The sequence below is a fragment of the Ictalurus furcatus genome, chromosome 28, assembly GCF_023375685.1.
Source record: "Ictalurus furcatus strain D&B chromosome 28, Billie_1.0, whole genome shotgun sequence".
Taxonomy (NCBI): Eukaryota; Metazoa; Chordata; class Actinopteri; order Siluriformes; family Ictaluridae; genus Ictalurus; species Ictalurus furcatus.
Window position 1 is genome coordinate 10645746 of NC_071282.1, and position 61979 is coordinate 10707724.

The following is a 61979-nucleotide window of genomic DNA, read 5'->3' on the forward strand; positions in this document are numbered from 1 at the left end:
ACACTGGAGACTCCTTCCATAAACGTTAAATAAATATCTCCTTACGGAAAGCTATTTTAAATCGATAACGGATTAGAGCGAGCAAATTAATACAAACCTGTGATTTGAATTAAGCCGGCACTACTTTCAGAGCTGATGTTATAGAAAATAGTAGTGTACATAGACACTAATCTTTTTTTCTGTCTTAAGGTCTCATTCTTGATTGAATTGGTGTTATTGTTTCCTGTTAAATTCCTGTGTTCAGTGTACCAGTGTACCTGTCTATCCTTCTGAGTTGCTTTCAGCAAAGTCTGTATGGGTTCTGACCTTTCAGCTGCAAAAATGAAAGGCTGCCTTGTGTCCATACAATGAAGGACAGAAAAAGGGATAGAGAGAGCGAGAGAGAGAGAGAGAGAGAGAGAGAGAGAGAGAGAGACAAACTGAGGCAGAATGAGAAAAAGGGGAGGTTAGAAAGAGGAAAAGAGGGGCTGTGTGTGTGTGTGAGAGAGAGAGAGAGAGAGAGAGAGAAGAGCAAGGGAGCATATTTGTCCCCATCACTAGTCACAAGTGATCTGTGTTAATGTCAGTTACTGTTCTCAAGTCTAGCTATAGAAGAGCCAGATTTTCGGAGTTATAGTCCCTGTTCTTCTGGGATTAAATGGTGGATTAACTGACTACCACTTGCTTTCTGTGCCGTCCTCGAAGACATCATGAGTAAGTATGGTGTATCTGACTGAGAATTAGAAATGTTTTCAGAATGTAAACTATAGATACAGTAGAAAGTAGGTTTAGGGTTGGGTTGTTTTACGTTTTGTTTTGTTTTTCCATGATAAAAAATGTGTTCTGTGTGTATTTATGAAGTAGAGAGACTACATATCTGTGAATCTGTCTGTAAAATTGCAGGTTTGGCAATTTTCTCCTGAATGTCAGTGTCAAATATAGTAAAAGAGGAAGAGCTGGGCAGAAACAGGAAACAAAGAATATGGAGTAAGCAGGAAACATTTCTCTGTAATTCAGTGTCACTTATTATGGAATTAAGATGATTACAACAGTGGCATCTTGAATATACTGTACATCTGTATAAATTTGTATGAATGTTGACTGTGCTATATATTCAGGTGGTTGATGTTTAGACCATTCTGGCTGTCTCATATTGTGTGTGTTACTCTGGCTGTCTCACACTGTGTGAGAGAAACTGAACTGTTGTAGTACCAGTATAGTCTGAGGATCATAACTGTGACTTCAGCATGAATAAGGATCCTATTGTCCCAGTGGAGACAGCACTGAATGTGTGATCCACTGGCACACATTTGCTGTACCTGGCTGCACACTGCATACTTTCACCAACAAAATGAGGTATTTTACAGGAATGCTCCAGCACTTTTAAACTTAATATGTGTTTTTACTTTACTGTATGTGCAATTATCATGCACAAGAATTTCTACATAGTTTCCTGTACTGAGAAAAAAACACCTAAATCTGTTTACTCTAAAACACGTAATAGAAGTCTAAGGGCAGCTGTTGAAATCCATCAATAAACATTTATGTGAAAAGTCTTTATAAGAATGCTTTCATGAAATATTTCAAACAAAGTATAAAAAAAAAGCTGTAAATCTGTATAATTTGGGCTTTCATTGATCAACTAGTTTCAGAAAAAAATATGTGGATATGCTTATGACATATCATGCATATGACAAAACCTTAATGGATAACACTAAGAACAGAGAACAGTTAACACTAGAAGAGCTTTTGTCATTTTTGTTTTATCCTAACCCTTTATTATTAGATTTTAGTAGTTGAAGATTTAAACTTATACAAAAATCAGCCATACCATTAGAACCACTGACAGGTGAAGTGAATAACATTGATTATCTTGTTACAATGGCACCTGTCAAGGGGTGGGATATATTAGGCAGCAAGTGAAAAGTTGATGTGTTAGAAGCATTTGAACTCAAAGTTGATGTGTTGGAAGCTGGAAAAACAGGCAAGCGTAAGGATCTGAGTGATTTTGACAAGGACCAAATTGTGATGGCTAGACTGCTGGGTCAGAGCATCTCAAAAACAGCAGGTCTTGTGGGGTGTTCCCAGTATGCAGTAATTAGTACCTACCAAAAGTGGTCCAAGGAAGGACAACCGGTGAACCGGTGACACCGGGGTCATGGGCACCCGAGACTCATTGATGCGTGTGGGGAATGAAGACTAGCCTGTGTAGTCCAATCCCACTGAAGAGCTAGTGTAGCACAAGTTAATGCTGGCTATGATAGAAACATCAGAACACACAGTGCATCACAGCTTGCTGCAGATGGGGCTGAATAGCCGCAGACCGATCAGAGTGCCCATGCGGACCCCTGTCCACCCCCGAAAGCATCTACAATGGGCACGTGAGCATCAGAACTGGACGATGGAGCCATGGAAGAAGATGGTCTGGTCTGATAAATCACATTTTCTTTAGCATCATGTGGAACACCAGGTGTGTGCACATCAATTTTCTGGGGAAGAGATGGCACCAGGATGCACTATGGGAAGAGGACAAGCTGGCAGAGGAAGTGGGAGGCTCTGGGCAATGTTCTGCTGGGAAATGTTGGGTCTTGGCATTCATGCGGATGTTACTTTGACATGTACCACCTACCTAAACATTGTTGCAGACCAAGTACACTCTTTTTTTGGCAACCTCGCAACTTACAGGACTTAAAGGATCTGCTGATAACATCTTGGTGCCAGCTACCACAACACACCTTCAAAGGTCTTGTGGAGTCTATGCCTTGACAGGTCAGAGCTATTTTGGCAGCCCAAGGGGAACCTACACAATATTAGGCAGGTGGTTTTAATATTATGTCTTATCGGTGAATAATCATTTCTTTTTATGGAGTTCACCAACTGCCATTAGACTTCTATTATATGTTTACAAGATTTCTGTTCAGTACAGAGCACAGTGCAAACGTGTTGATATATTTGCCTGTGGTAATCACACATACACAACAGATGTGGTAGATAGAGGTTAAGTTGAAAAATGATGGACTATTCCTTTAATGTCTTATCTGTCAAAACACTTATTTTACTAATCAAAAACAGAATCCTATCCTTGGATAAAAGGGAATGTGCTGCATGCCTGAAATGTTTACATTCATACATCGGAAAGTGCGAGTTTTGAGGGAAATATCACACAAGGTAGCCAAAGGACAGAGCTTCAAATGGTACAAAGATGCTTTGTGTGTATGCACATGGAGCTGCTAAGGTAGTGCACACGTGATGCGGATATTAGCCCAAAAGTTCCACACACACTTAATACCTGGTGCTGGTGTGTGTGTGTGTGTGTGTGTGTGTGTGTATGTGTGTGTGTGTGCATCTGCTTGAGCCCGCCAAGCACAGCAGGCCTGTCTGAATAGAAGCTTTCATACCAAACAAAGACATCAGGCTACATAAACTGGCCGCTAATGTGAGGCAGCTTTGTTGAATTGTTTCACTGGGATGGAATGAACTAATGCAGAATGAGAGGGACCAAAAAGAAGCTATTTTATGATTTGTGCACATCTATGACAAGCACAGCAGAGCATGTCCACACTGCAAGTGTGTGTGTGTGTGTGTGTGTGTGTGTGTGTGTGTGTGTGTGTGTGTGTGTGTGTGTGTTTGTGGCTGTAGGAGAAGATATGACAAAAAGGTGAAATTTAATACCACACAAGGGCGGGTGAGAGAGAGAGAGAGAGAGAGAGAGAGAGAGAGAGAGAGAGAGAGAGAGAGACCCAGGAGTGTTACGGTGGCTCTGGAATGATTTCCTGCTCTCTGAAAGCCTTTATTCAGCCCTGTTTACTCTAGTTTAAACAACAGGTGGTGCTTAAACTCTGCTGTGGTTATGTGAGCACCTGCATTCATCCATTTCTGTAAGTGTGAACTCAAATTTCCACAGAGGATTTCCAAATTTGAGCCCATCTTTAGGAACCACACTACAAAAATAAAGCTCAGTTAAACCCTTTTCATGTTCCTATCAATTCCACATGGAAAAACTTGCTTTTATTGTCAAAATCTTATCCCTTGTCTTTAATTTTTTCCCCACTGGCTTCACTCTGATCCTTGCACCAATTATTTAAATTTAGCATTCTGGGAAGTGAGAATGAGAAACAGAATACGATGGAATGCAGTTGGCTTCAGGGCTGCATATTTATTCCAAAAATAATGACTAAGTATTCATTTCCATAATTTCAGAACTGTGGTAATTATTTCTGACTAATAGAATGAATAAGTATACTATTTAATGCTATTTTAAAAACAGCTTAAACAAATCAAGCTGTCAGCTGCATTCCTAAGCAACTTTATTGCTGAAACAAACCTGAAACAAAACAACAATAACTTATTGATATTGAACAATAAATTGCTTCATGTAGCATTTCCGAAAAAGCCAAAGTACAATAAATCCAGATTTATTGTTAATGCTAATCAAAACAATCCCCAACTCTGGCCTGAATTTGCATGTTGGATAGGCTCTTATATTTTATTATGCAATTAAACTTGTCTCACGTACATATTACTATGATTTAAAAAATAAAAAAAAAATAAAATGTTTTTACACATTGACCAATCTACATACTCAAATGAACTGTTCTAAAAGGATTAAATCAATAAGCCAAGGTTTTATGAAGGTTTGGGTAACATAAGATTTTCAAAATCACATACAATAGGTCCAGTAGGCACTTGCAATAAGAGTACTAGTGTAAACTAAACTGCTATTCAAAAGCCAATGAGGCCTAGATTGCACCATCAATGCAAACATAGCTAAAACATGCATTCACTGACCACTTTATAAGGAGCACCTGTACACCTGCACATTCATGCAATTCACGAATCAGCCAATGTGGCAGCAGCACAAGGCATAAAATCATACATTAAATATTCAGTGCTTTATTGTTCACATCAGAATGGGGAAAATGTGTTCTTAGTGACTTTGACTGTTACAAGTTTGTTGGTGACAAACATGCTGGTTTGAGTATTTCCAAAACCACAGATCTCGTAGTATTTTCACAGAGTTTATAGAATGGTGCGAAAAACAAAAAACATCCATTAAGTGGCAGTTCTGCCTTGTTGATGAGAGACGTGAAACAGAGAATGGCTAGATTGGTTTGAGTTCAATATACAGTTTACTGAGGCTACGGTATTGATAAATAATCACTCTTTACAACCGTGGTGTGCAAAAAACACACAACATGATTTACTTTAAGTCAGATGGGCTACAACAGCAGAAGACTACATCAAATTCCACTGTTGTTAACTAAGACCAGGAATCTGAGGCCACAATGGGCATAGGCTCACCAAAACTGGACAGTTGAAGACTGGAAAAGCATCACCTAGTCGTTTTCCAGTCTTCAACTCTCCAGTTTTTTGGTGAGTCTGTGAGCACTTTAACCTCAAATTCCTGTTCTTAGCTGACAGGAGTGGAACCTGTTGTGGCCTTTTATTGTTGTATCCTATCTGCCTCACTTGTGCGTCTTGAGGTGCTTTTCTGCTTGAATGACCAGTCTGGTCATTCTCTTCTGAACTCTTTCATCAGCAAGGTGCTTCTGCTCGCAGAACTTCCACTCAATGGATGGTTTGGTTTTTTTTTCACCATTCTGTACGTACACTGTTGGGTGTGAAAATCCTAGGAAATCAGCAGTTTATGACATATGCAAACCAGCCTGCCAATGGCCATGCCACAGCCAAAGTCACTGAGATCACATTTTCCCCTAATTCTGATGTTTGATGTGAACATTAACTGAAGTTCTTGACCTGTATCTGCAGGATTTTATATACTGCGTATAGGTATCCCTAATAAAGTGGCCAGTGTGTTTATTTACACAAAAAAGTTACGCATAAAATGTTGCCTTTGCCTAAATAAAATTCTGTGTCCATGATGACACCATTATTTTTCAAATAATAAATAGTATCTTAATTAACATTCACTTAATGTGCAACCAGGAATATACATCCAGATGTTCTATGCACGAAAAGCTGTTGTTTTTATGCAGCTACTTGCTCCAGCTGGTGCAGGTAATGAAGGCCGCTGTGATGTTACACCTGTTAGAATAAACTTCTGAACACCTGTTGAGTCTCTTACTGCACTGTTATCTAAAACAAATCTCTTATTGCTGACTGGATGTGTGTATGTGTGAAATTGAAAATTAGAATAAAGTTTGTGAGTGCCATCATCTGTGTGTGTAAAGGGAAAGAGACCAAAAACCAGATGATTCAGAGTTCTCGCTTGGCTGGAAATCAGGAACATTTTGTTTTCTTCCCTGCTGTAGCAATAAAGTATACCCAGTCCCTCCTCACTGTCTCACTATCTTTCTCACTAGTAATCTCTGTGTGAATGTTGAGTTTTAGCCACGTACACAGATACACAATCATCTGTCAAGGGCATTGTGGTCATCACGTAAGGGAGCTTTATGATGAAGCACTTTTTAATTTTAGGAAAAAATGTTGCGAGGTCTAAAAACAGTGAAAACTATGAGTCATGACTATAAGTAGTTTGTAGACGTATTTCATTCAGAGAGCATTATCTTAAAAGCCTGATGCATCAGTTGATCTACCTATACTTGAAATGGATTTCTGGAGTCATGTATCCTTCACCGATTAAAAACAAACACCCGTTAATACCAAATCATTGATGAACAGATGACTTCTGATGGACTGGCGTCCCATCCTGGGTGTATTCCTGCCTCGGCACCAAGTATTCCCAGGATAGGCTCCAGATCCACCGCAACCCCCAACCAGGATAAAGTAGTTACTGAAAATGAAATTGAATTTGATTGACACCTACCACAGGAGATCTAAAACTTGTTGAAGCTAGAAACCCCAGGACCCCTTGTAACAGCAACATGAGTACAATCACACTGTTAAAATATGCAGCACATCAATATATATTTATTGCATTTATTATTATTTTTTTTTATAACTGAGCTTTCCATTCACAGAAGCCAAACCAGTCATTTTGTATCATATACTGTAAATGTTTACTCATATTATTGATTTGATATTTCAAATTTCTATGCTTGTTTTTAAGTTATTGTTCTTTAGATTAGGTCTGGCTTCTTGACTGGCTGTAAAATTTTTTATAACTAATGTCATAACTATGACCACAATTAATCTTATTTATTACATGCCAGTGATCTCCACCATCATTACAGCATCAAAACGTAACAAAATTGCCAACACCATGGCTATACACCACAGTCCTTGGGACTCCCTGGACCCCAGTTTAAGGGCCCACTGGCCTATTCAATGGCCACTATATGAAAAGTTCTCATAGTTCAGACACTTTAGAGTGCAGATCAGAGATGGTCATTTCCATAAATCTGTACATCCGTTAGCTCTACTGAAATTTCCTTTTTCACTCTTGGATTGTTTAAGTTTCTCAGAACTATTTCTGAGAAAGGGAAGGATGCTGGACCATGTCCTCCCCATGAGAGTTGCTTGGTTCAGGGTCATCACACAGGAAACACCCCTGCCCTGGAGGCAATACCGGAAGAACCATCTTCAGTTCCAGCTGTTGGTTGCTTGGATTCTGCTAGACTCTGTTTTTCTCTATGTTTTATTTGTCTGAACTTTTTTGACATCTGCCTCACACACTATCTCTAGCTTTTCTGGCTGGTCAGGGGAAAAGCATAATACTGATAGATATTTCCTTGGCTATCCTTCCAAATTTTTCCCTCTTTCCATCTGTGACTTCTATCTTGGACCATGTTGTAGACCTTTGGTAGACATTATCAACAACCACTTCAGTCAGCCATATGCTGACTCCAAAATTCCATGGTGACCACGTTGTGTTTGGGATTGTTGAGGGAGACCTTTTAAATGCATTTATTTAATGACTCACTGATTTACAAACGCCCTCCAGCATTAAAGTGAGTCATTTTATGAGGGTAGGTAAAAACTTTCTGCATCTGTTTAACGCCAGATCGGAAAAGACCCTTCTGGCAGAACAAGGCATGAAGGAACAGGAAATCAGCGAGAGGAACTTGTCTGGAATATCAAGGCCTTTTCTAACCAGCAAAACAGCATGAACAGAGTCTTATTTATGCAAATCCCAGAGCAGTGGTGATGGTTCATCCTGCTTCTGCTACCTGCCAATAATTCTACAATCATTTATTTATTTATTTGGGAAGCAATGAGACCATAATTGGGGAAAGTCACTTCCTTCCTCTTTTTGCAATATTTGAATGTAATCACAAATTGTTGAATTGTGATAAATCTCATTTAAATTTACAGTGGAAATTCATGTAATGTGATGTCAGAAGGTGTGTGATACATTTCTAACAGCCATTCTGTTTGTCTCTTGAATTTAAATGATGTTTGTTGGATAACTGGATAACAATATGGGTATAGTTCCCAAACTTATTTACAAATTTCCTGTCCAGGCAAGGAGATTGAGGATTGTAAAAAGGACAACATTATTCTAGAGGCTCTCTGAATTTTACATCTGCTCAGTTTGATCATTTAAATGAGCTACCCTGTTCATTTTATCATCTCTTAATACAATAGAAATATTATAGAGTTATGGGAAGGATATTTCAAGGAGCCATGTCCTCTTCTTGTCTCTTCTCTTCTTTCCTCCCTTCCTCTCTCTCTCTCTCTCTCTCTCTCTCTCTCTCTCTCTCTCTCTCTAGCTGTGGTGGTGACAGTAGTTGTAATTCTGTGCTCCAGAGTGTTTAGGCAGAAACATGGACTGTACCCAGTCAGCTGAAGACAGGAAGAAAGAGGACAAGAAGTAAACAGGACATAGTTTTACACTAAATTTAGACAAGCTTATGGATCCATTATTGAATAGCTTGAGTAAGAAGAGATGGTGAGTAGATTTCCTGTCATAATGCAGTTTTAGGTGGAAGTTTAGTTTTTTGCATCCTTTTTTTTGCATTGGCAGTATTGAAAGTTTTTTTTGATTAGGATGTTAAGAATTTCACCGACCTGTTTACAACAACTCTTTATTTCAGAAAATGTCCTCAGTGATATTTCAACTGCATTTGCCTTTACTTCCTGTTCATATTAATCCACTAGTGTTTTCGAGTCTTGCTGATTGGGAATTTTTTGCCACGTTCTGACTGTGGATCTGCATTTGCTATATTTCGCCACTGTGGTTTCCTCTCTACCACTAGTCGTCTGCATGTGCTCAGTGTGTGTGTGCTTAGTGTGTGTGTGTGCTTGTGTGTGTGGATGATTATAACCCATGTAAGAGGAGCCCTGTGGAGTGCACATTGTGGTTATGCTGAGGCTATTTTCTGCTTCTATGGCCAGGACACGGTGGCATGACTGCCGACTTAATGACACGTTTCAGAGACATGGTGCTCCGTTTGCCCACATGAACCATTTGGAGAAGCGCTTTGAGACTGTGCATGTGTTTGTTTGTATGCGAGGCAAACACTGAAATAAACAATCACGCCAAATCACATGGCAGTTTCCTACTTTGTTATCACTTTGAAGTGACTCTATTTAAAGAAATATGTGTTTTGTGTGTCTTTGCAGCAATTCTCTGTTATTATTGTGTATCCTGTGTACATTCTGTGTGTCAGAATTTTTTTAGAGTAGTGTGTGCTTGATGTGATGGAGATATATCTCTCTACTCTGGGTTTCTGAGAGCCAGTAAGAAACACTGAACAGCACTATGAGATGCATAAAATCAGGCTCTTCATATGTGTTCTGATGGAAAATAAGATTCAATAGAGCTTTTGGACAAGCATGCTCCTAAAGGAAACATTATATGTTTTTTTAGCCTGTTCTCCAGATTATTATTAAATATTTCACCCTGATTAATATTCGCATTTTGTTGCAAGCCTGTCTTTACTTGTCCACAGAAGCGAAGCTTCACATTCCGCTGACTTCTTTGACTTGGCATGCCAACAAAAGTGTCGTTCTCATGAGAAAAAGTTTTCATGGGTTTTTTGTAAACATTAAAATTGCTACCGTACACATACAGTATAACCAAACAGACTGATGAATACTATAGCCTCTAGAATTTTCTAGAGAGCCTTGTATGTTTTGTCAAAAACATATTTTGCCAATTTGACTAACATGGCAGCCACATGACCAGCCACAAACATTTTCCTGAGCCTATCAGCAAGCACGCTAGATTATCTGGTTTACTGGTCAGATGTTGATTAATTTTCTATAACAGCAACTCTGAAAATATTGCCAGCTGTAAAGTAAATCACAGGTTTGTATTAAATGCTCCTTTTATTATAATATTACACAGTGACTTGAATGATGGATGCTCCATGTAAACTACGTCTAATTATAAGTAGATTAAAAACATATATTGTCGTTGATATGATGATATGTTTTCTGTAAGGAAATGTTTAACATTTATGGAAGGAGTCTCTAGTATCTAGTGTTGTAATAGTCCATTAATAGTACTATATATTGCCTCAGTGTCATGGTGTTCAAAAGTCTGTTTTCCTGCTGAAAACCGTAAGGAAAATCAATCAGATTACAACCTACAAGATTCTGAAGCTTTCTGTTAGAAAAGTGTACAAATAATAGTAGATGTTCCATGGCTTTTAGACAGTGGGTCTGTGTGCTTTATAAAGTCTTAATCCAAATAGGTTTCAGCTGTCCTAAAGATTGTTTTCGTCAAGTTTGTCACATGAGGTTAACACAATGCCTTGGTCATATGCTGTAGATTTTTGTAAACATAAGGTTGTGCAATGACAATTCTAGTCTGACTTACTTTAGAACATCACGACGACGGTCTTTCTAGCTTACTGCATTTCTGGTATATCATAACGGTGATTATGTGCCATGGGGTGTCCAATGTTATCCACAAATGGCCAGTGTGGTTGCAGGTTTTCATTCCAACCAATCAGGAGCCATGCTTGACTCCACCTGTTTAAAAAGTTGAACATGGCCTTCAATCGACTGAGTTGTGATTACTGCTTTGCTCAAACAAAAACATGTAACCACGCTGGGCCTTTGTGAATAAGATTGGTCAACCATGATCATGACACTGGCACAAGATTTCATAAAAAATATTTTGAACAGAAAATTTAAATACATATCATGGCCAAAAGGAATATAGATAACTCTGTGATTCTGGTGTCATGATTGTTACTGTTAAAACCTTTGCTATAACAATGTTATACAGCAGGTTGTCAATCCAGTCATAAGAGAGGTGGGAGTTGTGATGGTCAGCTGTGTAGGTTTATGTTTGTTGTCACGAAAGGCTTATGAGGGCATCGTGTAGCCCTTTGAAGACTTCTGTTAAAACGTTGCCCTAGATTCACACATTCTCTTCCTGAGCCATATTATTCTAAGAACTGCAATTGTCTTCCTTATCTATATACAGCCCAAAATGAATTTCATCTAAATGTGACTTCCCCAAATGATGATTCTAGACATTTGCTTGACTCAGAGGCGATTACAGTCGAGTGATTTCCTAAAATGACTAATCTGTTGAGACATGTCTGCTGAACTCTGTACTGCCCTGAGGGCCATACGTGACTATTTATACTCAAATGTGCATATATACCAAAGAATATCAGCAGCATCTGTTCCAAGTATGTGCATTAAAGAGGAGTCATTCTGAGTCATACTGTGCATAATATCTAAATTGCATGCATGGACCCATCCTAAACATTGGATTTTTTCTAGTTTGTGTGTTAGATATGTTTATATGATTCTGAAACAAGCAGCCAGCTGTGTGCTTTTAATAACACAATAAAACATGATCAAAGACCCAATTACTTAAGGGTTTTGTAATTATGCCAGGTGGCCCTTGATGTTTAGTGTAGAGTCTACCTGCAAGCAAATGGATAACAATGTGTCATCCTAGAGAAACAGTAGATTTTTCTCACTAGTCTTGAAATAAATATACAAGTTTTCTTAATGGAAGTGTACACTGTACCAACACCAACCTGCATTTATTCTCTTCATCCATATTAAAAACAGGATCTCAATGAGTGTGATGAAGTGACCAATAACACAGAAGACATGGACACCCTGAATAGGAACATTCCTGATCATGGCCGCCAGACCCATCAGGTGCTACAGGTGAGACAGCAATTGCTGGCATATGAAAAACTACAGTCAGAATACATAAAATATATGATTTTAAACTTCGATCACTAAAACTTTATGCCAAGATCTTTGTAAGTATTAATTCAAACAAAACCCTGTACTGAAGGTTCCCGTCTTAACCCAATTTCTGAAAATATGCTTTTCCGTTCAGCTTCAGCCCATTTATTGGATATTTCCAAAGCAAACATGACCCAAGCCAGATTAAGAATTAAACCAACAAACTCTGTCACACACAAAAGCACATCAACTTTAGTTTAAGCTCTTAAATACATTTAGCCACAATGTGTCCTGTGAAAGAAATGCCACTTTACAATAGAGGCAATTAAACACTATATATAGTTCCAGTGTTAGTAGATGACAGGGGAAGATATGGAGACTAAAACAAACCACTGTGGCCTTTCAGAAGTCTGCTTCCGTGTTTGTGATGAACTGCCGTTTCTTTTCATAAAGGTTAAAATCAGGACTTGACTAGCAAGAGCAGGTAAAAATGGCACCTCAGGTGTCCTTTTGTTCTTTTAGCTCATATGTGTTTTAATAAAGAGAGAACATTCTAAAGGACTTGGATCCGTCTGTTTGATTGATTCACTGGGTGCAGTTTAATGTGAAGGGGAATATGCTGTATAAATAATCACACAGAAAGCTCTTTCATACAGCATGACAAATTATTCCAGCACAAAGAGGGGCACTGAGGCTGAGGAGAAATTTCCAGCAGTGACCTTCTCCAGACTTCCATCTTGGAGGAAGTACAGAAACCGAGGAGAAATTATTACCCAAAACTATGAGCACATTCTTCTAACAAGAATCTATGACTTGCCTTATTTTTCCAAATTTGTTACCAATTTCACACCAGCATTTATCGCCTTATACCACATGATACATTCTATATTTGACTCCCCCCAAAAAACATTATTTCTTTGCACAAATTGTTCCCATGTTGCCCTTGAGAACCTCTGGCGCTGACGTTGAGCCTGTTCACTCTGCCATCTTTTATCTTAGAGGTTCAATCCTCTTAGCCTCCCAGCGTACATGATGGAGCAATACCTTTTAGCTCAGCCCTGCTTTACTATATGACTCTAATTGAGTCAGTATAATCATGTTTGGAGCACTATGAGCAATCATTTGAAAGAGGGCAGGTCACTGTGCTGGGTTTTTGTGACTGGACAACATAATTGGCCAACAGTGGACATGGTGTATGTACATTACTGTGCTGCGTAGAAAGTGTAACAAAAAGATACTGCAGCTAATATTATTTGAATTTCTTAGCCTATTGTAAACATTAATATGTTTTATTTTTCCATTTGTCCATATTGTCAAGGGTACTCCACTGGACCTGATTGAGACAGGCAAAACCCTCAAAGTCCAAGCAGAGCGTCCCCATCTGGTCAGTTTGGGAAGTGGACGTCTGAGCACGGCCATCACACTGTTACCCATACCAGAAGGTTAGGTACCTTTTTTAGTAAGTCAATACAATGCATTCTTGTGTCAATATTGTCAGAACGTCAACATTACATTCATTTTGGCTTCAGGCTGTTATAGCATTTGTACTGTTAGGGGAGAATATAACTAGATTAGACAATGAGAAATGTTCATTCTGTTAGGGATGGTAAGATTATTACTGATCATTTTTGCTGAATTCAGCAGCTTTCTTCAGTACCTGCAGTCCCATCATTGCTAATGGCACCACATGGCAAGCAGCCAAGTCTGAGATGAGATGGAAGTTACCTGTGAGCAAGGGCTTGTGTGTGTATGTACTTGCATGGTAGGATGTGTGGAGAGTTAATTGTAGAAGGTCTAGCAGAGCAGTATGGCATATTCTTTGCTGTATTCTTAGCTCAGATATGTAGTAAATCATCACTCAAAGAATGACAAATAGAGGACTTTCCCTTTCCTGACACTGGAATGGGAGCAAATGTAACACTTTGCTGAACTGGCTTACTGTTTCATGCTCTGTAAGATTGAATCCTCAAAAACATTTATGATAAGAATAATCAAAATGTGACCCAGTATTTTGAACTGCAAATAAAAACACTACTATAAAGGGTCCTGTTGAGTTTTGAACAGGTTAAGTTCAGGTTAGCTATTCAGAGATGTCTACATATTGTCAATAGGCTTTAGAACTGCAAATTATAGGAAAATTATAGGGCCATGACCTGACTCTCAACTGACCGGACTCCTCTCTGCTTCTCTATGTCACACATAATATTTTTTTTATTACTGTTATATTATTGTATGTGGCCAGCCACGCATTTCTCGTCTTTAGTGTGGTTTGTGCTTCTAAGAAAACAATTTTGGACATTCATTCATTGTGGTGTGCCAGTGCACACCTGCAAATAGCACACTGACTTTCAGCAACTGTGACATGAATGAACAGACGTTAACAAAAACAATTCAACATGACTTTAAAAAAATCCACGTCGGCGGGTGAACAAAAAACATTGCACAGCCAGCCAGATCTTATTCTCCTTATTAAATAAGGACAGTTAAAACCTGTCATAAGAATCCCTGTTATGCTTTGTATCGCGATTTTTTTTTCATTATAATCCTTCCTCATGGCTGGAATGACCTACTTTCTGAATCTCACATGTCAATTAACTGTGTATAAAATGTATGATTGCATAAATTGAAGCCAACTAGAAGGCCTTTGGCGGTAACACATTACAATTATACCCACCATGTACAAATTAAACAGTTTCATTGACTGGTACGACAATTTGAAATTATGTTCACATTCCGGGATATATGTAGAGATTCACTTGAAATTCTGAGGACTCTGAGAAGTGGAGTTTAGATGTACAAAATCGGCTAAAAGCCCCTCGGCCTAAGCCATTCTGTCTGTGTACAGGAGCAGTATGGGCAGTGGATAGTATTTGAGAATTTGCAGTGTTACTAAATGAAAAACATACAAAAAAAGTTTGTTAAAAAGTTAGTTACTTATCCAAGAAGAAATGCTTGCAAACACAACTCCTAAACACCCTTTAGTCCTATTGCTACAGCATTCGCCCATATTCAACAATGTGAGTGAACAAGTGTGCAAATTAAACGAGATCTTCCTTCTTTATGCACATCTGTCAGTCTAGACACTGGTAGGGATGGCTGAGGGTCAGAGAAAGGAGGAAAACTTTCTCATTAAGATGAGTCAAAGCAGAGATTCAAGAATATGCAAGAGAACAAAGAATTAATATTCAATAGCTATGTTTCCATCCAAGTTGCAAAGTTTAACTCATGCGAAAAATCGACATTTCACATGAAACAATTGTGAATTAAGCACCGTTTCCATCCCATGCGTTCAAGAGAAGAAAACTGTCACTGACATGGAAACTGGTGCATCTCGCTCTCTGCCATTTTTACTTTTCTGAGCCAATTATCCAATCACATGATTTGTTGAGGCAAAGTCACATGACTTTTTGATGCACATCAAGGAATTTATTATGGTAAATGTGTTTCCATTGTAGTTTATGTGCATTTCTTCTTAGCAAATAAAAAAATTATCCACCTTAATTGAGCACACTTGTGTTTTTTATGCGATATCCCAAAATGCACATAAAAATATGTGCATGGAAACATAGCTACTGACATTATATTAGATTTAAATTAACATGTTTTTTTGGAAACAATTTTATATATCAAGATAAAACGTTTGGTTGAATAAGCAGTGACAAAGCTACATCTCTTTTTCTGAATGCAGGGAAAACCAGTCTTGGCCATGGAAACACTGACATCAATATCCAGGGTCCAGGAGTGGCTACCCTGCACTGTTACATTGAAAACCAGGCAGGAACCATCACCCTCTTTCCCTGTGGGAATCCGTGCTCCATGGATGGCTTGGCAGTCACAAAGCCTGTACGACTGTCTCAAGGTACATATATGTTGAATGGTTTAGGGAAATTCAGAAAAAATGTCTTTTTGATGTGTCCTATTAATTTTGCCTTCAGCTACACATGGCCAAATCTCATAATCCCTTTACATCCTGAGCTTCTTTGTCAGAATGAAAGAGGTTGTTCAAAAAAAGGTGGATGTTGATATATGACTGTAAACATAATGACTTTAATCCATCAGGAAAGTAGACATGTAAATTGTAAAAGTCTTTCATTTTACATGGATTTTTAAACCGGAGGTAAATCAGTGGAGTCAGTCAGATGAATATAATGCTAGACAATCTGTCTCAAATGTCAGCTCACAGATGAATAGACGCTGAGATGATATAAAATGAACAATGCCATTTCCAGCTTCAATATACTTCTAAGCTTTTTATACAACAGTGATGGAAGTGTCACAATAGTGGCATGTGCTGCGCTTGAACTTCCCTTGAAAGTGACTACAAGTGCAATATTCTCCATGGCCATTTAAGCCTGCTCAATTTAGCATATATCAATTTAGAATATAATTGCTCTCTATATCTAGCTTATATGTAGATGCAATTGAAGTTTAAATATAACAGCATGTATGGAGTGCATATTGTAAAAAAAAAAAAAAAAAAAGAAGCAAAAAACAAAAAAACCTCATTCAATTTGAATCAGGCAAATTGATAAGTATTTTATACATTCAGTAGTCTACACTAGGCTTGTGGAGACAAACGTGTGCTCCTGTCACATCTATAGTGATTATATGGCAAGGAAACAAATATGAAGCGCTATAAATAAAGTATAGCTTAATGTCCATCTGTCCCTCTTGACAACTTCTCTTTTGTTAAACCACATGCTATGTTTACAATATTCCAATTGACCTAGGTCACCAGTTACGATTTTATGGTAATAAAATAATCAAAAGAACAGTTAAAATACCAAGCAGCTTTCATGGTGCACAATGAATAATTACAGATTACATTTGTGATCACTGTTCTTGTATAAGTTCTAATAACTGTATAGTCAAGTTGGCCACGTTTCATTCGATCAGTAACCACTTGATTCTGGTAAGGGTCTGTAGAGGGTCTGGAACCTATCCCTGGAACACTGGGCTAAAGGCAGTCGAACTCATCCCAGATGGGACGCTAGTCTGTCACAAACCACACACACACACTTTCACACCTACAGGCAATTTAGCATAGCCAGTGTACCTACTGGCATGTTTTCGGACAGTGGGATGAAACCAGAGAACCCAGAGGAAACCCACACGAACATAGGAAGAACCTGCAAAACTCCTCACAGACAGAAACCCAAGCTCAAGATCAAACCCGGACGGGCGCAATACATCGAGTTACATCAACACCAAGTCTGGATGACTTGCATAGGCATAATAGTGCACTTAAAGATGTGATTGAGGTCAGAATTGGGCTTATTTCAGCTGCCACTCTGTGCCACACTTTTGGCCACAGCCTAATTTACAGAGGCAAGCACACGTTTTCATATTAACACAATAATTTTACTAAACTATTGTTCGATTTATAGTTTTAAAGAAATGAAATGGGTCGAGTTGAGTGTCTGTGCATGTACACGCGATTTCGTAACAAATGGTCGGTGTTAATGGTATTCAGCAGATTGCAGGCCGCCTCCTCCCCTCCTCTTGCGCTCTGCATGACAATAATATCGCTTATGGGAGAGAGACAGAGACGGAGAGGAACAGAGAGAGCGAACAGCCGGCACTGGGACAGCTGTTCAACACTCTGTCGGTTTTGGTCCTCAGCCGTATGGCCTATTAGTATTAACCCCAGCTCTTTCCTTCTGTAATTAAACTCTTACTTCTCTTTTCGGTTAATTCGGTACGAATTTAACAGCGCGCGCGAAGAGAAGAGACACTTTTTTCCCCTCAGAAGTTAACCGACGCAGGTGTTTGTTGAGCATATGGACTGTTTTTTCCTCCGCTTGGGTTCGGTTTGTAGCTTTAACAGTCAGACAGGTGGACCGTGGACATCTGGCATCTTTTGTGCGAAAAAGAAAAGTCAATAAGTGGACGGACATTAGCATAACAAAGCCGCCGGAGAGCGACACGTTCAGGCTTCACAGCTTCACGGCGTCCTGAGAGGAAGCGAGTTTGGATATTTTGTTCCTGTAAGCTCGCAGCATTCTCCTAATGTTTGACATCCATATATAAATGTAAGTAAATGATTTCTGAGTTGAATTGTCTGGGCATTGCGGTCATTTTGTTGCTTTTGTTGACTTTTTTGTTTAGTTTTGTTTTGTTTTGTTGCTCCAATCAGCATTTTGAACTACTGTACTGTTCAAGTTCACCACCTTGCTTCTTTATAGCAAGACCATTAATGTTATTTGTACTCTGTTTAGTTCTCAATCTCACCTACTGTTTTTTTCTTTATTATTATTATTATTATTATTATTATTATTTAACTTATAGCCCATGGTTTGGGTTTTTTCAGTATTAGAGCACTGCTGCTCGATATTTTGTCATTTTTCATCATTACCTTCAATCAGTTCTCCATGTAACCTAATTAAACAGGGAAGAATGGACTACACTGTAATATTTCGACCCTTTTAGATTTCTAAATATATTTTTTAATTATTATTATTTTTTTTTAATTGTGGTGTGTTCCACTTTTGAGTGCTTTGTCAGTTAAGGAGAGGAGCAGTTTTCTGCTTGTGTGAAAACAGGAGAAATAGATGACCTAATTCACTGTGTTTGTTTAACATAGGTAGTGTAAAAATAGGTAGACTACAAACTACCTTTTAGGATACCCTTAGTTAACTAGGAAAGTAAATGTAGCATTCTTTAAAATACTACTAATAGTTATGTAAAATGAGGCGTTGTTTAATGTGTTTTCTCTTCAGTGCCCAAGAGACTACTAAAGTGACCTCATTAAATTTGCCAGGATATGTGAATATTTATAGTTGTGTCCCAAATGACGCACTATGTACTTATGCACTATGAATTTATGCACTGTGCACTCAACCTTGTAATGTATGAATTTTACAAGGTTATTTTTTCATTCAACATGGAGTCTGACAGCCCCGCCCCCTCTGCTGCGTAATTAAAGCTGCGACAGTTGAGTGCATGAAGTGTCCGACATTCCACACGTCGTTTTTTCCCAGTTAATTAAGTGCATCATCCGGGTATTTAAAGTGTACTTTTCCTTATTTGGTATTTTCAATGTGAACACACTACTCGCACTATTTATACTACAAAATGGCAATAAGTTAGTGCACAAGTATGCGAATTGGGATGCACTTAATGATTTTGGAATCGCCTCCATATTTTTCTGCTATTCCGACTATCCATCTGGCTGGCTATAGCAGTTTGTAATTGTTTGAACTTAGAAGAATAGAAATGTACCTGTTTTACAGGACGGCTACGGCTCAGGAACGTATCCATCAATCCAGCTTCTATACCGCTTATCCTTCAGGGCCGTGGTGAACCTGGAGCCTATCCCAGGGAGCATGGGGCACAAGTCGGGGTACACCCTGGACGGGGTGCCAATCCATTGCAGGAAACAATCACATACACATTGACACATTCATACACTACAGACACTTTGGATATGCCAATCAGCCTACCATGCATGTCTTTGGAATGGGGGAGAAAACTGGAGTACCCGGCACAGTACATACACAGGGTACATGCAAACTCCGCACACACAGGGCTGTGGAGGGAATGAAATCCCCAACCCTGGAGGTGTGAAGCAACCGTGCTATAGTTATATAGATAGTTATATGTAGATAGCAAGATATTATCTTGCTTTATAACTATTTAGTTATTCTGCAATTTTCCTCTGGATCAATAAAGTTTCTGTCTGTCTGTTTATGCTCCATCCCAATTCGCCTACTTATACTACGTACTAAAAGCATGGACTCTTTTTTCGTGAAGAAAACGTACATATATTTGAGTGTGTAGCCAAAGGGTATGCACTAGTTTGCCTAGTTACACACACTGTCACCATAAACAAACTCCTCATTGTATTTCAGCTTTTCTTCATTCGTTATTCCTTATATAATGTATACTATATAATTTAATCTACCATTCCCTTGATTTATTTTTCCACATTTCATTTACACCTGCTCTGAAACGTGTCCTTGAATTCGGCAATGCAAAAGGTCCCAAAGCCCCTCCTCCCTTGCGCAAGGAATTGTGGGTAATATTAGCTGAAAAAGTGTCCACGGATCCACACTTCGAAAATCTAACAGGAATAGTAGGCCATCCGGGTACCTTTGAGATACTCATTTCAACACACTAATTATAATCTCAACATAAGTCTCTGACAGTTAAGTGAGTGGAGTTCAAAAGCTCACTCCTGTTCCCGCCCATGTCCACAAAGCTCTGTCCCCAGGACCTACTTGATTCGGCTAGATTTGTCAAGTTCAACTATCATAAGGATTAGTATTATCAATATTAGACCCAGCATGCAGTCTTATATAGAATTCGTTGATAAAGCCAGAATTTTCCTACAACTAACTAGCTCTCCACTTGAGAGGCACTGATTTATTGTGTTTGGCGATGAATGGCAGTCATATTTCATTTATCCTGAGTGACTTTATCATCTTATCGTGCAAGTGATTGAAAGCCAAGTTATAGCACCAAAAAATTCAGCTCATAATGATTTAGGGCAAATTGTTTCCAGTTATTCTGAGTAACTTATCATCATCATGTTACTGAAGTACTCTGCTTGTTTCATTGTAGCGCTGTATAAAGGCTGGCTGATGTTAGCATTATCCCTCTCGGCTCATTATGATTAATGATGATTAGATTTCCATATCCTGAATGACATCATGTTACACAGGTACTCTACTTGTTACAGCAGCTACAAACAGAGCTCCATGTCTCCAGTGTGCTGCTTAGCTGATGTTAGGATTTTAGCATTTAGCTTTTGCCAACACAGCCATTCAGCCATACAAATTATAGTACTATTATTTGGGAGTGAAGGCGCATCGGGGAATGTCTACAAAACGAATGACATGATCCAAAAATTCTAGTCCACAATGAAGTACATTTGAAGTTTTGCAAATGTTTTTTTTTTAATTCCAGCCATATAATACACTCATGCTGAGGCCATGGTTTAAACCTTTTTTTCTTTTTTTTTATCATGTTCTGCATATTTTCTAGGTTATTTGTACATTTTGAAAATATATAAACAATGGGAAAAAATGACCATTTCTCCTTTAATGTCTAATTTCCTACATGTACTGTGTGTAAAACGTAACTGATCTATAAGGTTTTAAACGTTCATATCTAACAGGGTAGGGTGTACCCTGCCTTGTGCCCGATGCTCCTGGGGATAGGCTCCAGGTTTCCCCATGACCCTGAAAAGGATAAGCAATATAGAAGATGGATGGATGTACGTATGGATGGATGGATGGATGTTCATATCTATCCATTCTCAATGCTAATACACAATAGCTTTTGTACTTTGATCTCAAAATATATATGTAACATAATGGATTAAAACACAGATGACTTAAAAAGACCCATTATGTTTTCCATACCTCTGAACTCTCACAGTGTGTGTGGCAGTTTGTGCAAGCGTCCGCTAAGAAGAGAAGCGAGAGAAGTGAGACAGTGTTTGTAGCATAGATGACCTAGAGTATTTCATTGTGTTTGTGTCATAAGTATTACAGGGTGTCCCAAAAGTCTCCATATGTAGGGGAAATTACCACGTTTTAGCAAAACGTAACCTTATTTACAAAATGTCCTCTACACGATTAGCCATTTCTTTGTAAACACGCATGGAGTCATCTGTCCCACTCACAAGGAACTCGTTTGAACACATCTGGTGTTATATATGTAATTGCAGGGCCCTCGCAAGCTTGCGATACCTTTCCGATCCGGCCATGAGGATGATTTCAATACGTTCTTCTTTTGTCAAAGGCTATCTGAAAAAATATATAATATAAAATATGTATTTTGGGAAGACATTTTGCTAAAAAGAGTTAGTTTCCCCTTATTTATGTACGGAGACTTTTGGGACTCCCTGTAAATGACAGGAAGTTTACAACTTAGGACTTACGATCCAACATAGCACATATTTCACATGTGATATTAGATCAGATGTTGCATTGCATGTTGCAGATGAAATCACAATTAATTGGACCAGACAACATTTTTCCAATCTTCATCTGTCCAGTTCCATTGAGTCTGTGCCCACCGTAGCCTCAGATTCCTGTTCTTGGCGGACAGGAGTCGATCCCAGTGTTGTCATCTGCTGTTGTAGCCCATCCACCTCAAGGGTTAACATATTGTGCATTCTGAGACGCTTTTCTGCTCACCATGGTTATATATCGAGGTTATTGAGTTACATTGGATGTCCTATCCGCTCAAATGTGTATGGCCATTATTCTCTGACCTCTCTCATCAACAACACCATTTTGTGTATACCGTAGATACTGTTTTGTGCGAGACCTCTCACAGGGTTGTGTGTGTATGTGTGTGTGTGTTTGACAGCCATTAGGTAAGAAGAGAAGTGAGCTGTGAAAAAGTGTTTTTAGGCTAGATGACCTAATTATTTTGTTATGCAACAAGTATTAGACTGCAGGAAGTTTGCAGCTTAGGGCTTATGATCTTAAACACTCGCATATTGCACATATGATATTGGTTCAGATGTTGCACTGATTTGTCCTTGCTGCCAGGAATAAATACAAACCAATCTAGAGATATGTATTTTAATCAAAAGAAAGACATCAATATCAAGTCGCTGAGAGAGGCAGAGACAGCACAGGACATACTCTGAATATGAATGACGTTGTGAATGCATAATCAATTTTATGACCAGGGGCAGCTGAGTAATTGTTTTCGAGCATCAGGGTTAAATCACAGTTGCTTTAGCCAGTGCAGGTGTGACAGCTCATATGTGGTTCTCTAAGACCATGCTGTAATTTACATCCTTAATGTTAGTCTCATGCTTCCTGTACTGTCACTGTTCATTATGAAATGGAGGCCTGAATCGTAATTTATGGCCAGTGTGACGAGCACAGTATTGATTCACCCATCTCCTTAATCACTGCACAGCAGAGCAGTAAGTGGTGTGGCGTGCATGTTTGTTTGTGCTCATGTGTATTTTTCTAAGTATAGAATACATGAAAGTACTATTTCTTCAAACTCTCGGAAGATATTTGTTGTAGCTACAATTTTCAAATTATTCACAGTCGCACATTACAGTAGAATTAAATGAAATAGGCCTATTAATTAAATAAGAACCGAATAGAAGAGTTCAAACAGTCACCCCTACTAAAAAGACCTCCATGCATTTCCTAATCTTGTGAGACAATATTGGTGAAAATGTGTTGTTTAAGATTGCGTGGGCTTTATTATTTTTTTTTTTACATTTTTGAATGAGGTTTGTAGCAGACTCCAACCCATACACCTACACGCACATAATCATAACAACGCACCATCTACCGTGTTTTCACCATCGCCCTAACAGAGAATGTTTCTCATTAACCGTTATCTAGCCTTTGTTTGCTAACGATTCCACCCAGCTCAAGCAAAATGCAAATATGGCATAAAGTTTGAATGGATGGGATTTAAAGTTGAAAAATAATCCCTACATGAAATGAGCTTTGTGGGATTTATAAACAATAAGTAATAAAAATAAGCAATACAAAAGTAAGTAAGTAAAAGTAAATAATAAAAACAACTCCAAGACATTCATGCATAGTTGTATAACTTTTAACAATTAAAACTAAGAATCTTTGTATATATTAGGGATGTACCTGAATATGGATTCATTATTCGGAACGAATAGATGGTTTTCTAAATGACTACAAACACAGATATGAATATGAGGTGCACCATTTACAAAAAAAAGAAAAGAAAGTTTGCCAGGATTGCTTCACAGGGCATCTGGTCTAGACGTGGGCGTGATTGAACGGTCAGATATGAAGTTCACGGAACAAAGAAACACAGAGTTCATTCATTCATTCCTTTGAGAGCGTATATGTCGGCGTTGTGTGAGGCTTTTCCTGCATCCTTAACTGCCTGGTCAGGGTCACCGTGGTTTCAATTTGTTTGAAAGTATCACATGCAGGTACAAACAAAATTAATAACTGCACAAGCAGGATACGTGCTACATGAGTCTCTAGCTGAGGTTGAGGAACGAAATTCACAGACAATGTTGACATTGTTTCTGGAGGCATTTTTTCTGTTTAGACCACACCCATATTAGGTGTAAATCTATTAATATGTTAATATGATAATATGATTTTTAATTACATTCTTGACAAGCAGCATTATGTTTTTTGCTTGTTTGTTTATGCTAATCCCTGTGTCATTCCCTGCTTCTGTGTCACAGGGTGCATGCTTTGTTTTGGCCAGTCTGCCTTTTTTCGCTTCAACCACCCAGAGGAGGCTCTCAGGATGAAGAGTATGATGCCAGAAGGAAATGCTGGGCTCAGCAGCACCTACAGAGGACATTCAGGTAGAGCTTCTGAGTTATATCATGACTATATTTACTGACTATCTTTACTGCAAAACAGGTGATTTAGAGTTTTCTCTGAAGACTGAAGTTAGATTTTCTATCATTTTTATTCATCAATACATTATGATGATGTAAGCACGGGCTTGGGAAAACATTTCGGCCCTGTGTTGGCGTGCATACAAAGAGACTTTGATCCTGTAATCCAGAAGAGTTTTACTTACAAGCTCCATTTAGATGATTACAGAAAAAAATGTTGAAAGTAATCGAGTGCTCATTTATAATTGGAGTATTGTTGGGAGGGAATACAGCATTTTTCTCAGCATACTGAACACAGCACTGGTTTAATTGGTGCTTTATTAACTGGTTGGCCTTTCGTGCACAGGAAGTAAGTCTCTAAGGAGACAAGTGACTCTTCTGGAATGAATAACACACTGAATGCCCTGAGGAGCTTTCTGTATGGATGTGTACAGTAGTCTTTGGAAAGGCCCTTTGGCTTTGACCCTATTGTGAGGAATTCCATGACAATGATGAGGCCATCGGAGGTATGACATGTATGGCAGGTGCAGGGTTAAAGTGTTGCATTGTTTGGTGACTGTGTGTTGCAAAGTACAGATATTCCTGGCTTTAAGCTTGTTTTTTGTGTGTGCATATGGTAAAGACATGGTTTGTTCCAAAAAAATAGATTTCATTAAAAAGCCCTTAATAAATAAGCTTACAGTATGAGGAGTGTAGTTAAGAGACTGTAGGCCATAGCTGCAGCAGCAGTGTGTGGGGAATTGATGGTTGCGGGATGGAGTGTATGGTGGAGAGTGGCACAGTGTGAGCAGTATGAGTCATGCTATAATTCAGGGACTGTTCTTCTTTGTCCTCTCCGACCTATGTACTGAAGGAGGCACCATGGCATGCCACACCCAGTTCCTTGTATGTATGTGTGTGGCCTTGGAGATATGAGGTTGGGTAATTGTATGTGTCGGTGTGTGTGTGTGGGTGCATGAGCATATGTGTGTTGTTAAACACAGACACAGGGAGGGAGGGATAAAGTGATTTAGTATGTGTTTGCTTAGCCTTTTCTTGACTAGGCATAGTGTAAATATGTGGTAAGTGAAATCTGCAGGTGCTCAAACAGCAAGTGATGAAACCAGAGTAAATCATTTGTTTCTATGTATTTTATATATATATATATATATAAGTTATGTAATATATGTAATATATATAATAAAGAAGTTTAAATATTTGTGACTGTTATTCTGTTTGTCACTGACACTAGTAACTTTAGTATGTTTTTTTTTTAAAGACTTGCCTAAATTAATTTAAATATATATCTGATATTAACAGTAGCACTTACTCATTCCTACAGAGCCCCATGGTCTGCTCAATGGAAACCACCAGCCTGTACCTCATGAGAGGGTTCGTCCAGGCCATGGTCCTCTGGCCCGCTCTATAGAGAAGGACCTTCAGGACATCATGGACTCTTTAACCATGAATGACTCTCAGGTGTCCTCAACTGAGATCGGAAAACACCCTGAGCACTCCATCCCACAATTGCCTCTTTCTCCCATGTTCAATGGAGGGGGCCGCTATCTCCTCTCCTCTCCAGCTAGCCCTGGAGCCATGTCTGTGGGATCTAGCTATGAAAACACCACTCCTCCTTTCTCTCCTATTTCATCTCCCTCAACCGCCAGCAGTCCTGGCACTCGTATGGTCCCTGCTAACTCTTCTCTACCTTCACATTCAGCTTCCCACCATCAAACAGTCCAGCCCCCAATTCCCCAGCCACGGAAATCAACAGCTCGGATTGGCAGTAACAACGGGGGGCGAAAGGTACAGGAAAGTCCTAGGCTTCCCAGAAAAGCCTTGACAGAAACGCAACCAAGTCCTATAGCCAGTCGCCAAGGTCAAAACCAGGATGTTCAGATCAGAGGAGGTTCAGAAGGCCCACATTCAGTCCTTGGTTTCGCTGGAGATGCAGGCAGGGACAACAGGATCATGACTTCCAGCTCCTCTGCTTCCTCAAGTCCTAGATCCAGTGTGGGCTCAACTTTCCAGGAGACTCCCTCACCTGATGTTGGAATTCAGTCCATCCAGCTAAACTCACGCTCACTCATTCCTTCAGAGTGTCCTCAGTCCACCCGTCGAGTACTAGAACCATCCAACGGCACACTGGTCCGAGAACGTCCCCCTCCCAGCCCCTCTACTCCACGTCGTGGGATGCAGGGATTCCCGGTCCTACCTGGAGCCCTACCTGGGGTATCCCTTACAACTCAGAGCCAGACAGGAAAGGGTGTACCAGAGAGCCCTCGGCAGCACAGGCAAGTCACAGTGCGGGAAGACGCCATGGGATCAAGGGGGCTACGGGCCAGAAGCCCTTCTCCTGTGTCTGCTGTCCTTAAGGACCACACTAATAGCGGTGGGAGGCAAAAAGGGAGTGCTGGAGTTAATCAAATCCCAGGTTTGAGTACCCAGGTTGGAGTTTCTCCCCTTACCAGCCCCCGTAGTCAGAGGAAGAACCCCAGAGAACCATGGACTCTCCAACCCAGGGCACGGGAACGTAAGAACAGCATTTCAGAAATCAATGACAATGAGGATGAACTGCTGGAGTACCATCGCTGGCAGCGGGATGAGAGGATAAAAGAGCAAGAAATGGAGCGACTGGTGGGTGTTTTGGTGTTCTGTATTGTATATTTGCCCGAGTGAGATCATGTGTAAGCTATATGTTAAAACCATAAAAATTGTTTTCAAATACATTGGCCAGCATATAGCGAAGTTACATGCTAAGATACTATAGGAACACAGCCTTGTGTGAATAAGGAGTGGCGGTGTTGACTAATGTTTATAAAGCAAGGTAGACTTTTCCACAGTGGATTCTGTGGCTGGTGGTGGGTGGTGATGAGGGGTTTATAGCTAAATGCATAGATAAGAGTAACACATCAATGCGAATTCCTGAGCGTCTTGTAAAATGCCATGGGCAGAGGGTGTGGCTATATAAACGCTATATTTACCCAACATGGCCTTGAAGCATTAAACTGCTTAGACACACACACACAGTTCCCCATGATCTAATTCCTTAAACACAGTCACCATAGAGTAACCCTATAATTTTCTGAACACTTTATACCCTGATGTCTTTTTAATTCCAAAGCCGGTCCAACCCACAAACGCTTACGCCATGTTATCCCTAGACTTTTTCATATTAATGTGCTTTGTTCGATTCATAAGTGCTATTCCTGGGACATAGACTGCTGTTCTACTTCTCTCCAAAGCCATCCAGATTCCTAAATCAACAATATACACACACACAGAGTCCTAATTATGAGCTGCCGAGCAGCTGTCACTGCAGAGACACATTCCTCTTATTCCCTTTAGAAAAGCTATTTTAGGAGACAAGTCCGTACGGACAACAGCAAAATTAATACAAGCGGCAAGTAATTTTCCATAAAAAATCATCAGCTTGGAAGAAGCCTCATCAGTCCTCTGCGACAAGCAGTTCATAATAATGCAGGAGAGAAACTTGACTTATAGGTTAATTGAAATATAGTGTTAATGATGTATATGTCACTGTAGTTATGACTGAAATAAAGTACTGTGCAAAAGTTTTAGGCACATGCAAAGAAATGCTGTAGGGCAAAGTTGCCTTAAAAATAATGAATCTAAACGTTTCTACATTAAAAATAATACAATACAGAGCAGTAAACAGTAGTAAATGAAACAAAGTCAATATTTGGAGTGACGAAAAAAAAAAATTCTCTCTGTTACAGTTTGTGCAGTTTTATAAGGAAATGAGCTGTAAGTTTTATTGAGCATCTTGCAGAACCAGCCATGGTTCTTCTGGAGACTTTGTCTGTCGCACTTGCTTCTTATTTTTGCAGCAAAATCCAACAGCCTTCATTGTGTTTTTTGTCTGAAAAGTGTCTCTTACGTAATCTGCAGCTTTCTTTACTGACATACAAACATTTTTCTGTAACATTTAATTCTGTGCTAGAAATCTAATGTTTGGGAATCGAAAATGGTTTCTGTACTGACTCGATAATGTAGGAGTCATAAAATAAAATTTAAAATTGCACAGTATTGTACATCAGATTTAATTAGCCACCTTCTGGCGAGTGTTGACGATTGCAGTGTCCTTGTTAACAAGTTGTTTTTTTTTTACTAGTCATAGTCCTCAACTTAGCTGTCAGTAGATCTCCATCAGGTTTTACACTGACCTGTGTTCTATAAAGCAGATATTGTATCTGTTTGTGCCATCAAACCGATATTTATATTTTTTTAAATATAAACGTTGATCGTCACATAGGAGGTGAGTAAACTGAACGTGAGACATGAGAAAGAGAGTGACTCAGTGAAAGAGAAAAGAAAAGAAAAGAGAGGTGGAAAATTACCCAAAATGTCTGCAGGAGAAAAAAAATCGTATTAAAACAGATTTGAACGTGTCAGAGCAGTTCATATAATTACTTTCCCCCTATGCCAGGATCCCAGTAACAAATAAATAATATGATTCTGTATTTTATTGTCCATATGGGAAATCAGGTTTACAGCACGGCTCAAACACAAACAGACAAACAATGAAATCAGCTTAAACAACAACGAAAAGACAGTAATGTACAGAGAGACACACCTTCCCACCCACCCACCCACACACACACACATTCTTATTTCTATTTAAAAGAAAATGTGCAATTTGGAAGTAGACTATGTAAAGCTGTCTATCAGTATGGACATAACATACCATGCATGGACCGTAATACTGTGTGTGTGTGTAGGGGGTGTGTGTCTCTCTGTGCATATATGTTGAAAAGGAGTGAGCATCAGTAAGGATTCTGGGCCGTGGCCCACTTGGCTCATTGCCATGCATACTCTGTGCTGTCGTGCCACAGTCTGCTACATCCTGCCTCTATTATCATGAAAGTACCACACACACACACACACACACACACACAGACACACTCACACACGTTTGTCTTACTATCCTTGTAGGGACCTTTGGTCCCCACTAAGATATAAAAACATGCAGACACATACAGACACACACACAACATCAAAGTCCAGTGAGGCATACTCCCTCTCTCTCACTTTGATCTCAAGGAGTTCTAAGATGTTTGGTATTGGAGGTCACTTGTTCTTCTTCCTGACTGTGTCACCGTGGAAACTGAGAAGAATACAACCAAATGCAGAACACAGGAGTCACCACTAGAGGGTAGCATGCCACCATGTTTACCATGCCAGAACCCACACTTAAGCGTTACTTCATTGTTTACTTGTTTTCAGAAGAATGGTTCAACTTGCACTTGCAAGTCCAGCGGAATCTTTTTATCCTCCCCAAAAACATCGTCATGTTCTTCTAATGAGACAAAAAACAAACCCTTCAGGGTACCACCCCAGTTCCAGGCATTTGTACCTTTAAAATGCCAGTTTGTTATTATTTTTAATAGTGCATGCCTTCATTAAAACGATCTGCTTCACAGCCAGTCCTCAACCAGTGATCATGTAAAAGGTCACATGTTGTATACTGTGACAGCTGTTGATGTCTGTCTATTGATCAGTTCATTCCTGGTTGGCAGTAAGTGAATCCCTCTAGTGTCAGGCTCTCACACATTACAGTGTCTGCTTCTGTCTGTGTTTATGTCTATGTACTGTATGTAAGAAAGACAGAGTCAGAGGGTAATTGAGAGACTGTTTACTGCTTTCCCTGTTAGCAGCATTCGGCCACCAGTGGAGCTCTGTTACTCCTGTTCTCAAATCACCCACACTAATACCATCACCTCTTTCCTGGCTAGACAGTAATCCACTCTCACACTAAACGACCAGTACTTGAGTTGATTGGAAATAAGCATTGAAAATGTGTCATTGCGACCTTGATATTTGTTTGGTCCTTCTCTTGAGAACCCTGAGGCTGAGTGCTTATTGTGAGCTAAAGGAGAGCACTCGGAATAAAGTGGGCTGTTCATGTACACACACACACACACACACACACACACACACACACACACACATGCACACTCACACACGCACACACACACACAGTGTGCTGTATGTTGAGCCGTTTTGTGTTTGTTTGGGCAGAAGCATCTTTACCAAGCGTGCCAGCTGAGCTGACACTCTCTTTGTTAAGGAAAAATGTTGTTGCTTAGCTACACTGCAGTCGGCGTTTACGGGCGCTGCCTTTCTGTCTCCTCAGCAGGAGGGCACGTATAAGAATCCAAACACTCGTTTTAAAGATATTGATTTAAGAGCAAAGACCCGATCATTATAAGTAATTTTGACCAGCACGGTGTGTTAAAGGTTGAGATTGGGAACAACGCACAAAATAATGTTACATTTGTGAAGCAAGGTGGAGATTTGAATATCAGCCTGTTCAGGAATCTTGTTCAAGACGGTCTAAACCTTTGAAGTAAGGAACGCAGATATACAGGCACTAGGCTATTCATTTTACATCTCTCAAACGTTCTAAATTTCAGCTGGGAAATGACATCATGTTTGTGAAATATTAATTCATTCACACTGACGCTGAATTCGATTAGAGAAATCCAGACTTTCCTCATGGTTTCCTCATTTTTTTTGTGTGTACTACATTTTGTGTAGTGTGAATAGAAGAGAAGATCAAGTACACAAGCGTGAGAACTTAAAAATGGCTCGAGGGCTATACAGTACCTTTTCAGTTCCGTCACAATTCCTGTTACTATATTGGTCTACTTCAGGGCACTGGTTGTGCAGTGACATCTACAGACTTTACACTCACATACGTACACTACTGTAACTCTAAAATGGTAGTAGTACAGTTTGTTAATTATAGGTTGTGACTGATTTCTTTTTTTTTTTTTTTAAAGCATTTACATTAACTGCAGTCTCCTGTTCATTATGGCACGGCTCTTGTTAGAGCATGCTGCCCTGCCGTGTTATTTTAGTCATGCAGAAGTGCAGAGCTAGTGTCAGCTAGCAAGGCAGCTTTGGGTATTGTCAGCTGCTTGTGTGAAGTATAATAAGGTCCAGTTCATAGAGCATTGCAGATCAGTGAGCCCGGACTCAGACAAAGGGTGGAGATGAACTGAGATTGGGAGAGAAGAGAGTGGAGAGAGGGAGAGAGAGAGAGAGAGAGAGAGAGAGGTATAGATCAAGCACACACAGACACACAGACACACACACACACACACACACAGAGTTGGTGACATATGGAGAGTGGCAGCAACAGCTGACTACTGTAGTAGGGGTGAGAGGTCACATTAGTCCACAAGTTGGGGGGTCATTGAGAGGGAGCTGCTTTTCAAGTATGTGAGTGGTGTGTGTGTGTGTGTGTGAGTGAGACCATGATTTTATACAGCTGCCACAGGAGTCCAAGAGTTCTCTTAGCTGAAACGAGGTAGTAAGAGGTAATTATTTATCTGTTTGTGCTGATGTGACATTATCCTGTCATGCTGTTTACACTTGTGTGCTATATATTACTCATATAAATACAGTGTTCATGTTAAGTTAAGACTCTGGCATAGCGAGTTAGTGGGTACTGCTTATCTCAGATTTCAGTCAGTAGGATCTGCTTAAAACAGACCACATTGCACAAAGACATAACAGCAGTTTTAAAGCCTTAAGAGGATCATCTCGAATGCATGCGCATGTAGCTGGAGATGCCTTTAGACTGAGTTCTGACCTTTGTCTCTTTTTCTCTGTTAGGTTTCTATTTGTTTGTTTATTCAGGAGACCACCCTGATTCTGAACTCTCTCTCTGTGTGTGTGTGTGTGTGTGTGTGTGTGTGTGTGTGTGTGTGTGTGTGCGCGCGCATGTGTGTGTGTGTGAATACAGGAAAGACAGAGGCTAGAGACCATTCTGAGCCTGTGTGCTGAGTATAATAAAGGGGACCCTGTGGTAGACATGGAGACGGGGAGGGCAGGTCAGTTCCCTGGGACAGAGGACCAGCGGCCTGGCCCCGACTTGGTGGGTGTGGCAGTCCAGCGCTCACACGCTCACACACATAGACCGGGAGAGTGTGATGACGAGAATCTGAAAGAGGAGTGTAGCAGCACTGAGAGCCAGCACCAGGAGGTAAGACACTTCTACTCTCTCCTATACATATACACACATATACATAACCATTCAGACAAGCAAGAACTCATAGACTCATATACTTTCAATAGTTCCTCTCTGCTATACCTGAAACCCACAGTCTTTGTATAACTGAGTCACTGCTCAGTTATACGAGCATTAAAAAAAAAAAAAAAGTTTGTATAGTACCTCTAAAACTTTCGTTCTATCTTTATCTTCTCTATCTTTCTTTGTTTCTCACCATCTATCTCACACTCCCCCTCAGCATGAAGACACTGCGGGAATGGGGCAGCAGGAGCTGGGTTATCTAGTGGAGGAGGGGGTCAGGATTCTGGCTCGAGTAGAGGAGTTAAAAGCTCGGGTCACTGAGCTGGAGCAGCAGCTACAGGATTCCAGACAAGAGGTCAGACTTTCACTACACCTCCCGCTAAAGCTGTAATACAAAGCACAGAACTATTTTTTTTTTTGTTTTTAAATGTTGTGTTGTTTCAATAGTACTAAAAGAGCTATTGTAGCATTAGGCATGTTTCCACCACAGGAACCTTTTCAGGAACTTTTTGTGTTTGCATAAATGGAAAGTCACAATTACACAGGAGTCTAGTTTTTTTTTTTTTAAAGTAAGTAAGTGAGACGCTGCACGCGGCAATCATCAAAAAGGCCCAGAGTGTGAAAATGTGTGAAAATACTTTTGCTGCATGCTGAAGCATCGCATCCAGCAGTTTGTGTCATGTTGATGTTTACATCGTGTTACTGGAACTTGTACAGGAACTTTGCAGTTATTCTTAGTGTTCCATAAATCATTATTTCCTCCAAAGGTTCCTGTACCTTGCTGGAAACAAGTCTATTAGGCCAACAAACAGAAGGAAACGAATATAAAGTTTAGATGCATATTAGATTTTTTTTAGCTATTTGGAGAAGCACCATATGTTCATAGTCATTAGCAGTGTTGAATACTTACAACACAAAGTACATGATGACTAGTAGTTCTCAATGTGATAACAGTGTACAGTCATTTTGGATATGTTGAATGATTATAGATTAATCAGAAATTTGAAATGTGCGATAAGAGATTTTATCATAAGGTTAGCTGTGTGTGTTTTTATTTTTTATTTATCTGCAGGCTGAGATGGAGCGGGCATTGCTGCAGGGGGAGAGGAGAGCCGAGTTAGACCAAGTGGAGGCAGAGTTAGAGATTATCAATCAGATCCAGTTCAAACTGAGCGAAGTGGAGAAAAATATTCAGAGAGAGAAAGAAAAGGTAAACACGTATATGCACAAAAGGAACGGTTTGCATAAATTAATTAATGCATTCTTTTGCACCTAGAAGCATTTTGCTTTCAGCAAGGAGGAACAAATTTGCCTTTCTTGTTTCTTGCATTTTTTTTTAAAAAGCTGTGTGCAGGAGCTCTGTACTAACTTCCTTCTAACCTTTAACAACCAAACTCTTTACACATTATGCAATTGGGATCGTCTGTAGTCGTGATGTGACTGGCGTTTGAATGGTTGATAAATTATAAAGAAAAAGAACTGTAAGTTTCTAATGAAAATAGAACTGATTGTATGGGACCACCACACGATCCAAGCTATTTTATTATCAAGCATCACAAGAATGTAACTTGTGTAAAAAGAGAGGCAGAAAAAAAACCGCGGTCATACTGCTTTTGAGCAGTGTTATTTTTGTTTCTTCCTCTCCCGTGTCCCTGGTTTGCTCTGTGTGTGCACATGCTTGTGTGTATTTGTGTGTATATGTATGTGTGTATATGTTTATTGTTTCATAGGGGAGGGCTAACGTCTCAGCCGAGCGTGACGTCCTGGCCAGGTTGAGGGATGGGTACAGTGAGCTGAAGAGCCAGCTTCACAAATGCCCCGAGTCTCTGAGGGAGCACTTACAGGAACAGCTTGCCAGGGTCAGTCTCCTCTCCTTCTGCCCTATGGAGCATCAACAACACAAAAAAACCCAAGGACAAATGTTCACCTAAAATAAAAGGAAAGGAGAGCCAAGGCAATATTGAACAAAATGAATGAGTAGGGAGTTTTAAAAAAAAAGAAAGCACAAAAAGCTAACTACTTAGAGGACACTGCGATAGGCTTGTTTACAGTGAGTGCATTTGCATGTACAAAATAATCTGATAACTGCAGAAAATCAGATTTTGCCGACACGTTTACATGCACTTCGGTAATGTGATAATAATAAAACTCTGGGTCTAGAGTCAGCTGATAATCAGATTTCTTTTAGTAGCATCGCTACAAGTTGCAGGGCTAGCAGTTTAATTAGATTTTCCAGTAGAGAGCTGGAAGGCACTTTTTGAATCAAGTAGCTTGTAAGTAGTTCAATTATTTTATCGACCAAACAGTAGAGTGGTATTGATAAACTTTACATCGTTTCATTTTCTTCACATACACAATACATTTGTAATCCGTTACGTAGAGTATTTATTGTCGATTGGTTAGAAACACAGTTGAAATCAATTCACTGGCAAATATGTATTTGCATATAATTCTGTACTTTTTCCAAGTACTTTATCCAAATAGGAAGACAAGCTTTTTTTTTCAGTTTGTTTTTGTATACATGCTCAGATTTCATGAAATCTAATAACAGCTTTAATTTAAGATATTGTGGTATCCTGACTACTTGAAAAATCTGATCCAGAAATCAGAAAATAATTGGATTAGTAGTGTTCATTTAAACATAACCAGGGAGATCAAATGACAAGGGCGCTTTACCCTACAGGTGCATTTTTTAATTGCTTTGTTTTCTAGCTAAATAATATTGAAATGATATTTAGAAGAGAAAAGATTATAAAAAATACAGTCTTCTTATCTTCATAGCACTTGTGTATTGTGTGAACAGCTCCAGAGTATGTTGGCTGGTTTCTCTTTGACACTTTCTCTGGTGTTCTGTTTTGTAGAATTCACTCACTGTTGTATAAGAAAGTATTTGACCCTTGTTGTTTTTTTTTCTACTCATGTGGATTGTTGTTCTCAGTCTTTGCATGTTGTTCTATTATTGCCTGTTTTTCATATGCTAACAAATTTCAGCTGCTTGCTTGCTTTGCATGTTTTAACAAAAAAATATCTCACTAATCGACTGATATCGCAAAGGATCCAAGGAATCACATGGAGTTCTTCTTCACTCCCAACAATTTATTATGCACTATTTTTATAAGGTGGAGGTTTTCTGAACTGCATAGAAACAGATAAAGTGACAATAGAGTCACTGAGGCGTTTGTGTTCATCTGTCTATTTTTCTTGTCCACCTGTTGGTCTGTCTCTGTGTCCACGTCTCCGCTCCGTCTCCGTTCTGTCTGCAGAAGGCCGAGGCTCTGGAGTCCGGCTCAAAGCGCTTTGAGGACCTGGAGTTCCGCCAGTTGGAACGTGAGAGCAGTCTGGAGGAGGAGAAGGAGACAGTCAGCCGGCAGCTGCTCCGGGAGAAGGCAGAGTACCAACACAGCGTGGCCAAGAGAAAGGTATGATCATTGGTATCTGGACAATTTTAATGGCTGCTGCAGCGTGTGTTGGTCTGAGGTGGGTAGAGTAGCCAAAACTTTACTCAAGTTACAAGTAAAGCTACTTATAAAAAGAATTACTCATGTAACAGTAAAAGTAATAATGTTAATAATTACTTGAGTAACTGTAACAAAGTATCCAATGAGAAAACTACTCAAGTTAATAGTTACTTCGGATCTGATTATAATGAAGGGAAAATCCTGACTACATGGAGTCACACCTCTCCTTGAAAGTCTGTCTGTTCTGCTTATATGATATAAAACCTGGGTTCAAGAGGAAGCAGCATATCCCAGTCCTGTGATGGGCACAATGGAGTCATTTTCAACACAAAATCCCACACACACCCCAAAAAACCAACATTTTCACAACATGGTAACAACACAAACATCTCAGCATCTGCATTTAAACAAGACAACAGAGAACAAAAGAACAGACTATGGAACAGAACAGAAGAGAAAGTGTGTGTAGTGAGTGTTTGTGTGTGCACGTGTGTGTGTCCTTCCTCGCTCATGTATTCCCCCTCTTCGGCCATTATCATCCAGGACTGAGCCGCTAAAAAAGTGAGCGGTTGTTGCGTCTGCATTGAGACCACTGCAGCGTATCGCGAGCCTCGCTACCTCATCATACGTGATATAAACTAATTATTAAAACTACATATATTCATTAATATTTAACTGTAACAGAGGAACGACACCGAACGTAGACAAGTAAAAGTACATTTCTGTGATTAAAAATGAACTTGAGTGAGACTATAAGTATGGCCAGTTAAACCTACTCTTAAAAGTACTTAAAAAAAAAAAAAACGTTACTCAAGTAAATGTAACAAAGTTAATGTAACATTTTGTGGGGGGATGAAACAAATCAGCGCTCAGATTGTGATTATTACAAATATGGGACATGGGAATCATGTCTAAATCTGCATTTCTCATATACCTCTAGGAGAAAATGGCTGCCCTTGAGATGCAGGCCAACCAGCTAGGCGTGCAGGCAGCTCAAGATTGTGAGAGGATGGCTAAAGACCGAACCATGGCCCTGCAAATGCTACACAAGGTCAGTTCAATATATTGATGGGCATGATTAGTTGACTAAATGGAGTATTCATTATTTAACCACCCAATCAATTAGTGAAACACTACATTGAAGAAACAGGCCTGTAGCTTTTTACATTGCAGTCCAACTCCATGGCATAGTTACATGATGTTAAAACAACACAAATGCACTATGAAAGACTCTATTGTTTAGACTCCTCTTTTAGCCAGGCAATATTTAGCCTGCCACATGACTTAAATAGTGTTTTATTGTGCAGGTATTTTGTAGTTTCTGCAATGATATTATACCCCATCTAGTGAGTACACAGTGAACAGGAAGGTGTATGGGATTCACTATCACTGTGTATTCGAGGCCGATTTTTACACTGGATCTCTTCCCACCTAAGAAATTGAGGAAATATTAAGTTAAATAGCAGCGACCAGAAAACATTATTCAAGATTAATAAATAAAAGAAAATATAAAACATTCAAATTTATCTTGCCTCCTTATGATGCTCAGATTTCAGTTCAGTTATGAAGTTCAGTTTTCAGCTTCTGTGGTTTAAGCAGTATAAACCTAGTTTCCTATCTATGGCACTATAACATTTTAGACTTATTATTATTATTATTATTATTATTATTCACATGCATTCAAATACTTAATTTATTCAGTCACATGCCATAAATATTCAGCTTCTTTAATATTGTATGAATCACATAGGAGAAGGAGAGACTGGCTACCCTGGAAAGGAGATACCAAAGTTTGACTGGAGGGAAGACTTTCCCCAGTTCCTCTAACAGCATGCAGGAGGTAAGAACACATGACCGACACCAGCAGAATTCCCAGCGTTTTACAAGCCAAGAATCTTTTAGTGTTGTCTGATAATATCAGGCCCCTTCACTCTTCACTGCCATTGATCTGACAGGCCCTCGTTTGTAGACTCTCTAGACAGACTTGTTTTCTTCTTGAGCATCATCAATATTCATGGGTTGATGTTTGCTTGCTAGCTCAGAACTTTGTGCTGGGTGTTGAAATATCCACCCATATCTTTGGCATACTACAGTTCAATCAAAATTATTCAACCCCCATTGCAAATCAGGTTTATTGTCAAAATGTAAACACTTTCAGCTGTTTGCTTTTTCTGCCCTGTCCAGGTATTTAATGAATTTTCTGCCCCTTGCCATTTCAGGTATTTCCTGCATTTTCTGCCCCTAGCCAGTTCAGGTATTTCATGTGTTCCAACTCAAGCACAGCTGGTGCAACTAATGAAGCCCTTGATTAGTTGCATCAGGTGTGCTTGAGACAACACCTGTTTTGCATATTTGTGCTGTTGTGAGGGATTCAATTCAGGGGGTTGAATAACTTTGAAACTGGAGAAGTCATTATAAGTGGCATTTTCAGTTGAATTTGGGGAAACCACTTGAAGCGTTCATTGTGTTGAACTATTTCAATTGCTTTTGTTTGATTTGTTCATTGAAAACAGCTGAAAGTCTGTAAATTTTGACAATAAACATGATTTGCCATGAGGGTTGAATAATTTTGATTCCAACTGTATAAGATACTACTAATATCTATAGGATCTGTTTCACTGTCTCTGGCAGTGATGTAAACATTTAATCTAGGCTCTTGCCACAGGCGATAAACTCTGTTGCAATGCCTCGCTGCTTGTCTATTAAATATGTAAAAGAAACAAGGGAGGGGAGTTATATAGCCCAGCAGCTCTGAGATGTTTAATGGTGATTTTATTTGTTTAAAAATGACCCCTGTAGTTCATTCCGACAACTGATATTCAAAACAGGACGTTCTACATATCAGCGAATCAGACCTTTCCAATGAAGTCCTTATCCAGCATCCCCAACTTCCTGCTCCCTGCATCCAAAGCGCCACCTCTCACTCTTGCCCCATCAGGCCTCAGGAGGTAAACGAGTGGCATGCTGCTGCTTGATGGCTATCTGGACTATTTCAGGAGTCTTTTACCAGACACCTTTTGTAAGGGAATGCTGATTAGTAAACGTATTTAGCTAGAATGCAATACCAAAAGTGACAGATTTTAAGAAGCTTGAGAAATGTAGCTTGAGAAATTAACAGCATGGTGCTCTACTACAGTAGTAATCATGTAGTCCTGATTATGTGTAACCTTCCATTACACAGAACACTGGTGTATCTATGATTACTGTTTAACAAAATACTTAAACAAAATACTTAAACATTAACACAGATTGAAGGTGGGACAGAAGATGCATGTTACTCAGTAGACTGCTTTTTCTGCCTCTGCCTATGTATAACTGTGTAATGCAAGGGTAGTTGACTACTTTTTATGTACAGGTCAGTGTGAAGTGAGACTAAGGTTTGTGCTGTGATTGCGGTTTTCATTTCTGCATGGCGGAAATTGCACCGAGTGGCCGGCTTATCATTTATTAATTGCATTCAAACTAACAAGTCTGTGGCAGTATTTTCATAGAGGAAGGTGATTATACACTATATATATATAGTGTACACTCACTGGTCATTTTAATAGAAACACCTGTACCTGAGCACCTGCTTATTCATGCAGTTGTCCGATCAGGCGATCATGTGGCAGCAGCACAATGCATATAATCATGCACATACTGAAGAGCTTCAGTTAATGTTCACATCAAACATCAGAATGGTGAAAAATGCTATCTCAGTGCCTTTGATTGTGGCATGGTTGCTGGTGCCTGATGATGTACACAGAATGATGCAAATAAACAACAAAATAAACATCTAGTGATCAGCAGTTTTGTGGAGAGAGCCTTCACAGGACAGTGACCAGAATGGTTCAAGCTGCCTGGAGGGCTATGGTAACTCAAATAACCACTCTTTACAACCACGATGAACAGAAAAACATCTCAGAATGCAAACATTGTCAAAAACATCGGCTACACCAGCAGAAGACCACATCAGGTTCCACTACTATATGCCAAGAATAATCTAATACTAGAGTATTCACAAGTTCACTGAAACTGGACAGTTGAAGATTAGAGAAACGCTGCCTAGTCTTTTTACAGTCTTCAGCTGTATGGATGAGTAGGAGTGCGGGTGTTAGGATGTGATGGGCAGGTGACCTACAGTCCCCTCTGAAAGATTTGGAATGGCAAGGCCAATTCTTTTGCTATATACTGAATAAATTTGGGTTTGAGATTAAAGGATGAATATGAGATGATAGGCAAGAATTTGAGCTTTCAATTCTTGATATTTACATCTAGATGTGTTAAACAACTTGGCACCTTTTGTTTGAATCCACACATTTTTCAAGTGATCAAAAATACTGGAACATGTGACTGATAGATATTTCTTGCTGCCCAGGTGTGCCCTATCAATCTTTCAGATTGCTTGTTTAAACAATTAATAGTTCCAAATGTCAACTCTTGGTTTGAGCCATCAACAGCTGTTGATGACAGAAACATTGTTAGAGCTGTGAAGAAAAACCCCAAAACAACAGTCAGTGACATCACCAACAATCTCCACAGGGCAGGGGTGAAGGTATCACAATCCACCATTTGAAGAAGAGAGCGAAATATAGAGGCCATACCACAAGATGCAAACCACTCATCAGCAGCAAGACTGATGAGAGTCTGGAATTCGCAAAGGCCAGACTGGAATTCGCAAAGAAATACAGGGATGAGCCTTAAAAGTTCTGGAACCAAGATTAACCTCTACCAAAGTGATAGAAAGGAGAAAGAAAGGATCTGCTCATGATCCAAAACATACAAGCTCATCAGTCAAACATGGTGGTGGTAGTGTCATAGATTGGGCTTGCAAGGCTGCTTCTGGAACAGGCTCACTAATCTTTATTGATTGTGTAACTCATGATGGTAGCAGCAGAATGAATTCAGAAGTTTACAGGAACATTTTCTCTACCAATTTACAGAGAAATGCATCCAGTCTAATTGGGAGGAATGTCATGCAGCAAGACAGTGACCCAAAACACACTGCCAACTCAACAGTGGACTTCATCAGGGGGAAAAAGTGGAAGGTTTTTGAGTGGCCAAGTCAATGGCTACACTGGAAGTCAATCACCAGATCTTAATACAATTGAGCATGGATTTCGCCTACTGAAGAGAAGACTGGAAGGAAGAAACACCTAAAAAAAAAAACTGAAAGAAGCTACAGAACAAGACTGGAAAAGCATTACAAATGAAGAATGCAACAGTTTGGTGATGTCAGTGGGTCACTGGTTGGTGCAGTTATTGCAAGCAAGGGATATGCAACCAAATATATGTGTTATTACTTTAATTTATTTCAAGGCTATCTGTTCCTACACCTTAAAATTGAATGGTCTGCTTACCAAAGGTGCCACTGGTCTAAGTTGTTTAACACATCTAGATGTAAATATCAGGAAATGAAAGCTGAAATTTGAATCTATTATTGCATATTCATCTTCTGATCTCACTGATGTCATCAGCGTATAGCAAATACAAAAGAATTGGCCTTGCCGCATGTGTGTGTGGTAGTGAGATTGCAAAGATGTGTTGGGGCTCTGGACTGTTCTGGGACTGTGTATTTAACAGTATGTACAGGCTGAGATGTGAGTTGGTGCCTTTTTGATTTGTGTGTATTCAGGAGTACCTCAGACTTTCTGATGTATTTAAGATGTATGGTAGTGGTTGTGTCCCATCTCAAGTCACCTCTTTTGCCCCTACCACTTCCTGCCTTTCTCTTGCTGTAACACCAGATACCCCTCGTGAGGTATGAATGTACAGCTTACTTTCTCTTTTCGTGTAATTTCCTATCCATTCTTTCTATGTGCTCTTTGACTTGTCTCTCATTATGTATTTTCTGCTTCTTTCTTACGACTCCATTTATTGCTGTCTTTTATCATTGCTGTTTCTTCTAGTCCTTGTTCATCTCTATTAATAGAATGTAGATCATCTAGCAAGCTCATTTCATATTCCTAAACATAGTACGCTTCTGTGTCTTTCTCCTTTTTAACGCCTTCACCACATTCTCTCCTCTGTCTGTGTACACAATGTTTTGACTGGGTAAAGGAGTATGTGACAGTTAGTCAGTTGAACCAGCTCTTCGGGATGCACAAGGTTGAACCCTCCACAACGGCTCCTGTTCAATCATTCCAAGCTATAGTAGCTGACCCTGGCCTCTCTAGCCACATGTCACAATGTGACCCTGCCCAGTCTCTTTCTGCTGAGGTGTGTGTTCCACATGGTTTTCTTTCCATCACTTGCTCTATCTAGTATTGTAAATATATGTGCTAAATCATATGGAGAATAGAGGTGCTGTCTTTTTATGGCTTATATATTCATGTGCATGGAAAGTATTTGAGATCTGGACATGGCTGCATATATTCTATCATTCTTCTTTCATCTCCCTTGCCTCTTCTCCTATCATCTCTGCTCCTTTTTTCTTACACTTGCACTGCTTGTAATACCTAGGCTGAGAGGAACAAGTCTCTGGTGTCCAGGCTGGATTTAGAGTGCTGGTACCAGGACATCATGGCAATTGGGGATACTAGCCATGCTTGTCCTCCCCCTCTTCCAGCTAAGTCTTTCTCTACACGCAGACCCATGCAGGTAAACTCCGTTCTCCCGCCATAACGCCCCGTGTCGTCATTGTGTTCCTGTACTCACACGCTCTGTCGTCGTCCACGGGTCATCCACTAACATTAGGCAGTGTTGTGTTTAGAGTGGTTTCTTAGAAAGTCTGACAATTATGTCTGTGTGTTGTACTTGTACATGGCTAGAGATGTCTGATTGCCTGTGTTTTTATGTGCAAGGATTTGTCAAAACAAATGAATTTTCTGTTGCTTCACATCTGTTTATCAAGTCTTTAATTGCCAGTCAGAGCATGATATCATTGATATCAACCAAATGTCCTTACTGAAGACAAAGGGAGAAGAAGAAGCATCTTCAAATCCTGCATCAATTCTGCTTAGAAATGTCAATTCAATTACCCTCCCATATAATGTTATTTTTAAATATAATATACAGCTCCAATTCCAAAAAAAGTTGGGACGCTGTGTAAAATGTAAATAAATGTAAATAAAAATTTTAAAATTTTTTATGAGATTTGCAAATCTCATAAACCCATATGTTATTCACAATGGAACATAGAAAACATATCAAATGTTTAAACTGAGTAAATGTACTGTTTAAAAAAAAAGAAGGTTATTTTGAATTTGATGGCCGCAACACGTCTCAAAAAAGTTGGGACGGGGGCAACAAAATGCTGGAAAAGTAAGTGTTACTAAACAGAAACAGCTGGAGGTTAATTGGGAACAGGTCAGTAACATGATTGGGTATAAAGAGTATCTTAGAGATGCAGAATCTTTCAGAAGTAAAGATTGGCAGAGGTTCAGCAATCTGCGAAAAACTACATCTACAATTTGTGGAACAATTTCAGAATAATGTTCTTCAACGTAAAATTGTGAAGACTATGAATATCTCATTATCTACAGTACATAATATCAATAAAAGAAGAGAAATCTCTGTGTACAAGGGACAAGGGTGAAAATCAATATTGCACGCCCGTGATCTTTGGGCCCTCAGGCGGCACTGCATTAAAAGCTGGCATGATTCTGTAATGGAAATCACTGCATGGGCTCAGAAACACCTCCAGAACTCATTGTCTTTGAACACAGAAGCAACATGTGAACATGATCCAGAAACTTAGCTGTCTTCTCTGGGCCAAAGCTCTTTTAAAATGGACTGAGGCAAAGTGGAAAACTGTTCTGTGGTCAGACGAATCGAAATTTGAAATTAAAACTAAGAAGGAAAAGGGCCTTCCGGATTTTTATCAGCACTCAGTTCAAAAGCCTGCATCTCTGATGGTATGCGGGTGCATTAGTGCCTATGGAATGGGCGGCTTTCACTTCTGGAAAGGCACAATCAATGCTGAAAGGTATATACAGGTTTTAGAGCAACATATGCTTCCATCCAGATTCCATCCCATATTTACTTCTGAGAGACTCTGCCTCTCGAAGATACTCTTTTTATACCCAGTCATGTTACTGACCCGTTGCCAGTTAACCTGATTAGTTGCAAAATATTTCCAGCTGTTTCTTTTTAGTAACACTTACTTTTCCAGCCTTTTGTTGCCCCCGTCCCAACTTTTTTGAGACGTGTTGCAGCCATCAAATTCAAATTACCATATTTTTTTCTTAAAATGGTACGTTTCCTCAGTTTAAACATTTGATACGTTTTCTATGTTCTATTGTGAATAAAACATGGGTTTATGAGATTTGCAAATCATTGCATTCTGTTTTTATTTACATTTATTTACATTTTACACAGCGTCCCAACTTTATTGGAATTGGGGTTGTAATATATTACTGTACTCACTGTGTTTTGTTATGCAAATGCACATATTTCACTTGTAAAAGTTACATGATGATTATTTAATTTAACAAATTACTTATCAGATTATCAAAATAGAAATTTCATTTGGATTGACTTCATTTGGTTTACAACTCTGACTTCGTGTAGGTGTCTACTTGAATATTTTTCATTCAGATTAAGCAGTCAGTTGAATTATTACTTGATTATTAGGCTGCACAGTGTCATTCTCTTTTCTGTCTTCTCAGATACACAGGTGTAAGCAGGATGGAGCAAATGGGACGTCCACACAACCCAACGCTGGAATTGCAGGCAGAAACACGCCAACCAAGGTAACACACACACACACACACACACACACACACAGTCTGCAGTAATACAATCCTTTACTATCAATAAGTGCTTGAGGAAACCCATAAATCATGCATTGTCTGACATCTGCACAATGTTGGTCCCTCCACAATGGCGCCTGTCCAATCATTCCAAGCTATAGTAGCTGACCCCGGCCTCTCTAGCCACATGTCACAATCTGACCCTGCCCAGCTTCTTTCTGCTGAGGTGTGTGTTCCACATGGTTTTTTTTGCTCTATCTAATATTATAAATATATGTGCTAAATCATATGGAGAAAAGAGGTTCTGTCTTTTTAAGGCTTATACAACTGTGCATGGAAATTATTTGAGATTTGGACATGGCTGAATATATTCTACACATGGAGGTGTGTAAATCATTGGACAGTAACACAGTTTAGATACTCCAGCAGTCTGGATTTTAAATGATGACTATGATGTTAAAGTTCAGAATTTCAGCCTTAGTTTTTTTTTGTCTTTTTTTAGTCTCATTTCCAGATGTTAGACGATGTATGATTTATGGATTTCCTCAAGCACTTATTGATAGTGAAGCATTTACCATGAAGTTCTAAAACAATTTTAGTTACACGTGGGTAACTATATGAAATTTTAAATTGATTCATATTTTATATATATACAGTGCATCCGGAAAGTATTCACAGCGCTTCACTTTTTTCACATTTTGTTATGTTACAGCCTTATTCCAAAATGGATTAAATTCATTATTTTCCTCAAAATTCTACAAACAATACCCCATAATGACAACGTGAAAGAGGTTTGTTTGAAATCTTTGCAAATTTATTAAAAATAAAAAACAAAAAAAGCACATGTACATACAGTAAGTATTCACAGCCTTTGCCATGACACTCAAAATTGAGCTCAGGTGCATCCTGTTTCCACTGATCATCCTTGAGATGTTTCTACAACTGATTGGAGTCCACCTGTGGTAAGTTCAGTTGACTGGACATGAGGAAAGGCACACACCTGTCTATATAAGGTCCCACAGTTAACAATGCATGTCAGAGCACAAACCAAGGAATTGTCTGTAGACCTCCGAGATAGGATTATATCGAGGCACAGATATGGGGAAGGGTACAGAAACATTTCTGCAGCATTGAAGGTCCCAATGAGCACAGTGGCCTCCATCATCCGTAAATGGAAGAAGTTTGGAACCAACAGGACTCTTCCTAGAGCTGGCCACCCGGCCAAGCTGAGCGATCGGTGGAGAAGGGCCTTAGTCAGGGAGGTGACCAAAAACCTGATGGTCACTCTGACAGAGCTCCAGCTTGTCTCTGTGGAGAGAGGAGAATCTTCCAGAAGAACAACCATCTCTGCAGCACTCCACCAATCAGGCCTGTATGGTAGAGTGGCCAGATGGAAGCCACTCCTCAGTAAAAGGCACATGACAGCCCACCTGGAGTTTGCCAAAAGGCACCTGAAAGACTCTCAGACCATGAGAAACGAAAGACTGAACTGAATGGCAAGCATCATGTCTGGAGGAAACCAGGCACCACTCATCACCTGACCAATACCATCCCTACAGTGAAGCATGGTGGTGGCAGCCTCATGCTGTGGGGATGTTTTTCGGCGGCAGGAAGTGGGTGACTAGTCAGGATTGAGGGAAAGATGAATGCAGCAATGTACAGAGACATCCTTGATGAAAACCTGCTCCAGAGCACTCTGGACCTGAGACTGGGGCGAAGGTTCATCTTCCAATAGGACAACAACCCTAAGCACACAGCCAAGATAACAAAAGGAGTGGCTACAGGACAACACTGTGAATGTCCTTGATTGGCCCAGCCAGAGCCCAGACTCGAACCTGATTGAACATCTCTGGAGAGATCTGAAAATGGCTGTGCACCGATGCTCCCCATCCAACCTGATGGAGCTTGAGGGGTCCTGCAAAGAAGAATGGGAGAAACTGCCAAAAAATAGGTGTGCCAAGCTTGTAGCATCATACTCCAAAAGGCTTGAGGCTGTAATTGGTGCCAAAGATGCTTCAACAAAGTATTGAGCAAAGGCTGTGAATACTTATGTACATGTGCTTTTTTTTTTTTTTTTTTTTAATAAATTTGCAAAGATTTCAAACAAACTTCTTTCATGTTGTCATTATGGGGTATTGTTTGTAGAATTTTGAGGAAAATAATGAATTTAATCCATTTTGGAATAAGGCTGTAACATAACAAAATGTGGAAAAAGTGAAGCGCTGTGAATACTTTCCGGATGCACTGTGTGTGTGTGTGTGTGTGTGTGTATATATATATATATATATATATATATATATATATATATATATATTCATGTGCATACATTTGGCACATGTGCATTTGCATAACAATACACAGAGATTACAGTAAAATATTACAGAGTTTTATAGTTTTGAGTTGGAAGTTTCTCGTATGTAGAAAGCATTATAATTTCTGATCAAACAAAATCTCAACTTTCATAGTGTCCCAATATTTCTGTGAAATTAAAATAATAACCTGTAGATTATTATTTAATCTGTAGTGTGAGTTTGTGTTTTTTTATTATTGATTGTAAAAAAAAAAAATAAAAAAAAGCACTTACTTTGCATTATGTGTCAAAGATTTACACCAAACATTTTTCTCAAAAAGAACATTAGATGACCATCAAAAATTCAGTAGCATGTCTCGTATAATATTTGGAGTGAAAAGATGTGTGTCATAATGTACTTTAACATCTTATCCATAATTTTATTTCATCATGTCTTCAAATGTGCTGGAATATAGAACAAAACGTGTCTCTGTCCAGTTATTGACTGTTCTGTATAAACTTTAATTCTATTAGCTCTGTTTTGTTTTGGATTCTGATTTTCATAGTTTCTACAAATAATGGTTTGCAGTAGCCAAATTGTGCAGTGTTAGCATTAAGGCAGCTATTTGATCAACTTTACTGTACTGTAGATGCTTCTATTTAAATTAGATGTGTAGTATAATTGTTTTGTACCACATTGTTGCCTCACTAGAGCCTGCCAGACCTGTCAACCCCTCATCTGGATTCAGATTCCAAGAAACTTGCTCTTGAGGTCAAAGGTAAAACAGCTTACCAATGGTATGAACATACTTCTGTATATCATATTAACTGCTTATACGAGACCTGTCTATCCACTGGCAACAACCCCACCTGTTCACCTGAAAGGTGAAGCATAGAGGATAAGTTTCTGAGATTTGAAAAGAATTGACTTAGGCCAAAACGTCTGAGGCTTGTAGGCTCTTGTCTTGGTATCTACTGGCTTGAGGCAAAATCTTTGACATTTTAACAGTATACATAAATGTGCCATAATCTAGTGCATGAGGCATCAACTAGCAGAACATGGTCTGGTTGTGTACCCAGCAAAATATTTCAGTAGATCATCTGTTTTACAATAACATGCATTTAGGTTAAGTTAATTAGCTGAAGGCAGCTCATCATACCAGTGATTTCAAAGATTTTTACTTTATCAACTAACAACAGGGCTTGTTTAAAGAAAAGCCACAATGAAAATGCAATGTTTAAAGACAATTGGACAAAAAGGTACCATAACGGTTATGCAATAAAAGATAACTGTTGTCACCATTCTGTCATGTTAATTGATTATCTGGACCTTTGTAAGCAAGGAATTTTATATATAATTGGACCTTTAGAAATTTTAGTTGAATATTTCTCCTCTAGCAGCTGTATTGTGTAACACTGTTGGGAAAAGGATTTTATAAAAGTTGTGAATAAACAAAGTGGATCACCTTGGTTGCCTATCGTCATTCTTCTACCATTTTTCAGATTTGTCTCTTTATGCATTTGCTTAGGGCTCCAAACATGTGACGACTCCAGATATCTCAGCACTGAACTGAAACCAAGGCACGAAATGGACCTGCAATGCCACTGGGAGGTGCCACAGGGCTCTCATTCCCAGTTAATTGGCCCATTCCCTGCTCCAGTGGCCCCAATGGTGCACCATTCCATCCTGCACCATCAAGCACCCTCTGCAGGTGGCCCAGCTTATGACACACTCAGTCTGGAGAGCTCTGACAGCATGGAGACCAGCATATCCACTGGAAACAATTCCACCTGTTCACCGGAAAGGTGAGAGACAGAGGGGGCACTTCAGTGATTTGAAAACATTGGCTTGGCCCAAAGCATCTGAGCTTTGTAGGGAATCATCTAGATGTATGGTTTTTTTCAGGTAAAATACTTTTAGATTTTAACATTTACAAACCCTGTTCCATTCTGAGAACACCATTAATGACTGAGATCAACCCTGATCAAGCTTGATCAGAGCCCTGATCAGATTAATCTGGATTACAAATGACACACAAATTGTTCCGGCCAGTATTTTTATTGCAAAAGTCAGAGTCAAAAATTATTGTCAGCAGATAAAAAAAAGAAAAGTAAAAAAAAATGCTGCTTGCATAAGTGTTCAACGTCTTCAGACTACTACTTGGTAGAACCTCCTTTTGCTGCAATAACAGCTTTAAGTCTGTTGGGGTAAGTTCCTAAAAGCTTTGCACACTGAGAGTGATTTTCTCCCATTCTTACAGGCAGATTTGCTCCAGGTTCGTCAAGTTGGTTGGTTGTTGTTTGTCAACTGGAATTTTTCAATCAGTGCCACAGATTGTTAATTAATTCAGATCTGTACTTGGACTTGACCACTGTAGAATATTCACCTGTTTGTTTTTTAACCACTTCTGTGTTTGGGACCATTGTCCTCCTGAAAGGTGAAGTTTTTCCCAAGCTTTAGTTTTTGTTTTTTTTAAACAGATTGAAGCAATTAATATCCCCTGTATTTTGCTCTATCCATTCTCCCTTCAATTCTTAAAAGAAGCTCAGATTCTGAGGATGAAAAACATCCCCTGGAGCATGATGCTGCCACCACCATATTTCGCTGTAGGGACAATGTTAATTGAAGTATGGCCTGCATTAAGTTTGCATTGCACGTAGCACTTTCACTCCACTCTCAGCCACTGTACTCTTTAACTCATTCAGAGTGACTGTTGGCTTCACTGTGTCTTCCCTCACCATTTTCGGTCTTGTTTTATCACTGAGTTTTGAGGGACAGCCTTGTTTAAGTAGTGCTTGGATGGTGTGATACAACTTCCACTTACTCACTATTGATCAAACAATGCTTACTGGGATATCCAACCTCTTAAATATGACTTTATGCCCTAATCCTAAATTATTAAATTCTATAAACATATCTTTAACTTCCTTAGAATACTCCTTTGTCTTCATTTTTCACTCATTTCCTTCAGACTGACAGTCTCTACAATGCTAGTTCAACTGAGGTGTTTTTGTCAAGAAAATGGGAACTTTAATAATTTAGCTTTAGTTTTAATATTTCACAGGTGAAAGCCAGTTATAAGTCAGTGTGTATTTGTTAAGACAATATCTTTCACCTAGAGCTTCTGGAACCTGGGGGTTGAATGCTTAGGCAAGCAGCATTTTTCAGCTTTTCTTTGAAATACTTGCTGACCAAAAATGAATTTTGACTTTGAAAATTCACTGTAATATATCATGGGTTTGCAGTAAAAATAGTGACAGGAAGAATGTGTGTCTATCATTTTTATTCAAACAAATCTGCTAAATTCCAGGGGGTTGAATACTTTTCTTTTGTATGCTAAATACTGTCTAGTCTATTTCTACCTCTTAACAGGCATCTTATCTAACAACTAATTTTTGTGTAGGATGAGAAACACCACAGCCACAGCATAGAAAAGACTCCAAAAAGCACAGACCTTGGTGCAGTACAGTGTCTACTGGTTGTTGTTGTTGTTTTTTTTCATTATAATAATCTTTATAAGGCACATTACATTATTTACATGAGGAAAACAGAAACCCTATCTTTATAGTCACTTAGTTGAAAAAAATTAAATCTGTTAGTTCAGTTATTTCTTTATTTAATTTTCTCTAAACGCCAAAAGTTTTTTGTCTGGACTCACCTCTTTACTCATGCAAACCTATGAAAACAACTCCAAATACTGTGTGCAGTAATATTTTACCAGTGTTGCACTTAATTACCACTGGTAAGAACTAACTGTCAACTAAAGTTTGTTCAGGTCGGGTCAGTTCAGGGCCCCGAATGACTGGCCTTGCCAATGCCCCTGAGGGATGGTCTCCATGGGAACCCTTGTCTGCCTCTGTTCCCCTGACAACGGGTCATCCTGCCCAATTTCCCATTAAACATGTTTTTCTTTGCATTCCTCTCCTTGTACAAAGTTACCCGGCCTGTTGCCATGACAACCACCAACCATACAAGAGACAAGAGATTGCTCACCTGTTCAGAGTTGGGTCGTGTCCCGAGGCAGAACAAGGGGAGCCTGCCATATTATGTATTCCCCTTAGAAAGGGGTGGGGGTTTGAGTATTTTGTCAGCCGAGAAAGGATATTCTCTTGATTGTGCCCTATTTTTAAATTCTAGAAGAGATGGACCTTGGGAAGGATTTTACTCGGTTTCTGGTCTGTGTTTTTATGCCCTTTGATGTTTTAATATGTCAGAATTAGAGCTCCTGGGTCTCAACCTACAGTCAGAATAATTTTTTCTGCTAAAATGGAAAAAACTTACCTAAGGGCTTGTACATGGGTCAGCGGTCTGTTCCTGGAAGAATGAGTTGCAACAGGAAGAAATTGATTCAAACGAGCACTTTTGACAGTTGAGGATCTTTCCTGCAGACTCTGAGTGAAAACAAAGTAACTGTGTGGTGCGTGAGCATTTATGTTCAATACCACAACCTCCAGTTGTGAGCTTTCATATTGTAGTAACAGAGTGTATTTGTGTCTCAGTGGTAGCGGCCTGGCTGGGCTGAGGCTTGAGGAAATGGAGAAGATGCTGAAGGAGGCTCAACAGGAAAAAGCCAGACTGGTGGAGAGTCGTGTGAGTCCCATTAAACTTTAATTGTCTATGAAATGTAATCTCTCTTATGAATTTCAAAATGGCATGTCAACTCCCTTTGTTTCTGCAGCAGTGAATATTCTTTTCACACTCACAAAGAGACACTGACATGAAAGACAGGCTCTTAACAAGTTCACCTAGAGTAATACACATATTGATGTTCTCCTGTGAAATGATTTTTTCATACGTCCCTTGTAACCTCTCACTGTGGGCTTTTGCAAATGTATTTTTCCTTCAGTCTGTTTCATCTTTCACTATTAGTTCAATGCCCTTTTCTTTCTGTTTCTCTGTCTCCCTCTTGGTGTCTGTCTCTCTCTCAGGAGAGGGAGGCACAGGCACGAAGGCAGCTGCTGGAGGAGGAGAGGAAGAGGCGAGAGGAGGTGGAGAGGAGGCTGCAGGAAGAGACTGCGCATCGGCAGAGATTAGTAGATGAGGAGGTCAAGATGAGAGAAAAGCAAAGCTCTCAGGTCAGTGCAGGTCTACGACGAAGGCAAACATGAGAGAATACCAGCTGCTTGCAGATCAATGGCACTCTCAGAGCGCAGTCTGCCAGTGAATCCTTTCAGACATAACATGTACTTTTAGTGTCTTGAGGTTAAGAAAATGCTTAAAGAAGCAGGTTTTCACATTGATCTCCGAGCTATCACAGCGGTCAGGCAAATGTCAATTTCGAGGTTTTAAAGGGCCATGGGTCTTAGCGGAAAATACAGTTCTGAGCTGAAATGAAGTGCCTCTAGCTCCAAGGTGAGTGTTTAAACCAAATGTGTGAAAAGTGATTATGGGGTCATTCTGGGAGTACCCAGGAGGGAACATGAAGGTACGAGTCAGATTGCAGTGGGAAGACTTAAGGCACATGAGAGGACAGACAGATGGTTAGAGGAAAACAGGATTGAGTGATAAAAAGGCAAGGAAAAAGTAAAGGCACATGGCTAAAGCGAGGGATTAGAGATGGAATGACAACACATTAGGCCGTGTAGACCTTACAAATGTAACATGAACTGCCCATAAAATGAATATTTAGAAAAACTATTCAGTAAGCTATGAAAGTGTTTGTTTTTTGAGCTTTTAAAACATGTCTAAAATCACATTTTACAGATTAAATGCCTTAAGTGCTATATAGTCTTTTAATTTGCATTCACATGGTCTTATATTTTAAACTGTTTAGGCTATTCTTAATTTGTTATTTGATTTTTTTTTTTTTAATCAAGCAGCTGAATCTGTTTTGCAGACATTTGGTGTGTCTCTCTCTCTCTCTCTCTCTCTCTCTCACACACACACACACACACACACACACACACACACCAGATAATGCAGGTTTACAGGCCAGAAAGAGACATAGACATATTGTTTGGGGGAAAATGTCAATTCAACCAAAAGCAGCATAAAATCTCACTGGTTAAAAGCTCACTTCATGATTGTACACAGTAGAACATTTTTAAGCACAGTGAAAGAGTGTGACCTGTACAAAAATATGTATTCTTTTGCTTTTTTTCTTCATATTTATACATGAGGTATAATGCACTTCACATTTGCAACATTAGAATTCTCACATATCTACTCTATATTTAAATCTAAATTCTTCCCTAATTAGGCTCGTCCAATGACCCGCTACTTACCCATCAGAAAGGAGGAGTTTGACCTACGCTCCCATGTGGAGTCAGCAGGTCACTGCATAGACACCTGTCCCTACGTCACCGTCTCTGAGAAAATGTGCAAAGGCCACCTGGTGAAGATGGGTGGCAAAATCAAGTCATGGAAGAAGCGCTGGTTCGTCTTTGACCGTCTAAAGAGGACGTTCTCCTACTATGTCGGTATGTTTTAGTCATGGTGGAAAAAGTTCTGTTCTTCACCTTACCAGCATAAAACAAAGGTTTCTTGCACTATGGACAAAAGTAATGTTCACTTGTTTTTGGCCAGTCTTCTCAAAATATAGCACCTTTTTTTCCCCCACACTGGTATGCCTTTCTCACTTTTAATGTCTTTCATACATACACACACACGTAGCTCACGTGTGTAGCCTTTTCACCCTCTTACTCCCCATGTTAGTAGTAGTAGTGATGATGATGATGATGATGATGATGATGATGAAATAATCTGCAACACTTTCTCCAGCCCTGTGTTTGAGAGCGATGGGGGTGGGGGGTGTAGTAGGGGGAGATTTACCCATGCCTTGTTCATGACTAACAACATGAGACTTGCAGCTCTTCAAAAACAGAAACAAATTAGCCCAATTTACTAAGTATATTTGGTTAATTTTAAGGATGCATAATTATAAAAATAAATGATTATATAATAATAGGCAGATGTTTTAACGAAAAAAAACCCCAACATATTTCTTTCAATGAGATTGAAAGAAATCACCTTTAGCTGTAGAGTTATTTCAAATTACAGTTTATATTGTGGAAACGAGCTGAGAGGGGTTTTATTTATTTATTTTTCTATATTATTTATTTATATTTTGTATATAGCTTTTTGTGAACAATTTTTGTGTACATGCTGGTTTTAGTCCCTTGCGTGATGCTGACTGTGACAGATTTATGCCAGTAATGAATAAAATGCAAAACCACCACAAATGCAAAACACTACCTGTAACAAGAAACTCTGTGGCCTCCAAATCCTAACCGTCTGTTGTCTTTCACTAAAGATTTTGCCTCTGTTTAGTTTGTTTTATTTATGGTATAAATGTAATTTCTTAAATGTTGAAAAGAAAGCACATTCTCATATTAAAATACATGTTAGAATTTGGGGATCGAATAAACTGACTGCAGTATCAACTTATTATCTTAACAGGTAAATTATTTAATCGCTATTTCCAGATAAGCTTTTACTTACAATCAGCTGTGCTTATAAAAATGTTGCTAAAACAAAAATATATTGTTGAATGGAAGGATGGAGATGCTTAAGCTTTTTTATGTATAATACACTCTTCTGCTTTCAGACAAGCATGAGACCAAGTTGAAAGGGGTCATCTACTTCCAGGCCATCGAGGAAGTTTACTACGACCACCTACGCAGTGCCACTAAGGTAAACAGAGTAACCCAGAGCTTCTTTTTTTTCCTATAGTATTTACACTTTCTGGATAAGTAAATATGCCACAAAACCAACAGCCCAAAAATCACTTTGTCCAAGTTTTAAAAAACCATCTTGTCACAAAGATAATTTCTTACAACATTCACAAAGAGAGATCAAAGGCAGCTTCACGTTCTTTCGTCATATAACCCTGCTTCATTTCTACAGTTATCCTGTCAGTTATCCTCATCCTACACATGCTGTCTTTTTTGTTCTGTTCCGACAGAGTCCGAATCCTTCCCTAACCTTCTGTGTGAAAACGCACGACCGGCTGTACTTCATGGTGGCTCCATCCCCAGAGGCCATGCGAATATGGATGGATGTCATAGTAACAGGCGCTGAGGGCTACACACAGTTTATGACCTGAGGGAAAGCTGACTGAACACTCAGCCATAAGCGTCGGCAGGACTTCTGTGGAGTTGTGTGGGAGGACCGAACTTTCCACTGATATTTGAACTTCAGACATGCTGCATCAGCCCAAAATGATTGATGTGTATCATCCAGATCAGAAAGATTTTGTATGAATGCATATTAACCAGAAGAGGACAGGGTTCTGTTCTTGGTGCGCAGATAACAAGGTGCTTAAAACAAACCAGTCACCAAGAAAGACTATTATACAACTAGATATTTTTAAATATTCTATTATTTGTGTAATGTGTAATATATATTACCACTTTGGAACTATCCGTGGCAACAGTTCCATGCAGTTACTTTGTTTTGCACACTTTTGGATTAATAAAATAAAGGGAGGACAAATTATACTTTTTTATGCCAAATATTTAAAACCAATTATGCTTTCTAAGGTCTATTTAGAGGTTTAAATGTGACATTGATACTTTCTATTAATAGTGTTAATCTCAGTACTCAAACTAATAATATTTCTTATGAATTTCATGTACCAGGAAGTTGCTTCAGCGCCGTGTAACGCAAAATACTGTCAATTACCGAACCATACTGGTATAACAAAAAAGATGCCATGTGGGGGTGGGGGGGGGGGGGGTTATACTTCTTGTTGTATTTCCATTTTGAAAAAATAATGTCTGGTGGGGACCATTTTTATTTGATCAAGTGTTTGTCGTTATACCGTGAGACTTGCCAAAGGTGAACTTCAAAAGTCCGGCATTTCATTCTGTCAACACGTTCAGGCACAATGATGTGATCCATGTGAGTGTGCTGATTGTGATTGTGTGGCCATATGTGCCTTGCAAAATGTTATCTTCTTTCAGGGTTAAAGAAAAAACAAACAAACAAACAAAATGCAGTAGTGCTTCACTATTATTTTATACTGTTTTCTTATTTATTCAGGTTCAAAGCATCCTGTATTGCAATTATGTCGAAATATAATATTATGCATATGATATGCATTTTATATTATGCTATTACATAAGCTCAGAGTAACCTCATTAGTGTTCATTTATACATGTGCTCATCCAATTTGAGCAAAACAGTATATACTAACAAAAATTCCAGGGTGTATATACACAGTATAGCCTATACATGTCACATTTACACTTATGAATTGTAATGACAGAGGTGTGTACCAGGCCTAAATAAAACGTGTAACAAAGCGTGTGAATTGCATCATGGTGTTCGTTATGTAGTCGAAATTAATAAATAAAGCAATTTTTAATGTTAAATGAATGCAAAGAAGAAGAAGTAGTGCACTAGGATTTCAGTTACAGGTTTAATAAGATACAGATGAACTGCTCTCGCGCGCAGAGAAAGAAAAATGGCTTCCGCACCTGTCATGTCAAGTTAGCAATCTTTCTGACAGACTTCTAAACAAAACAAATATTAACAGTGAATAATACCAGAAGCCTCGAGACAATTCCAGAGACAGACCACAGACACATTTGACGGTTAATACCGTTAATAATCTAAAAGAAACGGTAAAATACGGCTATTGACAGCTTCGTTAGATTTAGCTTAGCCTTTGGCACTGGGCTGTGAAGTGCATATGGTCGGATACATGTGAAAACAAGCAGCTCCCAGATGTGACAGGATGTTTTTATGTTTTCCGGCCTTCAGGTTTACTCATACCGTTGGGACGACGACGACGACGACGACACAAATTCAAAGTGTCAACGCAAATTCCATTACACCTTTCATGTTTATGTGACTCATAACACTACCTGCTATAAAACATCAACTTTTTATAACCTTATTTTTTTCCATTACTGAACTCGAGATGTGTTTATGAATCTGTCCAGCAGAGAGCGCTGTTTTCCTGTTACTCGGCTCTGAGGCGCAGTTATTTTTCTTCACTGTTCTGCCTGCACTCAGTGCATTAAAAACAACAGTTTAAAGTACATGTCGTCAGGGTTCTAACACCATCATCTGTGTGCCATCCCTGCTGAAAACAAAAAATTCAATAGAAACCATCACAGAAATTCTGGGAAAAAATGGTTTCCACTACAAATACAAAGACAAACCATCAGCTAACCATTAAAACCATTACCATTATTGGCCCTTAATGGGATCCATTAGACATAACATGCCACCAATAGAAGACAACAAATTACCAGTAGAGAGCCACGGGGACCATTACAGTTTCCATTAAAACCATTACAAATTCTATGAGGGTTTCTATAGTCCCCCCCTCCCCAGCAGGTATCAGAGACGAAAGCAATTAACTTACCACTGTTACAGTGTCATCTGGGTGTGAAGTTCTTAGCCCACTATCAGAACTGCTAATCTTTACTGAGACAAAAATAACAACAAAAAGTCTCGCTATCTCTCATACTCATGAATTCATTACAATTGGAGAGTAAATATCCACCTTACTTTTGCCCACTACCTCACTTTAGTGTGTTGATATATCAGTATGGAGGTGTCATTCTAACCTTAATACTATAAAGGTATCATTAATAACTTCACAAAAGAAAGTACAGTGGCCTGATTATACACACACACATTATATATACACACAGTGCTGTGCAAAGTTTTAGGCACATGCAAAGAAATGCTGTAGAGCAGAATAATAAAATTAAATGTTTCTACAGTACAGTAAAGAGCAGTAAACAGTAGTAAATGAAACAAAATCAATATTTAGTGTGACCAAAAAAATAGTAGTCTCCGGTACAGTTTGTGCAGTTTTACAAGGAAATGAGCTGTAAGTTTTATTGAGCATCTTGCAGAACCAGACACAGTTCTTCCAGAGATTTTGACTGTCGCACTCGCTTCTTATTTTTGCAGCAAAACCCAGCAGCCTTCATTGTGTTTTTTGTCTGAAAAGTGTTCTCTTATGTAATATGCTGCTTTCTTTACTGACATTTTTCTGTAACATTTAATTTTGTGCTAGAAAACTAATGTTTAGGAATCTAAAATGTTTTTTGTACTGACGCGATAATGTAAAAAAAAATTATATTATATGGTATTATATTATAGGGTGCCTAAAACTATTGCACTCTGTGTGTGTGTGTGTGTGTGTGTGTGTGTGTGTGTGTGTGTGTGTGTGTATATATATATATATATATATATATATATATATATACACACACACACACACACACACACACACATTTATATGGATTAAAAACACTCTAAATAAATGCTTTTTTAATTTACTCACAATAATTTAACTAGAATTTTAGAGAACAATTTAATAGCCTGCCTAATGTCATTTCTCATCATCCTCTGTATAGACTTCATATCTTGAAATTATCATAACATTCCACCGCTAACGGCTAATGCTAACAAAGTAACAATTTTACAATGTTTTGGCTCAAGCACTTCATCCCCCTAGATTTGAAATGACTAACTATTAGAGCTAAACTACAGATCAGTGAGGGCTGGTTGTAATATTAGACAGGGCTAAACCTAACATCTATCTATAGCACAACAATGAAACTATTAGGGTTGAGCAATGTATAATATCACAAGGTCTCATTGATGCCATGAGAATGGTGCTGGGCAAACTATTGTGTGTGTGTGTCTGTCTGTCTCTCTCTCTCTCTCTCTCTCTCTCTCTCTCTCTCACACACACACACACACGGTAAACAAAAAAGATGTAATGCTTTCATTCAAACAAAAAAACCATATGTTTCTGTGATCTGTCCTGTGTAATTTGAACTTTGATTGGATAATGTATGCTTAGTTGATCTACTTTTATTTTCTCCTTCAGAGGCATATTGAGAGGAAAAAGGGATGCCAGATTAAATAATACACCTTATACGTGTGCATTACACCTGCAACTGTATTTCACATACACAGTCTCAATCACTGCTGGTGAGGTGTTACGAATGCATCAACAAAATGGATTAAAAATATCAGCCCAAATGGAGCTCAAAATTTTCAATCTATGTAATCACCAGACACAGCTATCACCAATAGTCTGCATGGATCTACAGTCTGGGCTAGAAGGAAATCAGCCTCAGTGTCACTTCTTCATACTAGTCTGTGTTGGTGCACTCGGTTCCACAATAATCCAAAATAATCCACTTTAAGACATTTGTTACCAGCAAATAGTTTGATGTAGACACCAAAAATTAATCAATATATGTTGATGTCTTTTTTTTTTTAAACCTTTAAAGGCAGGGGGGCTTAGTCCTGCTAGCCTGTTTACAGATGATAGATTTATGATTATCTTGGGCACCCATGTGTTTGGACAGGCAAACATTTGTGGAGAAATCCATATTTAGGCATATCATTTACTGTATTGGGCTTTTTTTTCTTCTTTTTTTAGCATGTGAAGTGAGAACTCTGTTTGTTATTTGGCCAGGCAACGCAATAATTGGTGGACCAGATAAATTGCCAGGGAGTGTGTTTCTGAAACACCTTTTTTTCATCTGACTTTTAAAGAGTTCAGCTTGCTGATACATACATAAAGCTAGTTAAACTCATCATATCATATTGTTCTTTTAGAGTGGTGAACTTTTACCATTTTCTCCTACACACTCTGTTTTCCATCACTGCAATACCAGTTGCCTCACACTTTGACTTTGATCCTTTAAACGGCTGAGCAAACCGCAGCCTGCCTAGTCCTTGATTCCCTGATAGTTTTCCTCTTGCAATGCATTTCTACCTACAGTCTGCCAAATCTGTCTGATGTCAAAAAAAGAGAGTTTTTTTTTTTAGCATTCCATCTCTGTCTATCCCTTTGCTGATCTCACTGAGGTTTTCTACTTTTCCAAAATCTCCTCATAGTTACTCTTGGCATTCCTAAATTTTGGCTGCTTCCCTGACTGACATACTACAATTTTAGATCTTGAGAAACTAAAAAAAGGCTCCAAAAGCAAAAGGCTACAATTAAGACTCATCTTGTGCATAATCTGCAACTGGAATCAGTATACGAGCACTAGAGCAAAACAAACACTACGACGATATTCCAAATGATCGAATCTTCTCAGTTGACTTTGCTGTTTCTCAATGGTTAATAACAGATGATTCGATTATTTAATTACTCCAGAAATGTAATTTGATACTTTTCAGTTTCAATGTCCAAATATTTCATAGTACAACTTTTTCTATTTACCATAATGCACCTAGTAAAAAATGACTGCAAAGAGTTTTGGAATTAGTCTGGATAATTATTTGACACAGGCCTACCCAGTGAGTCACGTCCCAGCCGCAAGGGAACACCTCGAAATCTCACGATGGAATTGACATGACAGTTGCAGAGCTGCTGAAGATCAACTTGACAATGGTGGCCACATGGGAGTCAATCTGCCCAGCTTTGATGTCTTTAAGTAACTGACACTTCTATTGGAGTTTTGCTTTGTACATGTATATGCAGCCAAACACCTGGCAGACAGAAAGGTAGGCAAACACACATAAGCATAGCCTAATACAGCCAGCACAGCAGGTATTATATGTCCAAACAGCAGACAGATAGACAGACATGCTCTCCCATATGGTTTAGTACAAGCTATTACATTAATAACTGTATACCCAAACACCAGTGCAGGTGTAAAAGACATAAACTTACCCATTTACTAAGCCCTTGACTCTCCTCCTCTCTGCCTTGTGTAACATTATAATGCAAGACTAATGGGATCATTCCCAAACAAGTTTTAATACTTTCTCTCAAGAACAGTGTGTTAAATCAGCGAAATGTCTGCATGTAAACTAGTCCCGCCTGCTTTCCATGCAACAGACGGCTTATTAGTTAATTGGCCATTATCACAAGCTTTAGTGTTTAAACAGGCTAATTAGACCTATGCGATCTGTTCCTACTGTATTCAGACAAAAGCGAGCAGACAGACGTATTGCTTTGTCTATTTCGTGGAAATTCCCCAGAAACACTAGCTGAGTGAATAAGAAGATGATGGCAAAGAAATAACGCAGAGATTTCTGTCAGCCTTCTCTCTGTTGGTCTTAAACACATCTAGCCGTTTGATACAGTAAGCTATCAAGTCATTTTCTCAAACTTCAAATGTTTTGATCGCATGTGCAAGTGAGTGGGGAAGGGGAGGAAAACACACACACAGACAACAATGAATTCCGAGGGATACGGTGATGAAATTGTGATGTAACCGCTACTAACATGTGCCATACATGAAGTTAGCGTGCTGCGTGCTGCGCGCGCGCCCTCACCCCGTCTTCACTTCCGCGTTGCGCGGGCGGAGGGGCCACTTCTGATTGGCCAGAGCGAAAAACAAACAAACAAACCCTACATAAAGAGCTCCACTCGGGCTCTTGGCGACGTTTAACCTTTCAGTTGGAATGTTTATCGCTCCTATAGCTATATATGCCAGAGGTCTCTTTTGGAGAAACGGAATTGTGTTCACGCACCCGAATCCCAAAGCCCATATGCGTAATAAGTGTAAGTGATGCATTTGGGCAGCTGGGCTTCAGAGAGAGAGAGAGAGAGAGAGAGAGAGAGAGAGAGAGAGAGATCTAAAGGGCGCGTTTAATTCGCATTGTCTAATTAATCAGCTGTGAAGTGTAGCAGGCCTATGGGCGCTGTACAACCGTGGATACATGTGCAGCATCAGCTATTGTTTCACGAGATTGTAAGTGGAAAGAAAAAAACCCCCAAAAACTCAATGCACAATGACTGATGCATCCACAGCATGAACTTTAGAGCCGTCAGTGACTGAGGTACCCATGTGTGCATTGCTGACTTTCTCTCACGCTTTGCGCAAACAGGGCGCCCCGGCGGACCAATTAACGCACGGCGAGATGGGAGAGTCAGCGCTTTCCTGGGAGAAGATCCCCGCACTTCAACAACCATTATTATCTCACTCCCGACCACGTTACGATCGCAATCGCGAAGATTGCATCAGGTCTGGCTTTTCTTTTTTACATCTCCGAGGCCGAAGAAGCAACTTAGAGGAGGAGAGGAATTACTGTATCACAGTATCTACAGAAGCGCGCCGCTTTGATTCTGGAGACTGCGCGTTGGAGAGAGAGCATGCTCATCCTGCCACCAGCAATCAGGTGTAAACAGAAGCACTTTCTCATCAAGCCTGAAAGACTGTCTGCTGCTAATGTCGAAAAATGTTAAACATGCTTTTGTAACCCCATTATGTTATTTAGCAGGAGGCCTTTGCTTACACTCTT

At 39.3% G+C, this 61979-nt stretch overlaps 1 protein-coding gene across 7 annotated transcripts; it reads left to right on the forward strand.

Annotated features, from left to right (window-relative positions):
* Positions 1-415: 415 nt before the first annotated feature.
* phldb1a (pleckstrin homology-like domain, family B, member 1a) lies at positions 416-56044 on the forward strand. Of its 7 annotated transcripts, XM_053617815.1 has the most exons (24): positions 416-693; positions 883-966; positions 11884-11985; positions 13328-13451; positions 15698-15868; positions 24176-24301; positions 25659-26953; positions 32091-32330; positions 32596-32733; positions 33451-33588; positions 34109-34237; positions 35642-35797; positions 36777-36887; positions 37587-37676; positions 38665-38784; positions 42278-42415; positions 44425-44508; positions 47511-47577; positions 48328-48604; positions 51299-51389; positions 51728-51874; positions 52999-53218; positions 54346-54431; positions 54703-56044. In XM_053617815.1, exons 3-24 carry the CDS (start codon positions 11926-11928, stop codon positions 54841-54843), a joined length of 4149 nt encoding a protein of 1382 aa, XP_053473790.1. In that variant the 5' UTR covers positions 416-693; positions 883-966; positions 11884-11925; the 3' UTR covers positions 54844-56044. The 7 variants fall into 7 exon arrangements, with proteins under 7 accessions (XP_053473790.1, XP_053473789.1, XP_053473788.1 ...); XM_053617814.1 differs by lacking the exon at positions 883-966 and having other exon boundaries at positions 417-693; XM_053617813.1 differs by lacking the exons at positions 416-693; positions 883-966 and adding an exon at positions 8599-8791.
* The last annotated feature ends 5935 nt before the right edge of the window (positions 56045-61979 follow it).

Bases quoted from the DNA above. Each gene is read 5' to 3' on its own strand.
- phldb1a (XM_053617813.1), top strand. The intron at 24,302-25,658 runs GTAGAGCTTCTG...TCATTCCTACAG, and splicing joins CACCTACAGAGGACATTCAG to AGCCCCATGGTCTGCTCAAT. The intron at 51,390-51,727 runs GTGAGTCCCATT...TCTCTCTCTCAG, and splicing joins CCAGACTGGTGGAGAGTCGT to GAGAGGGAGGCACAGGCACG.